At 54.3% G+C, this 69,100-nt stretch overlaps 2 protein-coding genes across 4 annotated transcripts; one reads left to right on the top strand and one right to left on the bottom strand.

The window, feature by feature from the left end:
• Nucleotides 1-25,551: 25,551 nt before the first annotated feature.
• On the bottom strand, nt 25,552-45,147 carry TPRA1 (transmembrane protein adipocyte associated 1). Of its 3 annotated transcripts, XM_047849587.1 has the most exons (12): nt 40,440-40,577; nt 39,925-40,216; nt 32,281-32,422; nt 31,993-32,125; nt 29,225-29,311; nt 29,053-29,125; nt 28,864-28,943; nt 28,166-28,276; nt 27,975-28,035; nt 27,686-27,788; nt 27,480-27,560; nt 25,552-26,226 (listed from the first exon to the last, which is right to left on the bottom strand). In XM_047849587.1, the coding sequence occupies exons 3-12, from the start codon at nt 32,403-32,405 to the stop codon at nt 25,983-25,985; spliced, it is 1,098 nt and encodes a 365-aa protein (XP_047705543.1). In that variant the 5' UTR covers nt 32,406-32,422; nt 39,925-40,216; nt 40,440-40,577; the 3' UTR covers nt 25,552-25,982. The 3 variants fall into 3 exon arrangements, with proteins under 3 accessions (XP_047705543.1, XP_047705542.1, XP_047705544.1); XM_047849586.1 differs by lacking the exons at nt 39,925-40,216; nt 40,440-40,577 and adding an exon at nt 44,924-45,147; XM_047849588.1 differs by lacking the exon at nt 39,925-40,216 and having other exon boundaries at nt 40,440-40,593.
• Nucleotides 45,148-45,310: 163 nt separating this feature from the next.
• On the top strand, nt 45,311-67,589 carry MCM2 (minichromosome maintenance complex component 2). The gene is made up of 16 exons (XM_047849886.1): nt 45,311-45,398; nt 46,305-46,534; nt 50,423-50,598; nt 50,721-50,981; nt 51,970-52,189; nt 52,703-52,910; nt 54,447-54,581; nt 54,899-55,090; nt 61,301-61,394; nt 62,597-62,847; nt 62,968-63,094; nt 63,695-63,807; nt 64,714-64,962; nt 65,711-65,893; nt 66,139-66,294; nt 66,748-67,589. Exons 1-16 carry the CDS (start codon nt 45,393-45,395, stop codon nt 66,856-66,858), a joined length of 2,712 nt encoding a protein of 903 aa, XP_047705842.1. The 5' UTR covers nt 45,311-45,392; the 3' UTR covers nt 66,859-67,589.
• The last annotated feature ends 1,511 nt before the right edge of the window (nt 67,590-69,100 follow it).

The following is a 69,100-nucleotide window of genomic DNA, read 5'->3' as shown; positions in this document are numbered from 1 at the left end:
CTGGCATCTGTCTATCCATCCAACAAATATTTATTGAGCACCTAATGTGTGCCAGGCAGTGGCCCGAGCCTGGGATACAGTAGGAAACAAAGGGACCAAAAGCCCTGCCTTCGTGGAATTTACATCCTAATGGGGGAGGATGACGATAAATAAAAATATAAAATGCCTGGGTGCAACAACAAACTGAGAAGGAAAACCACAAGGTAAAGCAGGGGGTAGAGTGTGGTCAGGAAAGACACCTGTAAGACTTTGGGGTAGAGACTCAAAGGAAGTGATGCATCCTGGGGATACCAGGGAAGAGCATCCAAGCATCAGGAACAGCTTGTGCAAAGGTCCTGGGGCAAGGCTGGGCTTGGCATGTTCTGGGACTGACCTGTAAGAGATGAGTGTGACTGAAGCAGAGTGACGGCTAAGGACAGAGGTGAGCCCTGAGGCCTGAGAGGTCCTGGGGCAGATTGTATGGGCTTTTCCTCCGAGGAAGTCGGGGCATGGAGGGTGTGGATCTGAGCTCAGTCTTAACACCATCTCTCTGGGTGCTGCAGGGAGCCAGAGCAGAAGCAGAGAGGCTGCTTTGACAATCCAGGAGGGAGCGGGTAGGGCAGTTCAGACCAGGGTGGTAACGGTGGGAGTGGGGAAAGAGGGAATTCTGTGTATTTGGGAGGTAGAGGGAGCAGGATTTCTTTAGAGACCGGATGTGGGGATGAGGGTACCCCACTGGGTCACAGGTTTCCCCAACAGTGCTAAGCATCCCTCACTCATTCACCCATTCATACATTTATTTTTTATTTTCAGCAGAGAGGGAGCAAGGGAGAAACAAAGATGTTCACTGCAGCATTAATTACTGGATGTAAGATACTGGCCTTAACAGTGGGGTAAGAAATAAACTGTCTCAGCCACACAGTGAAAGACTTAACAGCTCTGAAGTTCAGGTCTTCGGAGAGTGTCCCATCCATCCATCCCTCTTTCTCCAGCCAGAACCCCTGCCTAGCTGTGTGCAGAACCCTGCGGGCCCTGAGACAAAACAGACCCAGCCCAGCCCAGAGTGACAGAGGCCGAGCTGGAACGGGTCTTGACCAGACTGGGGGGTGCCTGCTGAGGCAGTGACAGACAGCCCAGTACTGGAGGACGAGGGGGACCAAGGGGAGACGGCAGCAAGGATCGGGAGGAGAGGGGGAACTTCTGGGAGGTGCAGCCAGGCCGTGGATGGGAATGGGGGGCTTGGTCCTGAGGCCTCGAGCAATCACTGAAGGTCTGAGACATCGTCCCCTGGCAGCTGTGTGCAAGGAGACTGGAGGGACTGGGCGGTGGTGGGGAAGCGGGGGGGCTGGCCTGAGCTAGGACAGGAGGAGGGCTCCCTCTGCCACAAACTCCTCCAAGTGGACAGAGTTCCCTGTACCCTACCACTTAGACCCCCGCCAGACCCCTCTCCTACCCTTACCTGCCGAACCTGTCCCTGCCCCTCTCTTCACTCAGCCCTGGTCCCAGCCTCCCTGTGTGACCGTGGGCAATTCCGCTGCCTTCTGTGAGCCTCCAGGAAAGGGCTGGAGCGCAGGGTCTGTCAGCCCAAGGACTCTCGATCTGGGGCCAGCCACTCCTATACCCACACTTTTCCTTGTGGATCCTGGCAACGCTGGGCCAGGGCGGGCCTGCAGCCCTCAGGAGAGCCTTGTCTGCGATGGTGGTACAGCTGAGTGGCCGATTTCCACATCTTTAAACAAAGCCTCCAGATGGACCTCGGTTGCTGGGGAGGGCTGGACGGGCTGCTGCGCTAACCCGGCCGGCTGCTACACTGGCACTCAGGGACTTTCCGCTAATTGGATCCCTGGGGAAGAAGAGCCACCATCCCCAGCCAGCCCATCCATCCATCCATTCATTCATTCATTCATTCAGAACCTACAATGTGGATGAGGGCACTGAGCTCAGCTCTGGGGACTCGGGGATGAATGAGATAAAGCGCTGCACATATGGCGATCGCACGCCATGGAGGGAGCCCACAAAAGTGCCCAGGAAGAGGTCCAACGCAATATGGGGCAGGAAGAGAGTTAAGCAGGTGCAGCACTAGTGTTGGACTGGGGGAGGGGTGCCTCTCCGAGGAGGTGACATTTCAGCTGAGACCTGAATGGCCAGATGGAGCCACAGGGTCAGGAGGTGGGGCTCTAGGCAAAAGGAACACCGGGTGTAAAAGCCAAAGGCCCAGCTCCGAGTGAGGGGCTGGCTGTTCAAGGACCATCGAGGAGGCTGTGTGGCTGAACCAAGTGGGAGCGGAAGAGAGGAAGTCGGAGATGTCCGCGGGCAGGAAGAATTTGGACTTTATGCAGAATGCACTGGCAGGCCCTGGCGGGTAGGTGAGGGCAGAAACAGTCCCAACTTGCTGTGAGCCACTCCCCCTGCTGTGGTGCCTCTCACCCATGCACAGCCCTTGCCTCCGAGCCCTCCCATGTCCACTGGCCCCCACAAGGAGGCATGGTTGTGCCCATTTAACAGATCAGAAAACTGAGGCTCGGGAAGTTCAAGTTACAGAACCGGAGTGATAGGGATCTTAACTTGATGTTAGCAGGGACTCAGGGTCCGGCCATCCAGCTGAATACAGCCCAGAGAGGTATTTTTGTTTTCCCCGCAGTTTTTAACATGAGGGTCAGTTGCAAACATTAAAAAATGAGAAAACCTCACCTAAAATATTTCCCGGCTTTCGTGTCTCTTGAATAACCGGTCTGTGGCAGCCCTGACCCCTCGCCTTAGGTAGAGTCGACCTCAGCGGCCCCTTCAGACAGCGGGCGGGGAGACACCTGGCTTGGCACAGACCTCCTTCCCCAATTGTATCACATTTGGCTTTGTCCCCCAATCATCCCCAGGAGTCCCTCTGCAGATACGCTGCAAAGAAGTGCATTCTTCCTAGATTCCCCGGCTCAGAGGCCCAGCCCTGCTCTGTTCAACTGTGAGACTTAGGCGACAGGCCTCAGTTTTCCCCCTCTGTTCACTAAGGGATACATGGTGATGCTCTCTGAGGCCTCTCCCATCTCATGCACCCATTAGCTGAGGACAAGAGCAGTTTGTCTCTCTGGAATCAAACTCAGTCAGCCCCTTCTATTTCCATCTGTGTGACCTTGGGCCGGGCTTAACTTCTCTGAGGCTCAGTGTTTTCATCCATAAAATGGAAATGTAATTTCTGGGGTTAATGTGGGATCCCATCAGATGATTCAAGAAACGCACTTAACCCGTAGTAAGTGCTCAGTACATGTGAGCACCTCTGCCCTCCCCCTCGCAAGGGCTTAGGCCAAGGTCATGGCCAACATGGCCAGGGGTCCCAAGGCCAGGTTCCAGGGCACCTCAGCCGGTGTCCAAATGTCTGAGCAGTAGAGTCCCAGATGGAGGTCGCCCTTCACTCCTATGTTACTGAGTCCCTCCCGTGTGCCAGGCACCCTTGTCAACATTGGAAAGGGGGCCAGTGGAGACCAAGATGCTCTGGGTCTGCTGAGGGGGCTGCCCCTGGCATTCTAAGGGCGATGGGGGAGGGGAATAAAACAGGAGTGGAACAGAAGCGTCCAGGTAGGAACTAGGGCTTCTGCAGATGCAGTGGTCAGGGGAGAGCTTTCTGAGGACGGCGTATGAGGGACGCGGGAGCGGGGCAGCAGGACAGGCCCTCCAGGCGGAGGGTGCAGGAAGCACATAGGCTTGGAGGCAGTCACAGCACCGAGGCGTCGCTGGGACGGCCGGTAGACGGTAGCGCGCACTGTCAGAAGAGGACGGTGGTGGGAGATGATGTCAGCCAGGCAGCAGGGCGTTCGCGCAGCCCTTTAAGCAGCGGTAAAGCAAAGCGCCGGGATTCTATTTTAAGGTGACAGGGGCCCCTGGAGGGTTGAAGGCGAGCTCCGTGGTGGGCTTTTCATTTTGCTGCGAGGCCAGTGGCGGGGCCCAACCGCTGCCCTTAAGAGTCTGGCTCCAAGCCCAAGGCGCCGGGCAAGAAAATGAAGCCTGGGGGGAGGATCCCCGGGGCCGAGGGGGCATCGGCTTGGGGAGGGGCAGGGGCCGGGGCCTGCGATGGGGCCCAGCTGGGTGTGCCCGAGGGCACAGAGCTTGGGGTCCAGAGGAGGGGTGGGGATTACACGCTAACCGCGTCCCCACTGCCCGAACTAGGCAGCAGGGCGCACACAGCCCCATCCACGGGGCTCGCCACCGAGAGGGGCCTGTCGCAGCCCCAGCGCCCCTGTCCCACCCACCCCCCGCCCCGCGCCGGCCTAGCGCGCCTTGCCCGGTGCGGCACCGCCCCCTGCTGCCCGCGCCGAGCATCGCGCCCAGGCTGCGCCGCGCCCGGGCTTCGTGGGGACCAAGCGGGAGTCCCTGCAGCCAGGTGGCCGACTTGGGGGCGCAGATCCCTGGTGATGCCCGGCACTGCGAGCAGCCGAGCGCGGGCAGGAGGCTAACGCTCAGCCCCAGCCTGGCTGCCCTCCTGTGACCTTGGTACCTCCCAACCCTGGATCTCGCTTCCCAGGGGGGCATGGCCAAGGTCACCAGGGCTGTCCGGCACGACTGTCCACCCAGGCCTTGCAGGCTGCACGACTTTCTGAGCTTCGGTTTCCTCATCTGTAAAGCAGCGATCATCATTCCCCCACCTGGCTTAAAAGCCTCACCTGCCAAGCCATTAAATCTCAGTTAGAATCCAAGTGCTAAATTCTCCAACAGTTTCTAGTTTTAGTTTAAATGTGCCTTTTTCGTGCATTTCCTTTCAGCTCTGGAATGAAGAAGTCCCACTGAACTGTAGGGTCTCCAAAGTAAAGATGATGGCTTTCCAGAAACAAGACCCTCCAACAGTCAACTTTGTAGCCCAATTAAAGACGTGCAAGGGGGCGCCTGGGTGGCTCAGTCGGTTGGGCATCTGACTCTGGATTTGGGCTCAAGTCATGAGGTCCTGGTTTGTGGGTTCGAGCCCCGTGTTGAGCTCTGTGCTTGACAGCACAAAGCCTGCCTGGGATTCTCTCTCCCTCTCTCTCTGCCCCTCCCCTATTCATGCTTGCCCTGTCTTCTCTCAAAATAAATAAATAAACTTAAAAAGGAAAAGAAGATGTGCAAGGACCCACCTCAGAAGTCAAAAGATAAATGACACACGGGGGGAAAGCTTTGCACCTCCCAGCATAAAAGTCTAATACAGAAGTCAGCAAACCTTTTGTGTAAAGGGCCACATGGTAAGTATTTTCAACTTCCGGGCCATAAGGTCCCTGTCAAAACTACTCAGCTTTGCCATTGTCACATGCTAGTTACCACAGACAATGAGCATGCCTGTGCTCCAATAGAAGTTTGTTTACAAAAAATAGGTCAGTAGGCGTGATTTAGCTTACGGGCCATAGTGTGGTCTAATTTAACCAATATATAAAAAGCTCCTAGAAATCAAGAAAAGACAACCCAATGAAAAATGGGCAAAGATCATGAACAGATAGTTTCAAGAAAACTCAAGGGGCACCTGGATGGCTCAGGCAGTAAAAAGCTGCCGACTTCAGCTCAGGGCATGATCTCGCAGTCCGTGAGTTCGAGCCCCGCATCCGGCTCTGTGCTGACAGCTCAGAGCCTGGAGCCCACTTCAGATTCTGTGTCTCCCTCTCTCTCTGCCCCTCCCCCACTCCGTCTCTCTCTGTCTCTCAAAAATGAATCAATGTTTAAAAAAAATTTTTTTTTTATTTTTTTTTTTCAACGTTTATTTATTTTTGGGACAGAGAGAGACAGAGCATGAACGGGTGAGGGGCAGAGAGAGAGGGAGACACAGAATCGGAAACAGGCTCCAGGCTCTGAGCCATCAGCCCAGAGCCCGACGCGGGGCTCGAACTCACGGACCGCGAGATCGTGACCTGGCTGAAGTCGGACGCTTAACCGACTGCGCCACCCAGGCGCCCCCAAAAAAATTGTTTTTAAAGAAAACTCAAAAGGCCCCCAACTATATTACTTAATGCCCAACTTCACACATATAAGAGACGTGGAAATATTTCTCCCTTATCAGAACGGCACTTCCGTTGACACTCTGTTGGTGATGCCAAGGGAAACAGGTCCTCTCCGTGTGGCTGGCAGGAGTGCAAAGGGGGCGCCCTGTACAGGAGAAGCTGTCTGTATCGATCCATCACGGTTACCTTCTGACCCAGCAACCCCCTGCTACCATGGAAGACTATGTTTCAAAGTTATTCCAGTGAGCCACTGCCCGTGTGTTTGGAAACACCCCACCCAGGATCCAGTTACATAAAATCTGCTCTGAGTGCGGGGTGGAGTATCACACAGCTGTTAAGGGCGGGAAAGAGGCTCCAAGGTGGATACGGAAAATATCTGCATGCTGGTGGACACTGAGGGGTGAAAACGCAAAGTGCAGAACCGTGTATTTAGAGTAAGGCTCTTGCTCAGGAACAGGATATGGGAATAAGAGCCTATTTGTATGTGTTTGTATTTGTGTGGGGAACAAAAAAAAAAACAACAACACTGAAAGGGTCCCTAAGAAACCAGTTCAAGTGCTTACCTGTGGGGAATGAGAGGTTAGGGGCAGGGAGGAGAGAGTATATTCTCAGCACAGATCACTGAAGTTTTTAAACCCTGTAAGAATATATTTTCTCTTCAGAAATTCAAGATGCTTAAATCAACATCCATGGCTTTGATGAGGGGTGAGGGAAAGAAGCCAGAAGAGTATATATAGATGGCTACAGTTTGTGTGGGAAAACACATATTTCCTTATGTGTGAGTGTTTCTGGAAGGGCAACCCCCTCCCCCCCATCAAAAAAAAAAAAATGCTGGCGAAGGTGGCCTGGGGGAGGAGCACGGGGCCAGGGGTTAGAGGGAGACTCACTTTTCATTGTTGATCCTTTGGGGTGGCTGGATTTTTTAAATTAATTAATTATTTTTTCTTTTAGCATATACATGTTTTGAAGCTTTCAAATCAAAAGAAAAAGAGATGAAAAAGAAGGCAGAGGAGAGCCTACGGGCCGTTAAAATAATACAACAGCTCCCCAGGCACGGTGTTTGCCCCGAGCCAGGTTCTGTTCCGACAGTTTGCAAGCATTTGCTACTTTAACGCATCTAGGAAGTACCAAGGAAACTGAGGCCAGGAGAGATGGGCGTCCTGCCCTGCATCACACACGGCTGGGCGTGTGCCCATCGAGTCCCCGGAACCAACCATAGGCCAGCAGGTGGAAAACAGTGATGGGGTCCCTCTCTGCTCATAAAATCGTCTCGCCTTGTTGCCCAGCCTTTGCTTGAATACCTCCCAGCACGGGGGAGCTCACCACCATGCAGGCAGGGCATTCCGTGGCCGGGTGGTTCAGGAAAAACGCCTCCTCACTCAGCAGGGGTGCCTCCCTGCCCTGGCTCTGCCCTCCGAGCCAGCTGCTCCCTCTGCCAAGGAAAGCCACATGGGCACACAAAGATGAGGACCCCTGGGGCTGTTCTTCAGGCTGAGCAGTCCTGGCTCCTGAAGTATCCCTTGTCGGGCGGTTCAGGCAAGTCCCTTTCCATCTCTGAAGCAATATGCAAATGTGCCCCCTTCTACATGATCGAGGACCAGTGCCCACACACAGAGAGCCCCCGGCTCCTGACCCCTCTCGCCTCCACACTCCTCTTCATTCTGTGCTTTAGCCATAGTAACCTTTGATCTTGCCCAAATTAGCCACGACTGGGCATAACTCAGGGCCCTTGCACTTACTGTTGGCTTTATCTGGAAGGCTTTTATTATGTCTGCGTCTTCTCATCCTCGGTTTCTTAGCAGGAATGTGACCTCCTTGGACAGGCCTTCACCGAATACTCTAGCTAACATAGCTCCCATCCGTTCTCTTTCCCGTCTCCCCACTTCCCGTTGGAACCATCTTACTTATTTGTCACTTTGTTAGTGATAGAACATGGGCTCCAGCGGACAAGGGCCTTGTGTAGTCACCGCTGGCTGGATCCCAGCGCCTAGAACAGCGCCTGTCATACAGTAGGTGTTCCCTACATGAATGGGTGAGTGAATGCGAGCCTTCCCTAGCTTGCAGGGACGAGCCAGGAGGGGCTGCGTGCCCACAGAGCCGTGGGTCTAAGTGTCCACCACTGGAGTCCTCCCTGAGCTGCCCCCACCCAGGCACCGTCATCGGTCTCTGCCCTTTGGCCCCTCTGCTCTCTCATCCACTGCACAGGGCGGAGGTGAGGCCAAGAGGCCACCCTCCCAGAGAAATATCAGGGCTCTAAATTCAATTTAAAACAGTTTAATTGCCTAATTGCTCTGCTCTTCGGTGCAGTTTGTTAACAGAAGCGATTCTGCAGCAGTCAGACCAGCCTAGCAGAAAATTGGCATTTTAGCCAGAGGGAATTAAAGAGGCAGAGAACTGAACTGCCACTGATCCCAGCCATCCCACTGCCCCTGCACCACACCGCCCCCCACCCCGCCCCGCATGAGGCCACAGCCACATTCAGGGCTCGGACAAGGGACAGGAAGGCCAAAGCTGAGCCTCCGTGCGTGCAGACACTCATGCGGGTCGGAGCAGTATCTGTGTGCTAGGAAAAGCAGGTGCTTCTGCGAGCCTGTCTGGATCTCTCTGTTGCGTGCTTCCCTGAGCATGGCTGTCCTGCCTCTCCCTTTCTGTTTAAGCCCTGCTTTCCAATAGGGAACACACGTAAATGGTGTTTTCATTCAAGGTGTAAGTGGGTTTGCAACAAAAGTCTCCCCTTCCCCCCCCCACCCCTGCCTCCATCCTTCCCTACACACAGACTGTTGTGTTTCCTGAGGGTCCTTCTAGAGGTATTTTATGTTTATACATGCACAAGACTGTTTTCACACAGATGATTGCATACATTGATCTGCTCTTCTCCCCCACTTGCTGTATCTCGGAGACTGCTTCTAATCAGAACTTATCTAGAGCCTCCTCATCTGTTTGACATTGAATGACTGCTCTTGATTTCTTTCCTGAATCCCCTATTGCTGGACATCAAGGTTGGCTCCAACCTCAAGCTTTATAAGCAACGGCGTTACCTCAATGTGTGCACGTACCTCATTTCTGCACGCAGGAGGGTACATGTGCACAGAGTGCATATTCCGTTTCCAAATCCAGGGTGCTTTCCCACCACAGAGCACCCTAGAGGACCTGGAAAAGTGCCCCAATCCTACCGCCTCGAAAACAACCTCAATTACACCCAGACTCTAGTGCATGCTGATTCTGACTTGTATTTCACCCCAATGGATTCATGGCATTTAGACTGTTTTGCAAGCTGCTGGCTTTCTTTTTTTCACTCAATAATCAATGACGCTCATCTTCCCACGTAAGTAAACAGCTCCGCTTCTCGTTTTGAGGGCTGAGTAGCACGCCACTGTGCTCTCCTACTACAGCGGGTTTAACCACTCCCTTATTGGAATCCAGATTGTTGCCAACTTTTTGTTATTAGAAGCTGCACTGCAGAGAGATTCCTTGAAGCTAAGTCCTGGCACACGTCCTTTATCCTGCCCTCAGGGCAGCTTCCCAGAAATGGAATTTCTAGCTCAGAGGGTGTGTACTTTTGGGGGGACTGCACCTTTTTGAGCCATCTGAAGTGTGCTTGTGCGTGTGTGTCTGTGTGTGCCTGTGGGTCTGTGCCTGTAGGTCCCTGCAGGTAACCAAGCAAACCTGCTGTGCCGATTTGCATAAATGGGGGTGTGTGCTCTCTCTCCACCCTTAGGCTCTGGGACTACTCAGGGTTAATAGCACCGTCCTCTGCCTAATAGCTGGGAAAGCCCGGAGCGTCTCCCACATGCCGGTGCTGTGCGGTTCTTACCCTCTGATCACAGCTATTGGAGGGTCTATAGACCTCACTCATTCCCAAGCTAAGCCAAGTTTCATCTTCCCAGGATCCTCCTGGTAGCCAGGGTCAGAAACCCAACCCAGACTGGCTTTACGCTACGGGGAAGAAGTCTGAATCATCAGAAGTCCGGGACCCCCGGTGCAGGTGGGAGCAGGTGTTGAAAGAAGTCCATTCGGACTCAACATCTGTCTCTGGATCCTGGTTTGCTGTGTGCCGCCTACACTCTCGTGTCAGCCCTCATGCGTGCAGGCAGAGACAGTGGGCAACCAGCTCCAGGCTTCCAGCTTCTCGCTTATGACCCCAGCTCCTTCTCTTTTCCATGTAGTTCCAAGCAATGGCTTGGGATTTCCTCTCAGGGACCAGCGAAGATCACATGTCCACCGGAACTGTCACTGGGTCCTAAGGGACCGTGGTGCTCTCGCTGGCCAGCCTGGGCCACAGGCCACCTCTGTATCCGGAGGTCGGAGCCAGCTCTCCTGCCCCACCCTGCCCGGCTCTGCCAGCTCCTCCCCGGGCCCAGCCCTGCTCCTTCACCCCTGCCCGCGTCTGCTCACCTGGCTGTTAACAATGAAGGGGTCAGTGCCAACCACTCTCATCAGTTGACTCACCCCCAGGATAGCTGCAGTCTCAAAGGAGAACCCCAGAAATCCAAAAGGCTTCCAGCCACAGAGGAAGAGAAGAGCTGGGGACCAAAAGCAGCTGTTTCAAGTAAAAGGAGTCAAAGGCTTGACTCGTTTTTCTTTGAAAAGCACTAAATGATTTGGTAGAAGGAGTGACTGGAAAACACTTGAAGGTTTCACTGGTGCACAGACATCTGTAAACATCTGCCCTGCTGTCCCTGTCTTCCTTCGTCGCCCCCACCCCCCAACTGAGTGAAGGGCAGAGGCTTGAAACTGAGAATGACCTTCACCACAGATGATGCTTCCAACCCCAGATCTTATCAGGCTGGATGGCTGTCCTCAGCAAACTCCTACTCATCCTGCAAAACCCATCTCAATGTCACTTCCTTGGGGAAGCCTTCCCTCGCTCCTTGTGGCAAAATTGGCCCAGAGTGATCCATCTCTGCCCTCTGAGTCTCCATCATCTATCAGTGCCCTGGGCTCTAGGTCTGGTCTAGGGCTCCTGACTTCCCCCAGCCTCCTATCCCCTTGTTCCATAAAGGAGGAGCTTAGGGTAAGGTGGATATTTCGATCAGCAAAAGGAAAAAAAAATTGTTTTCATTCATTCATTCCTTCAACCAATATATCCTGACCACCTACCAAGGACCAGGCCTGTGCTGGATGCCCCAACGGACATCACAATCACCAAATAATACCGCAAATAAATGCAGCGTTACAAAGGGTGGCGCGTGAAGGACAGACGGCATAATACAACGGCCGAGGACACGGGCCTGGAACCAGGCTGCCTGGGTCTGAATCTCAGCTCCACCACTGACCAGCAGGATGAGTGTGGCCAGGTCACTAAACCTCCCTGAGCCTCAGTTTTATCATCTGTAAAATGGGGATAGCCACAGTACCTGCCCTGTTCATCTGGGGGGGGGGGGGATTAAATGGAGCACTGGACATAGAGTACCTTGAAGCTGTGCCTGGCGCATCGCAGGAGCGATCCACGGGTGTGTTCAGCAAACACCTGAGCATAGGTAGCACGGAATGCCCATCTTCCTTGGTGGGTCAAGGAAAGCTGGTGTTTGAGCAGAGGCTGGAGGATAGCTGGGAATGAACCACCGAGGGAGACAGGGGCATGCCAAGCACAGGGTGACTGCATGTGCCAAGACGCTGATAGCTGGTGCCCCAGGCCTGGGCATGCCACCTTTCCCACCAAGGCTCACCTAGACAAGAAGCAACGGGGAGGGGGGCGGGCAGCCTCCATGAGGTGTGGCGGAAAACGGATGGCACTTTCTTTATATCATAAAGCCCGACAAGAGGAGCAGAGTGTGAAGGCTTTAAGGAAGAAGCCAATATTGGATGTGCACTGAATTTCCAAAGAAAACATTTTCCAATATGTAAATGATCTTGAGTTGGCTTCTACCCACATGACTGTGTTCACACCGCTATATCACGTTTCGTCCTCGCGATGGCTATATACGGTGCCTAAACAAGAATTCGTTTCATTGACCGGCTCTTTCGTGGGTGAGAAACAGCCGGGGACAGGTGGCGGCCAAGCGGCGAGGGGCAGCCAGGACGCTACGGAGCGCCCTCTGGTGGCAGGTGGGAAGCCTACAGAGGCAAGTCCCAGAGACTGAATTCGAGCTGACAGGTCGCCAAAATAATGTCCCAATATAATTCCAAATGAATTTAATCGAACGGTTGCAAGAAAGCGATTTTGCAACTATAAAAATTTACGCGTACAAAAATCCACTACCCTCGACGGCTTGCAGGTTAGTGTTGGAAAGCTAAATTAGAGGGGCCCAGAGTAGGGGGGGGCGGGGCGGGGAAGGGGGAGGGGGTGGAGCCTCTGGGGGCCTTGCTGAGGTCTTTGGGAGCCGTGCCAGGGAAGCCGTGGGAGGGCACAAGGAGCCACAGACAGAGCTGCGTCCACGTCCCTGGCCTCAGTCTGCAAAGGGAAGGTAGGAGGGGCAGGCTGGAAATGACAGCGTTGCTCTAGAGGTGAGGGGTGGCATGGACCAGGCTGCTGCAAGAAAGGGGGACAGGTAGAGAGAGGCTGTATTTTGAAAGTAAAATGCGCAGGACTTGGTCACGGATGTTCGGGGGGAGGGGGAGGGAGGCGTCAGGAGGACCTCCAAGCCCCGGCCTCCACAACCGGGTGGTCAGGGCTCCCCTTTGGAGCACCGTCCTCAGCAGGAAGCCACCTGAAGTCCGGGAAGGAGGGTGTCACAGGTGAGCACACCTACCCGTCTGGGGGGAACAGTCCAGGTCTATACGTATCATCCTTGCATTGTTGTTAATTGTGCCCCCTTTCACTCTCAACAGGCTCCCTGTCTTCCTCTGAGTCATAAATAAAAACACAGAAAACAAATATAAATGACGGATGAATGAACAGAGAGAAAAGCTGCCTTTCTTCACCGCAGATGCCAACCTGTGAACGTGGAAGGATCGAACGACACAATTGGAAGGAAAGTCGCCATCTGGCAACCAGCGTGGGCACCACCGTTCCTGGCAAGAATTGAAAGCTGGTAAACCTAGCAGGGAAAAGGTAGAGAGAAAAGGTAGGGAGAAAGGGTGTCTTTGTAGGCTCAAAGTACCTCCCCGTAGAGGCGCGTTACTTACAAAGGAGGAAGGAGTAAGTGCAGTGAAGAAGTCCGGCTGATGCCCTCATATTCAAGGGATGAGAGTTAATGCCAAGAGACAAGGCGCTATCAGGAGCCCCGTGGCAGGTGCCTGTAAGGGGAACGCAGCATCACTTCTGTGATATGGAAACACATCGGCTGGATCCGATCATCAGGAAACAGTTACTCACTCTATAAAATAGAATCCTGTTCAAAGGGATCCAAGTCATGAAAGTCAATGAAAGACTGAGGAATGTTCCAGATTAAAGGAGACCCAAGAGACAGGAAAACTCAGGGTCTCAAATGTGTGGTCCTGACCTGGGTCCTTTTGCCCTAAAGGACATTATTGGGACAATTGGCAAAATGTGAACAGGGTCTGTGGCTCAGAAAGGGGTGTCCCATCAGGGTGGCTTTCCCGATTTGGGTGGCTGTGCTGTTGTCGAGCGAGAGCATGGTCTATTTGAGGGAAATACGTAAAAAAAAAAAAAAAAAGAAAGTCTTCCAGGGGGTGGGTGGCATGCTGGCCCTTGCTCTCCGATTGTCCAGGGAATAAGAGTTCTTTGTACTATCTTTGTACCTTTTCTCTGTGTCTGAAACCGAGGCCAGACAGTAAAATGACTCACCGCAGGTCACCCTTAAAGGCAGAGCCTGACCTACACCAGGGTCTCTGACTTCCAGCCTCCCTTTGCTGTCTGCTGACCTTCCCAGCCTGGAAAAGGGTCCTCTGCTCAGATGCATGGTTTCCCAGAGTAGGGACGGAATCAAAGAGGTCAGATCTATGACACAGCTTTAGCCACCCCTAGCGGCCACCTAGCAGGTGGCAGTTCCAAGATGTACCGAGAAATTTGAGGGTACCCCCAGGCAAGGTAATTCCCACCGCGTGAGCTGTCCTCTCACGGTCCAAGAGGCGGGGGCAGTCAGCACTACCAGGGTTTTTCCCATCTGTGCCTTTCGGGTCCCAGGACTCCTTAACACTCTGAAAGATTACTGAGTGAGGGCCCCCAAAGAGCTTTTGTGGATGGGAGTTTTGTTTATCGACGTTTACTATATTCAAAATTACTCAAAATTTAATTTTAATTAAAATTAAAGCACACAGGGTGCCTGGGTGGCTCCTTCATCAAGCATCTGACTTTGGTTCAGGTCGTGACCTCGCAGTTCGAGTTCCACATGGGGTGAGCTCAAGCCCCACTTTGGGTAAAACACAAGCCCTGCTTCTCTCTCTCTCTCTCTCTCTCTCTCTCTCTCTCTGTGTGTGTGTGTGTCTCTGCCCCTCTCTCTCTCTCTCTCTAAAAAATTGTAGAAAATTAAAGCACACATTCCTTTGGCTGTCGGAGCAATGACATCATCACATGTCAGCTCTGGAAAATTCTACCACGCACTCAAGACAAGAATGAGCATAAGGAAGGCTGATAATGTCTTATAATGAAAACAGCTTTGACCTCACAAGTCCCCTCAAAGGGTCTCAGAAATGCCCAGGAGCATGGCCCACCAGCCACACCCCTGCTCCAGCGATCACTGGGATCACTTGGAAGAAAACTCTGGCAGTGGCGAGTGACGTTGAACATGCGTCCGCCTGAGACCCCAGCCGTTCTGTCCCTCCAGACACACCCTAGAGAGACTTGCACACGCACATGTGAACCAGAGTCAGACCCAAGAATGCACGAGGTCATCTGCCTTCACAGCTTGGAAACTGCCTGAAGGACAGAGCTGACAGGTAACTGATACTCTGTTTCTATAACAGAATACTACACAGTATCAACATACATAAGGCCCCCAAACAAAAAGGGAATGCAAACAACAGGCTGAGGAGGGAAAAGGTCGGTATGAACCCACTTGACGAATTTAGAGCACACAGGACGGCGCTGCACGGTGTTCATGGATACGCTTAACCTTTGCTGTGTTAATAACCACGAAATTCAAGATTTCAAGATTTGCGGCCATTGTTCTCTACTGTGGGGGGCAGGGCAGAGAATCGGGAAGGGGAAGCTGCCCAGGGGGTTTTCATTGCATCTGCGATGTTTAATTCATAAAGTTATTTTTAAAGTACCCGAGTGACTGGGGGAAGATGTAAAACTGGGCCAAGCTGGCGGTGCGTGCCGTCACCAGTTCATTAACTGATTCTTCATCTTTGCGAGTACATGAAGCAGAGACTGCCAGCCGCCTACCTAATATCCGTGTTCCTTCTTAGCGATTTATCAGGGGTAGCATGTGCCCAGCTTAAAAAAAAAAAAGGAAAAAGAAAAAAGAAAAAGAAAACCCTGCCTATTCCAGCCCCTGTGCAATGTAGTGGCCGTACCAGCACACTGGGGCCAACAAGGTGAACCTGAGGCATCTCACGGGAAAGATTCTCAACTATAAGGGATGACGACTGACCGCACTGGTTTTCTTCATCCCTCACACTCACCCCTTTTCTCCTTCTCCCCACCTAGAACCGGGTTGGAAAGACGGTTGGAGCTGCAGCAGCCCTTTTGTGATCATGAGGTCACTTTGCAGATGGAAGGCAAGACTGAGCACGGTTTAACCGTAGGGGGAGCCTGAGCACTGATGATACCACATAGCCCTGCATCAGCCCTTGGCTCATGTTCCGTCAGGGACAAATAATCCCTCCTTACTTAAGCTGCTTGGGTCCAGGCTATGTCCACCCTCCTGCACCCTTGTCTCCCCAAGCACACTGAGAGCACAATCTCTCGCTGCACATGCAAAAATGGCAGGTGCCCCAATTGCCTCGCTTGCTAACCCTCCTCTTCTCTTTGCCTTTTCCTGGTCTACATTTCCAGCTTGTTGAGCTGGGTTTTTTTTTTTTTTTTCCCTCCTCTTGGTGCCAAGTAATAAAATTTCAGTACTTAGCCTTGAAAACTCTAAGCTTTTCTTACTGCCGGTAAAAGAAATCTCAGCAAGATAAGAAGGAAAAAATGTTCTTGCTTCCCCTACAGCTGCAAAAACACAGACGCTCTTCGGAATCATCAAGCCAGTTCTGATAAGTAGTGCATTGAAAATATTCACCGAGAAAACGACGTATGTTCTCCTCTTCAGAGTGGAGACTGGCGTGAAAATGCAAAGCCCTGTTCTATTTTCTGTGAGTATAGACGTGTGCTTAGAAGGGTTATTTGCACAAAGGAGCCTTATAAGATGCCTGGCCTGTGGGCCTGGCTATGGTGTCCACAGCCCTCTTAGGCTGCAAGGCCCAGGTTTGGGAGGGTGTCTTATGTGACCCTTTCTCACCCTGCTGAGCACTTGGCATCTGGAATTTCTGGGTCAAAACCTAAGAGGATCATTGCTGCTTGCATGAAGGAAAAAAATTAACAAAGGTGAAGACATTGTTAGATTCCTTATTTGAACCAAAATTCTTGGACTCTCCCATCTCGTTTAAATCAACACGGATCTAATGGTATTTGTTCATGGGTTCCCCTATCCAGACGTCCTCCTGCTCTGCTCTCCCTTCATTTCATTTCATTTCATTTCCCTTCAAGCTCAACCAGAGTCTCCATCTTGGAAGGACCCTGCCCCTAGAAGAACTGGGCCTCCTTCTCCATTCCCGAAGCTTCCCAGCATTTCCCAGAGTAATTCCCCCCCTCACTCACATCAGCCAGGGTTCCTATAGTTACAAGGGATAGGAGCCCAATTCAAACTAGCTTGAGCAAAGAAGGAGATGCGTTAGCTCCAGCGCCTGGGAATCCTGGCCGAGCTGCACTCAGGCAGAGCTGCATCCAGGTGCTGAGAGGATGATTTGTTCCTGTGTTTTGCTCCCAGTCTAGCCTCTTCAGTGGCCTTGGGTGGCTTCGTCATCAGAGAGGTTCTAGCAAGGGGTGGGAGGGATGGGGTCAGCAGCTCTGGGACCACATCCCACCGATCCATCCAAATCGGCAGAGAGAAACATCTTGTTCTTGAGGGCAGAAGCAGCTCTGTGATTCTGATTGGCCCTTCCCCAAGTGTCACATGCATCTCTGAGCCAATCACACTGCAGCTTCTCACAGGCTAGGCCTGCACCTGTGCCCACCATGAGTGGGGGTGGAGCCTTGGTGCTGTGGGAGGGCCAGTCCTGGAGAAGGGAAGGGGGTGGTTCTCATCAGTACACTGAGCTGGCACAAAAGCCCACTGCAATGTGAAGTTGTAATTCATTTTCTCCCGTGCCTTTTGTGTCCAGATGGACAAACACGGAGGCTGGCACATAGTAGGTGCTCAGTAAATGTTTGCAGAGTGACATGAATGGGAAATACGAGATGCAGCCCGGAAAAGTCACCTTGATGCCACAGCTTTAGAGCTTCTCAGACATTTCAAACTCCCATATGTAGAGGGGCCAGGCCAGAGACACAAATAATCGACTCAGGCCAGATGGGCCTGTCATAACTGGGGCGGGGAGGAATGGCCCAATCTGGGATCGTTGCATCTCGTGAATTTTTTTTTTTTTTTTTTTTTTTGAGGAACTGAAAATCTGGAAGTGTGTGTGATATCTAATATTTATGTTCTGACAACTAATTAAAACAATTTTTGAAAACATCGCATGTGTCTGTGGGCCACCTGTTTACGAGGATGACCGGAGTCCGTATTTGAAATGTGTGCAAGAGGGAGGAATCGGAACCTTCCGGAAGGCCACCTTCACAGGGGCTGCTTCCATGACTGCACGAGAGCACTGTCACCCCCACACCAGTCTGGGAGTCAGGGGATTCAGGACCAACCACAGGGGGCAGGCCCACACCATGAGGGTGTGCACCAGGCCGGCCCCACGGCCCAGGCGGACCCTGGCCCGCCGGGAAGGCTGTCTCCTTGGGGTGGCTCTCCAATTTTCCACCTCGAATCAGACTCATCTTCCCCAGAATGCTATTCAGCCCCAGCCAAGCGGCACTGATTTTGCGTCCCAGAGTCTCCTGAGCTCCTAACGAGATCTTGACTGGAGCCCGGCTTTAAACATTCTTCACAGCGGGTGATTGGGTCTTGATTTGCTGGATGCATTCAGCTGAGTCACCGTCCCCAAACAATATGAGAAATAAAACGCTGGCCACGCTCGGATGGCCAGCAGCCGCCTCCTGATCCACAGGGCCAATTACACGGGCCGCTCCCCGCAAGCAGGCCCGGCCCCCCCGAGGAAGGTGCTGCTTAGAAACAAAGGGCGGACAGCCCCCTAGACAGAGAGGCTGCTCGGTGCCAGGCCCGGCACAGGGTGGGGGTGGGGAGCGATCAGTGCCACGTCACAGGCGAGGAAATGGAGGCATGGGGAGCAAGGGGTCCTGCCACATCACACGTCAGACCTGGGTCGAGGAACGGGGTTGTCTCCTTGATGCCCAAGTGGTGTGCATCCTGGACCCAGCTCTGCCATAAGCATCCCAGGGGGCTGTCTCTCCCCTCCAGGGCAATCTTGTGGGGACTTCTCTGCACCCCTAGACCGTGGAGTGACTGCAGCTTCCTCACCTGGGTCCAGTGGCCCCAGCGGCAAGGCTCGGAGCCCCTTCTCTGTTGCTGTGTCTGTGAGTCTTGGCAGTGGAGCACAGTGGTTGGATCCCCGCAGTCAAATCCCGCCCTGCCTCTCCTTCCCTCGGCTTCCCCATCTGCAAAGTGGGCATCGTAACCGTGTGGGCCTCTGTCGCCCACGTGGAGTGTTCGGAATGTGGTCTGAACATCGATAGTTGTCACAGGCCCCTGGATGACAAACGACTGTCATTATGCCCCAGGACAACCAGCCGACATCACACGGCTTCCACACCAGTACACGGGCCTGCCAGGGGCCTGACTTCTTCTCCGATGGAACACCTGCCCGTCAGCACCCCTTCCCGCCTGTCGCAGCAGAGGGGAGGGTGTGGCGGGAGTGTGGCCACCCGCTTTTCCCCGGGCCTACCTCCCAGCTCCGCTTCCCCTGAGACCATAGCTGCCTCTCTCGGAGCCCCAGTGTCCTCATCTATAAGGTGGGGGTGATGGTAGAAAATCTGCCTTGCAGGGTACGTATCAGGACCTTAGCAGAATTACCTGCTGCGGAGGCCCCGTGGCTGAAGATGAGACCAGCTCTCTGAGAGACAGCAAGCCCCCAGAATCCAGAGCAGCCTTGCCTTTGCCCCTGCAGAGTCTGGAGGCAGAGCCCATACATGCATCCCAGGGATGCAGGGTGCTCGGACCCACACCCTTCTGGTCTCACTCGGGGTTTGTAGCTCTGGGGAGTAGGGGTCCGGTCTCCAGCGCGGTCCTGCAACAAGGTCGGGAGAAGAGCCGGATGGCCACTCAGCTCCAATCTGCTCCCTGGGGCTTAGGACCGAGCTGTAGCAGCTCTGACTCCTCACTCCTCCCCAGTCCCCCTCCTGAGACTGAGGCTGCTGGCTGCAGCATCCCTTTACCAAGTTTAGCAGGTGCTCCTCTGGGCTGGCTGGGCTCTGTCGTGTTCACCTGCCCCAGGGAGGTGGAAGGGTAGAGACACGGGTCTCTGGGGAGGAGCAGGGGCGGGGGGGAGGGGGTTCTCTCTGAGCAGACCACGGGCTGACAGGCTCCGTCACATGGCACTGCACATGTCAGGTAGCAAGTGCAGGCCACTGAGCATCTCTGGAGAGGGACTCAGGAAGCTGGCTGTCTGCTCTCGGAGGAGCCGCTCCCCTCATCTTAAGAGAGAAGTGTGCTTGTCCCTCCCGGGCTCAGGGTGTGGGCCCACTCGGTGGGCAGCACAGCAGTGACAGCTCGTCAGGGGAGGGGACGGCGCTTCCTACATCAGCATTCCAGAAGGAAGCTCAGTGCAGGGTCCTGGAGACGCGTTCATAAACCGTAACCCCGGATGCCAGTGTTTCCTCGACCTCACGGCCCCATCTCAGAGCCAAGCCAGTGTCACCATGGCTCCCTAGCTCCCCAGCAGGACCACGTAGGTCCTGTCCCAGAGCAGAGGAGGAGCTGCTAGAACCTCAAGGGAGGAGGAAGGCCGGGGCTCTTGGGCTATGAGCCTGGCCCAGGCATCTCCAAGGAAGGAAAGCCATGAATGGGTGAGGATAACTTTGGCGTGAAGTTTCCGGAAAGCGGCACAAGATGTGAAAGGGAGGCCCACGCCACACAGAAGATAAGGGGTGACCCTGTGACCCCCCCAGGCTGTTAGTTGTCCCCAGCCCAGACCTTGCTCCCCCTATTTGCTGAACATCGAGTGAACTGAGCACCATTAGGAATCGAGTGGTCTATCTCATTTCGCCCTTGTATTGGTCACGATGTGCTAGGACCTGCTGCATTAACACATGGCCCCTGATCTTAGCAGCTTAAAGGACAAGGCTTCTTTCTCATTCTGGCTAAATAGCCAGTGTAGTCTAGCAGAGGAACTCTTGTCACGAGGTCCCTCAGGGACTCAGGTTGACACGGGGTCTATCTGGACATACGTTCCCACTATTACTGCAGAGGACAGAGTCATGTACTAGCAGTTAAATGCTTCTACCCAGAAACGACACGTGGGACCTCCGATCAAAGTAAGTCCCGCGGCAACCCCTCTCCCCAAAGGGGGCAGGGAAGTACAATGATCCTCTATGTGTGTCCGGAAGGAAGAGAAGCAGAATGTGTGGGCAATCCTCAAGCGAACCCCCCTTACACCAGTGCAGTGAATCCCAGGCCACAAACATACAAGTGACTTTCTAGAAGGCTCCTTAATTTCCTAGTTGGTCTGATTCTGCTGAGCAGGTGGAAGATTTCACCTCTGTTGTTCTTGGGGGCTTTCTGCCTGGTCCCTGGACCAGGTCAAGTTTCCTAGCTCTGGGGGTGCCTGGGTGGCTCAGTTGGTTGAGCGTCCGACTTCAGCTCAGGTCACGATCTCACGGTTCGTGAGTTCGAGCCCCGCATCAGGCTCTGGGCTGATGGCTCAGAGCCTGGAGCCTGCTTCCAATTCTGTGTCTCCCTCTCTCTCTGCCCCTCCCCCATTCATGCTCTGTCTCTCTCTGTCTCAAAAATAAATAAACATTTAAAAAAAAATTTAAAAAAAAAGTTCCCTAGCTCTGGTACAGTGTCAGGATGTCAGGGGAAGAGAAGCTTCCGTGCCATTTATTATGGGCTGAATTGTGTCTCCCCCCCCCCCCAAAAGTCACACGGTGAAGTCCTAACACCCAGCACCTGAGAATGTGACTGTATTTGGAGACAAGGCCTTTAAGAGCCGATTAAGTTAAAACAAAGCCATTCGGGCGGGCCCTAATCCATCTGACGGGTGTCCTCATAAGAAGAGGAAATTTGGGCACACAGAGAGACATCAGGGGCGCGCCTGCACAGAGGAAAGGCCATCTGAGGACATAGAAAACACACCACGGAGAGGGGCCTCAGGAGAAGCCAAGTCTGCTGGCACCTTGATCCCAGACTTCCAGCCTCCAGAACCATGAGAAGGAAATGTCTCTCATGTTAGCCACCTGGCCTGCAGTACCTGGCAGGCCACTACACCACTGGTCGCGTGTTCCCAGTTGTTACCACTAAGGCCTCCAGTGCTCCTGGCGATAGGGACCTGCTGAGCTCAGAGCTCTGCAGTGTCTGTATCACTTGGGCTTGGAGACCGCTGTGCCCAGAGTCTTCCTCCCGAGGCGCACAAGGGCGCCATCTTATCTGGAGCCCGGCCTCCCCTATGCCTGGTCCTCAACACTCAGGGACACATAGACCTGACTCCCAAGGGAATCCCCACCTTCTGCCTTCAGTAACCCAAGGCATTTGGGACAAAGTCAGGAGGTCAGCCACCATCTGTGGGCTTCCCTGGGTAAGGAAGGACAAGACCCAACTCCCCCTGACATGAAAGGGAAAAGAAAGCGAAGCTCAAGAAGGAAAAGACACAATTACTATCTCAAAATATTATCCTATTTCCTGCGAGTGACCTGTTGGTGGTGGGCGGGGGGCTATTTTGATCCTCACATATTGTCATTAGGACCAAGCTTCTGTATACAAGATAGTTTCTTTCCCTTTCTCTCCCTGTATACAAGATAGTTTCTTTCTCTCCTGCTGCTGTTGGCAGCAGTCCAGTGCTGGCACAGCACCACCATCACTGGGGACAGGACTTGTTGTTCTGTCTATTTGAGAAGTCCCAAGGCATAGCTTCCCAAAGTCACCTACCTCATCATCCAAGATGGCTGCCAGAGAGTCGGTCATCACATCAGCATTGTAGGAAGCAGGGGGACAAAAGAGCACACCTCCTAGCTGAGTCAACGCCCATTAAGCAGTCTGTGTTAAAGAAAGTCTCATACTTCTGCTAACATCCACTGACCAAAACTTAGTCACATGAGTGACTACAAAGGGTCAAGGAATGTCACCTTACACCTGCCTGCTTCACTGAACCACAAAACGCCAGCGTGTGGTTACTAAGGAAGGGAAGATTAGATAGCAACCAGTCATCAGATACCCTGAGTCCCTATGAGGAAATTGAAGGTCAGAGAGAAGATGCGACTCGCCCAAGGTCCATACCTCATGAGCAGAGGCAGCAGGGAGGTAGGACTGGAACTTGGGCCACATAGGGTTAATTCCATCGCCATAACAAGGCTTCCAGAATTCCCCACATTCTGGCCACTCTTCAGCGTGGTGTTTGTTGCCATCTGGAAAGTGCTCCTAGAAGAACAGGAGCAAGCAAATCTTTTCGGGAAGATTAAAAATTTGAATGGCGCACAGTGTCAATGAGGCCGCACTGGTAGGAGTTAATACTCGTACAGCCTCCTTGAAGAGTGTGCTGGTTCAGATTAGGTTGAACTGTAAGAGAAAAATCCAAAGCGGTTTAAACAAAGTAGACATTTTTTTCTCCCTCATATTCAAAAAGCCATCATAAGGGGCACCGGCTGGCTCAGTCGGCTAAGCTTCTTTCTGACTTCAGCTCAGGTCATGATCTCACAGTCCATGGGTTTGAGCCCGCGTTGTCCTCCGTGCTGACAGCTCAGAGACCGGAGCCTGCTTCAGATTCTGTGTCTTCCTCTCTGTCTGTTCCTCCCCCCATGTGTGCCCTGTCTCTCTCTCTCTCTCTGTTTTTTTTTTATTTAAAAAAAATTTTTTTAACGTTTTATTTATTTTTGAGACAGAGAGAGACAGAGCATGAACGCGGGAGGGGCAGAGAGAGAGAGGGAGACACAGAATCTGAAGCAGGCTCCAGGCTCTGAGCCATCAGCGCAGAGCCCGACGCGGGGCTGGAACTCACGGACCGCGAGATCGTGACCTGAGCCGAAGTCAGACGCTCAACCGACTGAGCCACCCAGGCGCCCCTCTCTCTCTCTCTTAAAAATATATAAACATTAAAAATTTTTTTTTCTAAAAAGGAAGGAAGTCCAAGGCCACCATGGATGCACCAGTGTCAGGACATGGGCTCCTTTCTATCTTGTTGCACTTCCGTGAGAGGCTTCCCTTCCCAAGATACTCTGTGATTCAAGATGGCTGCTGCAATACCAGCCACTGCAACCACATCCCAGTTAGCAGGAAGGAACAGAGCCTGTTCTCTCTCTAAGGAAGTTGTGTGCATGCTTGCATCCCATTGGCCAGAACGTAGTCACATGGCCACACCCACCTGCAAGGATGGCTGGAAAATGTAGTCTTATACCAGGAAGCTGTGTATCCAGCTTTTAAAAAAACCAGGGATTCCATTACAAGGGAAGAAAAGGAGGGGCGCCTGGGTGGCTCAGTCGGTTGAGCATCTGACTTCGGCTCAGGTCATGATCTCATGGTTTGTGAGTTTGAGCCCCGCGTCAGGCTCTGTGCTGACAGCTCGGAGCTCAGAGCCTGGAGCCTGCTTCGGATTCTGTGTCTCCCTCTCTCTCTGCCCCTCCCCCACTCACGCTCTGTCTCTCTGTCTCAGAAATAAATAAACATTAAACAAAAATTTTTTAAAAAAACAATGGAAGAAAAGAGGACATATATTGGAGGACGGCTATTAGTCTCTGCCAGAAGACTGTAAGACTAATTAAAACTAATTAAGACCGTGTGCTCCAGTAATTCCACTTGCATGAGTTACCAAAAGCGTATTTATAAGGATTTTTGCCACTGTGCTGTCTGTTGTTGCAAAAATAGATCAGGAACAAAAGTCCATCCCAAGGGGACTGGTTAAATAAATTGCTATATATCCATAATGTATGCAGCTGCCGGAGGGAAGCAGCTCTCGCATCTGACATGGGATGATCCCAAGATCAGATGCCAGTGAGGAAAAAATCTACAGAACGTCTACGTTCCCAGAACAGGGGTAATGAATACACACGGGGGCCTCTGGAAGGCAATGAAGCCTCTGGCCTCAGTGGTGCTTCGGGGGGGGAAGGGGACAGGGAACCTGAAAGTCAAGGTAGGGAGGAGAGTCAAACTTCATCGTACACCCCCCTGCACCTCGTTTTTTGAGTGTGTGTGTGTGTGTGTGTGTGTGTTTTGGCATGTACGTCTATTACCTATTAAAACACAAACTTTAAGATCAGAACAAAAAAAGCGGTAGGCTTCTAGCCTCTTCTCTTCTGTTGGTGCCTCCCTGTTGACACAGCCATTTGGTCCGTCACCACACTGAGCAAACCCCGGCTGTGAGTCTGGTATCTCAGCACAGGCGTCCTGGGGCTGCAGACACTGAATGCAGCTCTGGGCTGGACTGTCCGGTCCCGCCCGGCCCCCAACGCTTGCCCTGCCTGGGAGGCGCTGCAGGCCTCCTTCCCCCGCCCCCAACCGGCTTCTAGGAAAGCTGCGAGAAGCAACCTCTTTGGAGCCCCAACGGTCCCCTCCCTGGCTGTGCCTTTGCACTTGCCGGTGTCCGGGCCCATGGACGGCCCTCTGGGCCCCGGATCCCGGTGAGCGTGCCTCATGGGCCCCCCCGCCAGTGCCCTTGCTGTTCCCCCACGAAAGAGGGCTGGCAGTGCAGGAGGGGCCGGGCCTGACCCTCAGCACCCCTGTGGTCCCACTGAGCCCTCCTCCTCCTCTCTGGCACAGGGGATCGCGTAACTGGCAACTCCCTTTTTCTCCGGCTGCCCAAAGTCTCAGGGACAGACTTCGGTACAATGGCAGCAACACGGACACCGGCACCTCTCTCTTATTCACAGGTTGCTTTATTCTGGCCCCTTTTCAGCGTATCCCATCAACTCCCTGCCATCCTACCTTCAGAGCACCTGTTACGTGGCAAGCACTGTTCTAGGGGCCAAAAACAATCCAGTTGTCACTACTGCCCCATAACCATCCGCCAGCCATGCACGCCTACTGTTTCCTAACCCTTACAAGAGCCCCTCGAAGACAGGCCTTCTAATCCCCATTTTCCAGATGCCGAACGGGAGCCGGGGGAGGAGAAGAGGCCTGTCCAAGATGGCGGAGCAGGAGGAGCAGAGAAAGGATGGGGCCCGCAGGGCTCATCCCAAACCCCAGGCTCCCCAACAGGGTAGGGAGACAACAGCTCACAGAACCATGATTCTCTTTTCACGTGCGTCTCCTCTGCTCAAAAAGGGGTCTGGGGCAGGGAGCCCTGGGATCCGATTTCCCTCCGTGTCCCCAGCAGCCAGCCTGTGTGCACTGGCCAGTGTTCCTTGGCTGAGCAAACAAAGGGGCCCAGAGCCTCCCAGGGCTGGGGACACAGGACCTGCCAGGACCTCTGTACGTCGCGGGTTCTCGTCCCGGACCCGGCGCTCCGGCAGAACCTCCACAGCTACACCTTCTGCTCCTTTTGTTTTTTATTAAAAAATAGATCAAGAAAATATCCACACTTCAGCCCACCTGCCAGAGTGGGCTCTGAAGAGGCCAAAGTGCCACGGGGAGGGGACTTTGGAAGGGACGAGGAAGGCCAGACCGGTCCCGGGTGCGCAGGCTTTGGAGAAAGGAGACGCCCTCAGCAGGCCCTGGGAGATCAGAGTCTGGGCCATGTCGCTGAGCAGGGTGAGGGCAGGTGGAAGGGGGAGGCGGCCCCCAGCTAGAGCAGAGGTGGCCACAGGCAACGCGGAGGGCAGGACAGGGCCCGCACGGGGCTGCCGCCCACAGAAGGTCCTGCGACCTCGTCCCCCTCCACCAGGGGCTTTGCGCGCCCTGGCCTTCTCTCCAGTCTGCCCTCTGCAGGCCCCAGAAGGCCTTCCTGCCAGGGTGGCCACACTCAGGCGTTGATAGCCTTCCAGCGCTCACTGTCTGTGCTGTTGATGCTGCCAGTGTGGCAGGGCATGGAGGCGATGTCGTCCAGGTAGGCCACCCCTCCGGCCGAGTCGAACTGTGTACTCGCGGCCCCTGCCGCCTCCGGTCCCTCTCGCCGGGCCACCGCGTAAGGCTGGGGCAGGTGCACGTCTGGTTCCTCAGTCTCGTCCACTTGGCATTTGTAGGAGAAGAGGATCTTGGGCTCCGAGCTGGTGGGGAGGACAGAGAGACAGGGAAGCTCCGCCGGAGGGTCAAGAGAGGCTTCCTTTTCTGGGCAATAAGGCCTTCGGCCAGGGAACGAGACGCACGAATGGCTGCCTAACCGCCGCCCTGGGAGGTCCCCAAGGCTTGGACTCTGGAGTCCAATGGGACTTGTTTTAAAACTCAGCCCGTATGTGAGCTTGGGCAAGGACTTCTGCGCCTGTTTCTGTACAACTCTGAGCTTAAGAGGGTAAATGGAGGTAAATTCCGGCCCCGAGGTGCTCCGCAAACACCAGCTGTGACCTCCACCCTTGCAGCTTTATGACCTCTCACTTTGCATTTACCTGGTCCCTCCAGCATCGAGATAACACTGATGGGGAAGCACTGCACCCGATTTGCAAAAAGGAGCCTGAGGCCAGGGAAATAAATACACGTGCAAGGTCCCGCAGGGATCAGGGTTGGGCTGGGGTCCAATCCAGCCCCTCTCACCCCACCTCTGATGCCCCCACCTCCTCAAACCCAGCAGGTGGGGGAGGGTGCGGTGGCAGGTGGGGGTGGGGGGCAAAACGCCAGCACTCCTGCCACAATAGAGGCCCAGGGTCTAAGCCTCCACCCCACGTGTCCTTAGCATCCTGTCTCCCTGCCACGTGCACCAAAGTGCACCCACCCTACGCTGCACTACAGGCCGGCTTCCCCCAGGCCTGCTCCTCTCCCCAGCCACTCCCAGCTTGAATCTGGGAGCATGGTGACTTGTGTCTCCTTTGTCCCCTGCGGTGTCTGGCGGCTGCAGTGGTGCGGGACACGGAGTAGGTATTCAGTGAATGCTTGCTAAAAGAATTAGCTAATCTACCGTAGAACGAAAAGCAGCAAGTGTAGAACAGCGCAGAGCCACTCTCCTGCGGGGAAAGTGTGTATGTCTGTGTGTGTTGTATACATAACGTGTAACGTGTATACATATATAATGTGCGAATGTATATGCGTGCGTGTAAGCACGTGTGGGAATATACATACACCCTTCATCAGCATCGCCTTCCTGGTATCCGAGCCTGCGCCGGGCCGAGGGACGCTCAGGACCCCGCAGCTGCGGATGCGCAGGCGCAGGAAGCTGGAGGCGCAGTTCCGCCGGCAGCCACGAGGCGGAGCTCACGGCCCTCAAACCACCAGAGGCTGGGTGGCGAGCAGGCAGGCCACCGCCTACCCCTCGGGGCCCACACCCCTTGCCCACACCCCCCCCCCCCCAACCCCCGGTGGGAAGACTCACCCAAAGAAGCCCCGGAGGAAGGCCACGTAGATGAGGGGCGCAAAGAAGCTGAAGTAGAGAAATGTGGTGGCATCTACACAGCTGGGGGAGGGCGGGAGGAGCAGGTCAGGGAGGGGCCTCCTCTGGGTGGGGCCTCGGCTTGGCCTCCCCCTGCCCACCGCCCCCACAGCCGGGCCAGTAGACACCCTGAACCCCGCCCCACCTACCAGAGCCCCTCGATGATGTCGGCGCAGAGCAGCGCGCTTCCCAGCCCCTGCAGCAGGTTGAGCAGCGCCAGGATGCCCGCATACACGTAGAAGCTCCTCCGTGCTGGGGGGTTGGGGACCGTGAGGTCCTGCCCTTGCCTCCACCCTTCATTCCCAGGGTATCACCGGAGACCCCTCTGGGTCCCCAGGAGGACTCCCTCCCTGGCACCCACGGCTCTCCGGGAAAAGAGTCAACGCCCCACCCCCCAGGGACCCAGCCCTATCCCAGAGCCACCCACCAGCTGCTTACAAGGCAGGGAGATGCGCTCCTTCAGCGGGGTCTTGGGGAGCACGACCACCAGAGAGTAGACCTGTGGTGACAGAGCAGGGCTGAGAAGGATGCTGGGGACACCAGTACCAAGGCATCCAGTCTCATGCTCTGAGGCTCCTCGGGGCCACCCCCAAGGTGCCCAGAAGGGGGGAGGGCACCCTCGGCCTCACCAGGAAGAAGAAGCAGGAGCTGACCAGCCAGAACTGGCGGCCCCCATGCCCATAGATGTTGAAGTCCTCAGCCGACAGGTGGGCATCAGGGTACAGGATCTCCAGTGTCCCCTGCAGGGGCAGGCGGGGGAGGGTCTCGGTCTCCTGCCCACCTGGAAAGCCTCCTCCCTGGGAGCTCCCTCATACAAAGCACCCGGATCTCTCACCACCCCAAGCCCAGCTCCCCAGCCTGGCCATCAGAGATCCCCACTCCAGACTGCTCTCTGGCCTCGCCCTGCCCCCTGCCCGCCTCGCTCCACCACCCAGAATAGGCCCAGCCATGGGGCAGGGGACAGAACTGGGCAAGAGGCAGCCCCCACCAGATCTAAGGAAGGAGTCTCTAGATGGACAGCTCTCAGGGTGGTCTGCAAACCTGTATTTTCCCTACCCGGGGTGCTTTTTAAAACAGTAAGTTCTGGGCCTCCTCCCTGCCCCCACCCCAACCTATTGGATTAGAATGGGGGGGGGGGGTAAAACCTGCTTTGTTAACAAGCACCCCAAGTGATTCCTGGGGCGCATTTAAAGTTTGAGAACACTGCACCTGATAAACATTCAAACCCTGACCCAGAATCAGGAAGCAGTGGATGTGCGGCCCTCAGTGACCCCTGGCCTCCTCCAGGGAGCCCTCATAGCTGCACCTGCCCCACCTCCCCTCTTACCTGGGTGACAGAGTAGGCCAGGGACAGCACCGTGGTGATGGCCAGCACCCGCTTGATACTTGACTTGCTCTCCAGGTGACCTGGAAGAAACATGCTGGTCGGTCAGGGGGAGCCAGCCAGGTGGCTGTGGTGGGGTTGGTGCCCGCTAGGGAGGGACAGGGAGAGCACTGGCCCCAGCCGCACACGCACCAAAGGCAAGGCCCAGGATGACCACACTCAGCTCGATGGCCAACAGGAAGAAGCGGGTAATCTCCCACAGGATCTGGACACAGAGTGGGCAGACTGTCAGCCTGGGGGGCCCAGTCACCCCTCTCCCCAGTGCCCAACATCCTCCCACCCTTGTCAGCAGGCCCGGCCCCACCTTATCAGCAACGGTGGCAGCGTCCGAGGTGCTGACCGTCATGGACACCACGGCCCGGGCGATGCCCACCAGCGCCACTACGAACACCTGGTGGGCAAGAGCGGGGATGCCATTAAGGGGTCAGGGAACGAGGCCTCTGGGAACAGCGGGACTGCAAACCCACATCCCGCCTCTGCAGGAGCCTCTGATTCTTCGAGAACAGAAGGATTCTACGCTAAGAGTCGGGGGTGGGATGTAGGGGGGTGGTGAGATCCTCCGCTGCTGGTGACAGTTCCCTCTCCGGCCTCAGTTTCCTGGCTACACTGGCAGCCTGAGAATGGTGACATTCTTAGGGGTGACATGGTGGGTCCCCGCTGCCTCCTGCCTCTGTGACCTCGGGCCAGGAAGTGCACCTCCGTGCCTCAGTTTCCTTATCTATGAAATGGGGTAAAACTAGCATGCACTGCATTTGATGGCTGGCAGGGGCAAATGGGTAAGTACATGTAGCAGAAGCATGCGTGGCACCCAGTGAAGGCGAGGTGCACGTCGGGCGCTAGCACTGTCATATTAGCGGTTTTATTTCCAAGACACGGGGGATGGGAGGGTGCAGGGAAGAGACATCAAAGACCCTGGGGAGGGCTACTGCACCGGCAGGCGGTGCAAAAGTGCCTGGATTTTGTCACCCCGGTGTCCACTCGCTTCTTCTGGCAACAGCCTCCTCCCTCTCCCTGCTGCTCGCATGGTTCGGGGGGCTGACCCCACCATGCCTGGCTTCAGGGACTGGCCTGTAGCACAGGGCTGGGCATTCAGCCTATGGCATTCCCTGATTTGGGGATGGTGGGGGATCCCAAGGGAGTCTAGTGAAAGGCACACCCAGGACAGCAGGTGCAGCCACTACGAAAGGAAGCTGAAGAGCGCGCCAACCTGGAGTTGCCGGGCTGCCTGGCTCCAGGAGGGCGAGACTGCTAGAGGCAAGGCCATCAGAGAGACCCAAGCTGACAGGGAGACAGAGACTGTGCCCCCACGGCATTGCCGAGCCCCTGAATCTAGCCATGCCTGAAGCCCTGGGACTTGTCAGTTTCTCAGTCAATATGTTCCCTCCAGCTTCTATGAATTTAACTTTGGTTTTCTGGGATACATACAAACAGGAGAGTCCAGGTACAGGGCCGCCTGAGTGGCCCCGTCAGTTAAGCGTCACAATCATGGTTTTAGCTCAGGTCATGATCTCGCGGTTTGTGGGTTTGAGTCCCAAGCCTGGCTCTGTGCTGACAGCGAGGAGCCTGCTTGGGATTCTCTCTCCCTTTCTCTCTGCCCCTCCTCACTTCCTGCCATGCGTGTGCTCTCTCTCTCTCAAAATAAACAAATGTAAGAAAAAGAAGAATCCAGACACACACAACAGTCTGTCCTCTGTGCCACAAAAACCGTGTCAGCCTCCTGGGGAGGCTGACCCCAAGATCACAGGAGCGCCCCAGGGTAAAGCAGACCCAGTGCACGTGACGTGAGAAGGAGGGCACTGAGGCACAGAGAGGCCAAGCTACCAGTCCAAGGTCATTCAGCACAGCTGGGGTCCAGAGATAGCCTGAGTCAACCCTCACCGCTGTCTCCTGAGCTTTCTAGAACAGAGTCCCCAGGAATAAGAGGGCAGTGCTGAGTCCCCTGTCCCTGCGTCGTGTTCCTGGGCATTGGCTTTGGATCACTTCTCCCTGCCTGCTCCCCCAGAGAGGGCATCGGTAAGTGATGCTTTAAATAAATGCTTTATCTGTGGAATAAATACTCATCTCTGTAATGAGTCAGAGAGGCAGCGGAAGACAGAAGAGAGCAGGCTTCAACGCCCACCACTGCCTCACAGAGGAGGGGGCTCCAGTCAGCCAGCAACCCCTGGGGCCTCCACCAACAGCCTCCAGGGTTCCACACAGCCTCCCCTGACCCTGCCTGCCCTCTGACAACTCCCCTGCCTGGGAAGCTCTGAGCCAGGCCACAAAGAGGGGGACCAGAGAGCCATTCAGCTCTCAGGCATTGGTAGCTAAGAGGCAGAGAGAGGGGAGGATTCCAGCCAGTCAGGCCTGAGCTCTGAAGGATGCAGCTGGATGGCCCCGCACCTGGAACCCTCACCTGGAAGCCACACCTGGGGCCCACCTTCTCAACCACAGCAGCCCTGCTACCTCTCCCGAGGAGGCCCACACCAAGAGCACTGACTGAGGAGAATTCAGGTTTGCCCAACAGGCAGGAAGAGGTTCCAAAGAGGTCTCAAAGAGTGTGTGGATGGCTGGATGGACAGACGGACAGATGGGGGGGGGGGGTGGGCATTTTCCCCCCCCAGCCAGTATCTATTCCCCTTCCCTCTACTAATGATTCCCCACTTTTCTTTCAGGGACCACCACCCTCTTCAGTCCACATAGTCTGGCTGAGTTGACCCCACACCCCAGCGCCAAAGTGCCCCTTTCCCTGCTAGTCACAGTGATTGGCTCGAGGACAAACAAGGACCCAAGGTGGGCCGGTCAGAGGGAATTTCAGGTCCATACTCGCACCGCCAGTAAAGAAGTCCTCTTCCGCTGGCATTGGCAGGGAGGCAGGATGTTAGCTCACAGCTGCTCTTGGCTATCTCTGACACCAGGCAGGGAGAGCTCATCTGAGATAAGGCCAGAGGAGGGCAGAGATGCAGAGAAACAGAGTCCTGATGACATCCGTTAATCCTCTGGATCCAGCCTCATCTGAAGCTGGCTTTCATTACAGAGGCAGTTGAGAATTCCCTTTTGCACTTATGCCAGTTGGAGTTGGACTGAACTCACCAGGATATAGAAGGTGATAAAAATGGGGCTGGAGGTGACGCGGATCTTGGCCCGAGCGAACGGAAGCTTCCAAAGCAGGAAGATGAAGAAAAGCACATTGGGGACGAGCAGCAAGACGTCCCAGTACCGGACCCTAGCAGACGGGCAGAGAAGCCAGCTGACTGGCAAGGCTCTGTCTGCACCCATCCCCCTCCGCAGCCCGTCATGCACCCGCACACACCCCCGCACACACGGGGGAAACCCACTCACACACAGCCAGTCGGCCCAGCAGGGCCACAACTGCCTCACCTGGAGGTGCCAATATCCTCATAGAGCAGCAGCAGACAGCGATGTGGCACGCTGATGTTGGGCGCCACGGGCGGGGGCGGGGCTGTGCTCCCATTGGCCCGAAACACCTCCTCCAGGGCGTCCATCCCGCCAGCAGCTGGCCCTGCGGGAGCGAGAGCCCCAGCGTGAGCAGTGCAGGAGCTGCGTGGCCCGGGGTCTCTGGTCTCAGGTTCCCAGTGGAACCCAAGAGGGCCGCCTACAGTGGGCCTGCAGACAGCTCCCCCACCCAGCAGGGGGAGGGCAGGCTGTGGCTCCTGCGCGTGCCACAGCACAACCCCCAGACAGGGGCCCGGTGACCCCAACAGTAAATGCCACCCCACTGATGGAGCCTTACCGTGAGCCTGGCACAGCAGCGCAAGCTACTCGGCACGACCTCAGTTCATCCCCCCAGTCCCGGGGGCCCCGGGGACAGACAGAGAACAGAGGGGCTAGGAGCCAGAGTTCTTGGCCCCTCTGTGCCTGCTTCGTCCTGCCCTTGCAACGTGGTAATGACCGACGGCATCCACCCCGGGAGGCTAAGTGGTGCCAGGCGCCTCCTACGACCCACACACGTGCAGTCCCCAGAGTCCGCGAGCTGCACTTCCTCCCTGCACGCAGATGCAGAGCCAACTTCGAGGCAATCACACGGCCACCAGGCGCCAGAGTGGGGCATCAGGCACACCTCAGGTGGCCCACGGCCCTCATCAGCCTCTGCTGCCACCCTGGAAAGGCAGATGCAAATCTGGGGGGACGTGCACTGTGCCTGGAAGCTGCACAGGTGTCCAAGTGGAGAAGGGAGGGAAGGAGATGTCCTGCAGAGGGCGCTGTGTCTGCAAAGGCAGGAACGGGGGCTGCTGTAGAGTTGGCAGGTGGGCCCGCAGACAAGCATCTCCCAATGACAGCTTAAGACCCCAGCCTGGAGGTGCCTGGGTGGCTCTGTCGGTTGAGGTCCGACTGCAGCTCAGGTCATAATTTCATGGTTCTTGAGTTTGAGCCCTGCATCGGGCTCGCTGCTGTCAGCGCAGAGCCCACTTTGGATCCTCTGGCTCCCTCTCTCTTTTCCCCTCCCCTGCTCGTGCTCTCTCTCTCTCTCTCTCTTTCTCCCTCAAAAATGAATAAATAGGTAAAAACAAACATTAAAAAAAAAGAAGAAGAAGAAGAAAAGAAAAAGAGTCCAGCCGGTGGCCGGGAACCCTGGGAACTGCCCTGGACAAAGCAGGCTCCCAGGTGACTGGGCTCTCAGGGACAGGAGCAGAGGGGCTGGGCCCACACTGTTGGCAGCAGGGATTTCCTCAGGGAGCTCAGGGGGCCCAGGGCATGTGAGCGAGGTGTGTGTGGCCCGGGCACCAGGACGTAACAGATGCCAGCATGAAAACGAATACTTGAACACACAGGGCCTGATGGCCTGGCGTCTCCACTTCTGGGTACATTTACAATAGCCCCTGGCTAGCAACAGCCCAAATGCCCACCATCAGCAGCGGGCACACGTATATGGCAGCGTCGGTATAAGCAGCAGAACAGAAAGAGAAACTACTGTTACCAGCAGTAACACGAAAGGGCCTCACAGATACGGTGCTGAGCAGAGCCAGCCACGAGAGTGGATATGCTGCTGCCTGACCCCGTGCAAAGATCTAGGCGAGGGTCACCTTTGTGGAGGACGGAGGGCGTAGTGGTGGGGGGAGGAACACCAGCTTCCGGTGCTTGATGGGGGGGGGGGGGGGGGGGAGGCGGGTACAAAGGCGTGTTCACCCTGTCAGAATCCACTGAGTCGCATCTAGGATCTGTGTGCTTTTCTGCACGGGTTACACATCAGTAAGTTTTAAAAAATTAGAAAGACGCATTCTGTTTACACCCCGAGAGTGCAGATCTCACACTCAGCCAGGGGCAGCCCAGGACGCTCAGCACCCTGTTAGCAAGGATCGGTGGGCCCTGAACGACGGGCCAAAGGCGAGGGCTGGAGGGGATACAGGGACATCCCTGCTACCTATCCAGGCCATGAAACGGGAGCACTGCCTCTGGCTGAAAGCGAGAGGAGACTGAGGCAGGTGGGCTGAGACCATCCTCCTCCATCCCTCTCTCCAACAGGCCACTCGCTGCCTGTGGATCACATCCCCATTGGCAACTCGAGGCCAAACCAACAGGGCAAGCATATGCCCGACACACAGTAGGTCCAAAGAAAGGGTGCGTTCTTCGTGCATTTTCCGCCCACAGCAGCAGCACCTACCGCGAGCCAGGGAGGAATCTGGGTGTTGGGCCACACTTCCCCTTTGTTCTAGGAGGGGAGGCAGCCAGCCAGCATGAAAACTGCGTTACGAAGCAAACTTCTCCTAGAGATAAAGGCTCAGAGAAGAAAACGGAGGAGTGGAATGGAACAACGGGTAACACAGTAGAGACTACCAGGGTCCCCAGCATCCACCCTTCCCTTTAGCACTGGAGCCCATAGCTCACACAAGGCTGCCCAGAACAATGGCTATTTTCTAAGCTTCCCTTGCCACTGGCTATGGCCCCTCAATCAACTTTTATCCAATTGTAAATGAACAGTTAACTTAATGAGTTTGTCAATTTCAGGCCATGCACTTCTCCTTTCCCACTGCCTGGAATAGGGATGTGGTGGCAGGAGCAACAGCAGCCATCTTACACCACGAGACGGAAGCCATGGCTTGAGGAGAGAGCAGTAAGAAAAAGCATCTGGGTCCCACACCCAATAGGCCTCCATGCATATCCTGGACGGCTTGCACGCAGACTGTCACGCGACATGCGGGAGTAATCTTCTATCTTGTTGTCTCGACCTTTGTTTCAACAGCTAAGGCAGAATCCCAATGAATATAAAGAGGTGCTGCTTTGGACTGGGTCGTCAGACAACCCAGTGCCTTCTGCACTAGATCTAACTAATCGAGAAGCAGGCAGACTTGGAAAAATCTGGACAAAGAGCATATCTGCAAGAGAACAATGAATGGAAACGCCGTGAGATACAAACAGGCTTGGCCTGTTCAAAGGGCAAAAAGCAGGCCAGTGTGGCTGGAGGTGATCAGAAAGGCTGGCAGGGCCAGGTCACTGGGGGCCACATGACCACATGCAATGCGATTTCATTCTAAATGCAATGAGAAGCATGTCACGAGGGCAGGGGACGGGATCCCCTTTCCACTCAGGCTGCCGTGGAAAACGGACTGGAGCGGGGGCAGAGTGAAGCCCCTGTACCAGTGCAGGCGGGAGGGCGTGGCTGCAGTGGGGGTAGAGTGGAGGAATTTGGGATACCTTCGGGAGGGTTGGCCGACCTGACCTCCCCATGGATACACGGAGGGAACGAGGGAAGACAGGAAGGATGTGGTGGCTTCTGTCCTCAGCCACTGGATATTTTGCAATGGCAAGGCCAGTGCTGTTAACGTGGCCCCACCAAACACTGCTCCCTTGTCCCTAGCTGACAAAGTGCTGTTCTCGTCCAGGCCCCCTCCATGATGCCATGCTGAACAGGCAAGGACCCCTCTCCCGGGCCACAAGCTGAACTAATTACTATTGGCCAGTGGCTTTGGGGTCGGGGCAGTATGGAACAGGACCAGGCACTTGGGCCATGTGCAGGGGTGCTCCAGTTTGACACAGGGACTGCGGGGGCAGGGTGCTATGATGTTTTTATAGACAGGGGCCAAGGCTGCCAATGTCCCGCCACATGGGGGACGGTCCACCAAATGGATAATCGTCCTCACCTTTGCCAACAGTGCCCCGAAGGGAGGCTCTGGTCAAAGTCAAGAAGGGTGTTCTCCTTGTTGGTGGCCAGTTCAGGCCAGGGCATGTGATGCCACACGGGGGAAGTCTCCCAAGAAACGTTTTCATTCCTGAGCACCCGATACTTTGAAGGAGGAAAGCCCCTTGTTTGCACCCGCATGTGGCTGTTGAGGGTGTGACGTCTGAACTGCAGCCATGCTGAACACGGGGAGGTTACTGCTGGCAGGGGGTGTGCCGGCCCCCTCCAGACTTCTCGTGACCTGAGATGATGACTTTTAAGTGACCGGAGTTGAAGGAGAGAGATTCTGCAGCCCCCTCCGCCCCACTCACCACTCCCTGTGGAGCAAACTTCTGGTCCCAGCAGCCTGATACCAGCTCTGGCCTAGCACAGAGTGTCAAGCAGCCCCAGGAGGGGCAGGCCTGGGAGAGCAGGCCAAGCTCCCAGCAGCCGCCGGGAAGCTGAGAGTTCCTTGTGAAGGGATGGGGATCCTAGTCCCCAGTGGGGATGAACAGGGCCAAGGAGCAGGAGGGCCGGATAGAGAGTCTGAAGGGGGAAGCGTCACTTGGTTTTGCCTGTCCAGCGCCCCATTTTCCTAAGGGGGAGCCTCACCTTCCCCAGTCTCTGCCCATGAAGTTTGGGTACAGCAGACTGTACCACAGCTCCAAGGAACGTGCACGGGATCTAAGCCCGGCCAGTCGGGATGCTCCCCTGCCCCGACCAATGAGAATCAGCCCTGAGACTTTTGCTATAGTTGTTCGGAACAGATGGGCTTTCTGCTAAAAGCAGTACGCCAGGGCTGTCCCACTTTGACCCTGCACATGGATACCCACCCGAGAATAAAGCCAACTTCGAGGAATATAGAGCCGAGAGACAGATGGAAATACATCCCAGAGACAGAACAACCTCATGCGAGCCCCTGGATCTGACCACACCTGAAGTTCATCCTACCCCTGGACTTTCTTTTGAGTTTTAAATCCCACAAATTCCTTTCTCTGCTTAGGTCTGGTGGCGTCTGATTTCTCTCCTGTACTACTGAAAAACTTCCGGCTAACACACGTTATGGAGTTGGGCAGATCCGGGTTGCACTTCTGGCCCTGCCGCGTACTTGCTCCGTGACCCTGCGTGAGTCCTTTCTCCTCTCTGAGCGTCACAGGGACAATAACACTTACCCGACAAAGGTGCTGAGGATCAGACAAGGACAGAGAAGCAAAGGTCTACAAAAGGTAACATAAAGGTAATTGTTGCTTTCCGCCCCCTCCACCCCCAGAGGAGGGCTTGGGGTGTAGAGGAAAGAAGGATTTGGTTCCAAGTCCGAGGGCCCCTTTGCAAGCACTGCTGGCTGTGGGGTGATGAAGGAGAACAACATCCACTGCTCCCCACCAGTGCCCCTGCTGACTCTGCTATGACAGCACAGAACACTCGCTGAGCCCTCCCAGCCCTACAAGCGAAGTACTTCTGTTACCCCCACCGTACAAAGCTCAGGGCCAGCGAGCCGCCTGCGACGTAATCTGTCTCCAGTGCCCAGGCCCTCAAGTGGCAACTTGCCAAGGGCCCCTCTCCAGGCATTGATCTCTCCATCTGTAGATGAAAGGCTTCATCTAGAGCTGTGCTTCTCAGACCTGAGCACTGTGCACAGGCAGGTTCTGATCTGCAGGCCCGGGGCCCGGCTGACAGTCCTCAATGCTAACCCCTGTGGCGCTGCTGGTCAGAGAACCACAGCCGGGTCATGAGGCTGTTGGCCACACCTGAATTGCCACTATGGGTCAAAGCTTACAAATCAACTGAGGCAATGATAAAAAATGAAACAACCACGCACACTACCTGGAGACAGAGGACTTTACGTGTGGTGACACACTTAACTAAAACAGCAGCCCCTAAATGAGAGGAAACTACTTTGTACCCATTGTACAGAGGGGGAAAGGAGAGGCACAGAGGGGTGAGTCACTGGCTCTACATTCTCCTCCCCCTACCGTGGGTAAGCTCCTGGCCTCAGAGGCAGAAGTCTTGGTGGTGACAGACAAGGAAGGGGACTGCAGGCTCAGGAAATGGGGGACAGCGGGACAGGAGACGGTGGGAAGGCCGGCTGAGGGCAGGGGGCAGTAGGGGTGGAGCCCAGACTAGAGAGGGGAATTCTCAGAGGACTTTCTGGGATGCTTGAGTAGCCTAAGGCAACCCCAAGCCTCTCAGGCCCAGGGAAACTGGGACAGACTTGTCTTCCACCTGGGAGGGACTTTCCTGACCTTGTTAACATTCTAGAGGCCATCTTCCCACTCACCACTTGGGTCTCCAGTTCCGTCCCTTCCTCTGTGGCCAGCCTATGGGGCAGGATGCCAGGCTGGCTCCAGTCATGCAGTGCCAGACCTGCTATGAGCCCCTGGATGGGATTTTCCCTTCTCTGGGCCTCAGCTTTCCCATCTGTGCATTGGGATTGACCAGGGCTGGATGGAAAACTCTAGGGAAGACAGAGAGCCCCGAGCGTAAGAGAGAGGCTATGCCTCATAGTTACTGTCACGCCCCTCGGGGCTTCTGACCTCTAGCAGATTGCTGAGCTTCTAAACCCTAGAACCAAAACAAAATGAGAAGGCTCCAGAGGACAGACGCCAACCCCTTATCTTTCATCCTCGGGGGTGGGGAGGTGGACACTGTCTGAGACACACTGCCAGCAGCCCAGGCAGGAGCCCCTGGGAGGATGGGAAGCCCTGGGCCCCTTCCCTCATCTGTCAAAGCCCAATCTGATCTGACCCCTGCCTTCTGCTCTGCCTCATTCCCTTCCATTCTCTAGCCCCTGGCTTCCACCTTGTTCTCCAAGCTGTTAAGTGTCCTCCTACCTCAGGGCCTTGGTGCTTGCTCCTCTCCTGCATCATCTCCTCACGTGGCCCACTTCCTCAGGGCGCTCCTTAACCATCTCTCACGACTGGCCCGCCCTGTGTTTTCTTTACAGCACTTCATTTGAAGTGGCCCCAGCTGCGTGTTTATGTGTTTACTGGCTGCCCATCCCAGGCGCGCTCATGACCCAATCCCCTAGAATAGCGCCTGGCACAGAATTAAGTTCTCACCAAAATGTTACAATGTGGACAGATGAATCTCCAGCAGAGTGCGGCCAAGCCCTTCTGGGGAGCTGGAGAAGGATCGCTGGGAGGACCCCACAGCCTCATCCCCACTACAGAGGCAGAAGGCAAAATCGCTCCCCCCCCCCACCCCCCATCCGGTGGAAGCGGTCTCTGAGCCTCCCAGACGATCCTTGATGCAACAGCAGCCCCGGCCTTATAAGCAACACCTCCTGCTGTGGAAGCAGGTCCTGTCACGCTGTTTGTAGGTGGGGACACAGGCCCAGATGCGGGGCCACTTGGCCTAGATCTCCTCCTACACAGCCTCAAGCCCCAGGGTCCACCAGCCCTGTTCGATGGCCAGCCCCGGGCCTGTGCAGCCCTGTGTGTCCTCATTCCCGCTCGCAGAGGGCTCAGCCGCCCCATCCCATTTACGGGCCTCCCAATTACCCGTCCCCTCTTCCCGTGAGTCCTCACCCAGGGGCCCCTGGCCCTCTGAAACTTCCCCAAGGGGGTCCTCTGAGAGTGTGCCGTGAGCGGGAAGGGGTCATTCCGAAAGGAAGGAACGGCGACAGGTGGGCCCCAGGTCCAGCTGTGGGGATGGGGGTGGGGGTCCCGATCAGCTCCCCGCTCTCCCGCAGCTGTCGCGGGGAGTCACTATGGGCACCCAGGCTCTGGGAGCTCCCTGACAGAGAGGGACTGTAGGTGCGGCGGAGGGCGGGAGGCGTCCCTGGAGCGCCGGTCCCAGGCGCGGCAGAGGGAGGGGGGCACCCAGCCCCGCGGCAGGGCTTCGGGACGCGACGCGATGGGGCTCCCCGTCCAGGTGTGGAGGGAAAGGGGAGAGGATCCCCCCCTTACCTGAGGGTCCCGGGCCGTGCTCAGCCCCCGCCGCCCAGGTCGCTCATCCACCACCGCAGGGTGCGCAGACCCGGCCAGGCCCCGGGACTCCGGCCTCCAGCGCCCCTGGCAGGCAGCAAGGCCAGGGAACGTCGCGCAAGAGCCGGGGGCAGCCGGCTCCGCGGAAATGGGGAATCAGCGGGAAAGGGGAAACGCGGTCAGCGCGCCGGGCCCACCGGCCCCCAGGACACCACGCAGCCCTTCCCGGCAGCGGCGACCAGATGGCAGGCGCGTCCTTTTCGTTCAGCCAAAACTGCAAAAACAGCCACAGCCCCTACTTATAGCCCTCAGGCCCGCCCCCAGCCCCCAGAAGCCTATAGAAATGGAGTTACATCAAAAAGAAGGCGCAAGCCGCGGAAGAAGCCAATCAGATCCCTAAGAGGCGGGGCGACCCGCTGACCTCTTAAAGAGACAGCAAGAGGGCATTGCGGGGGAGGGAAGCAGCTTCGGGGTAGGGAAGCTGCTACGTATCTCACCCTGAAGGCTGCCAGGATCGCGGACCCGAGAACTGAGGACTCTGCCCCACTTTGGCCCCTGCTCCTGTCCCAGCTGTCAGCAGCTGTCAACAGACCCGCTCGCTCCAGCCAGTGCTCCTCCTCTGGGGCCCGGACGCGGCCGGACCGTCCAGGGAGGAGCCTCCGTGGACCTCCCCCTCGCGTGCTGCAGCCTCGGGCGCCCCTCAGCGGCAGTCTTGCCTGGTGACCTTTGGTCACCTGGCTGGGGAAGGAAGGGTAGGGACAGCCCCTCCCCCTCTCCCGGAACGACGCGTTTCCACAGCATGCCACGCTGCCCCTACGTCCACCATCAAAGCGCTCTGGCATTATTGAGTACCAATCGGGTTTCAGGCACTAATTTTCACAACAGCCTTGCAGGGCGGTTATTATTAGCCGCCTATTCAGAGGAGGAACCTGCGGCTTAGAGACGTTAAATAACTTGTCCAGAGCCATACAACTAGGAAGTCAAGACGTCCGGGGTTTGAACTGCCCCTCCTCTCATCTCTGACTTCAACAGGTCTTCAGGCAATCTCCTCTGGGAAGCCTTCCTTGATTGCCCCATCTTTGCCGTGTTCACTCCTGCCTCTCCTCTGCTGGCCCTGCGTGGTTTGGCCCCTCCTGCGTCTGAGTCACCGTTTCCCACCTAACCCCTCCTCATTCAGCGTGTTCAAGCCAGGGTGCTTTCTGTTTCTCTTCCTTAAATATACCAAACTTGTCCCTGCCTCCCACTCTCTGCATCTGTCCTGTCTGGCTGGCTCCTTGTCACATGACCTCCTTGACACCCTAGCTAAAGTAGCTGTGCAGTCTCTCACATAATGCCCCTTTATTTCCCTCCAAGCACCATCTCTCGAACATGATTATATTCATTTACTTGCTTCCTAGTTCATCAGCCACCCTCCACTAGAATGTCAATGTCATGAGGACAAAACCATGTTTGTCACTTTCTTTGCAATATCCTGAGGCTGACTCGGTGCCTGGTGCAAGTTGTAGACACCCACTCATCACGGTAACCTCAGGACACACACCCAGTGATAAGACGGTCACTTCACAGTTGGGCTGGAATGAGATGGACCCCGTTCTTCTAAAACAGGAGAAGGTTGGGAAGTCACCACCTCGTGACCATTTGGGATTCGGTTTGTCTGGGACTTTCCCAGCTTGGACTGTGGTCAGTGTGCACAGTTTCTGTATTGGCCAGGAGGGGCTGTGCCCAAGCTGATGCCTGCCTTCCTGAATGGGCTACGGGGAGTCACAGTCCATTCCTAGAGTTGCCAGGAAGCTAAGAAAAGAACTTCATCACTGCTCATGTTTAATTAGCTAAAACAAGTCCTAGGCCACTCCTCACCTCCAGGGGGCAGGAAAACTTCCCTCCTACCATGTTCCAGGAAGAAGAAATGGAGTATCTGTGACCAGGCTAAAAGACTACCCTCCATCTTTATCTTTATGTGTGTGTGTGTGTTTTTTTAAGACAGTACAGACTTCCGGGGCAGGCAGTTTGCTATTATCATTGCAATGCACAATTCTGCATTCTATACCCTGGGTTTGGGGCCTTGTGTGTAGGTTTCTGCAGGATTTCCGAGGGTATCTATTTCGTGCCCTCCTCTTCAGGGCAGAATCAGGATCTTATTCACTGTGGTATCCCCTACATACAGGACAGAGTGGAGCATTAGCGAAGTTCAAGAAGTGGTAGTTTAACAAACAAAGATCAGACTCCCAAGTTCTATTCCTTGTCCTACACTGGGCTCAGGGGTGGTCATCCTCTCTAGGCCATGGCTGCTACAGAACGGGGATCCCTGAAAGCAATGGAAATCTCAAAACAACAGAAACAACATGACTGCTCTGCTGTCAGAAGAAAAGTCTGTACAATTGTCATATAACTGTCGAGGCCAAAGGAGCAGCCAGGAAGGCTGAAAAGATCTCTGGGATATATGTACTCAGTAGTTGGCAGAATGCCCATGTTGGTTCCTTGGTCTGTGTGAGGAGAGTTTTCTCAGAGGTGAAGGTCAAGTGAAAGCCCCTGAAAGTTGCCTCCTACCCACCTAGCTTAGCCAAGATAAGTAAAATAAATAAATAAATAAATAAATAAATAAATAAATAAATAAATAAAAACAAAAAAACAATATCACATGGCAGGGGAAATGCAGAGATTAGTGCTACCCATGAAGACCTAAAGCATCTGGAGTTGGGGATGGACCCCATCGTATCCCTGTTTAATTCATCAGTCTGATCTTTAAAAAATACAGAAAATGCTGGTGGATTGCTACAAACTCAACCAAGTAGTAGCCCCAATTACAGCTTCCGTGCTGGTGTCCTTGCTAGCATGGATCAGCACGGCCTCAGGGACCCAGAGGCTGGCCTTCTATTTGACCACTCATATCAGGAACCATTGACATTCACAGGGAAGGACAGCCATTCACATTTATGGTCTTGCCCCAGGCCAGTGGTCACTCTCCCACCTTTGTCATGCGGTCCGAAGGGCCCGGGCCATCTGGACATTTGACAGAACATTGCAATGACATCCTACTAATCTGGCTGGCTGAACGAGAAGTAACAAGTAAACGAAGACCTCGATGAAACATATGTGCTTCCGAATCGGGTGGAAGATAAACCCCGGGAAGATGTGGGGGCTTGCCACATCAGTGGAGTTTAGTGGTCTGGGGCATACCAGAACATCCCTTCCAAAGTAAAGGACAAATGACTGCATCTTGAATACCCCATTGCAGGGAAGGAAACACAATGCAAAAACTCACTCTTTGGGATCTGGAGGCAGTATATTCTACACCTGAGAATTCTGCGCTGACCCATACATGTCTGGATGACATAAAAGGAAAGAGCTGTCCCATGGACCACAGGGCTCACAGACCCTATAATATTAGAGGCATAGATGGTGAATAAAGATGCTGTGTGAGGTTTATGGCAAGCCCTAGTGGGAAATCCATCATGTACACCCCTAGGGTTCTAGAGCAATGCCAGGCCACCTACAGCAGAAAATTATATATACATTCCAAAAGCAATTCCGCTAGGCTACTGGACCCTGGTGGAGAGAACTAGGGGACATCAGGGACCATAAAGCCAGAGCTTCCCCTAATGAACTGGGTTCTATCGGGCTTGCTAAGTGGTAAATTCATGTGGGCCCAGCAGATTATAAGTGATATGTTGTAGCTCCATATCATCTACCCCTGTCACACCAGCACCTCTCCCTCATTCACACCTATGACCTATTCAAGAGGTCCCTCGTGACCAGCTGACAAAGGAAAAAGGCTAAGCTTGATCGGAAATGAGCTGGCTCCTTATCAGATGTCTCATATGGCCTCTCGCACCCTCTAGTTCACTTGCTGTGAGCAAAGCCAGCTGCCATGTTGTGAGATGTCCTGTGGGGAGGCCCACATGGCAGGGAAGTAAGAGGACCCCCTCCAACAGCCAGTGTGAAATCGAGTCCTCATCCAACAGTCTGGGAGGAACTGATTCCTGCAACATGAGGCAGCTTGGAGGTGGATCCTTCCCAAGCTGAGCCTTTCCGAGGAGACTGAGGCCCCCGCCAGCACCTTGACAGCAGCACTGTGAGAGATCTTGAGGCAGAGACACCCAGCTAAGCCACAGCCAGATCCCAGACCCCTAGACACGGTCATTGCTTTAAGCTGCTGGATTTCAGGATAATTTGCTATAAGGCGATAGATAACTAATACAGTCCCATCCACCATCTCTTCTCTGGCTTTTCCCCAGCAGCTCCCAGCATCCCATCTCCTGCCCAGAGTCTTTTGTTGGTGCCTCCTAACTGTCAGTGTTTCCCAGGTCCCAGGCCTGGGTCTTCTCACTGCGCTCACTCTCTGGATTGTCCAACCACTCTCAAGACAATCTACAGCTGAGGCCCAAACTCCCTCTCCAGGTCCAGACCCAAGCATTGGATGACCTCCTGGAAATCTCCACTCAGGGCCCATGTTCAACACAGCCAGAAACAAACATCCTCTTTGCCCCCAAATTTGTCTTCCCTCTGAGCTCCCCATCTCAGAGGTGGTGCCATCATCCACCTAGTCTCCTAAGCCAGAATCCTGGTGTCATCCCGGATGCCTCCCTTTTGCCTGTCCTCAATACCCAATGCCGATAGATTCTCTCTTCTAAGTATCTCTGGCATATTTCCAGTCCTCATCACCCCTCCTGCACCTACACTGCGATCCATCCAGAGATGCTTCCTCACTGCCGCGCTCACCAAGGGACCTGCCCTAGCTTGAGCTAGCTGCCTGTAACTGGAGAGAGGACAGCAGCAACGGTCTCCAGTTTGGTTCAATCCACCACCACCCAGGAGCAGCCTGAGGGATTCTCCTTTCCTGGGCAACGCAAGCTGTTTAACCGAAACTACAGAAATGCCTAGAGATCCCCGCTGCGCCGTGCTCTCTTATATAGTTACAGTTGTCGTTCTTTGTATCTGGAACATCTCGGTATCTTTGCTTCCCTCAGTCAAAATAACTTACTAGAACACCAAATGTGGCCTCCTACAATCCTGGAGCTGTTTTGGTGCTTGAAGAATTCGGCCTGAGGGCTTTTGGAGTAGCTGAAACAGACTTTCTGTTCATAAGACCTCGGGAAACAGGGCTGTCTGAGCCTCGGTTGCCCCATCTGTAAAATGTCCACAGGGTGGCGAAGGTCGCGCAGGCAGCAGGTGGCGCTGGTCTTCATTGCCCCCACCCGCAGCTCCAGCTCCCACACCTCTCTCTGCTGGTCGAAGCGCTGAGAACGGCTGCGGGAAGGCCGGGCAGGGAGGGGCCTTGGAGGCGAGGGCGGGGCCTCCTCCTCTGGCCCGCCCCCCGCGCACGCAGTTAAGGCCTACGTCACGACGCTGTGTTCTTTCGGACGCTTCCCGGGCTCGGGCGGGTCACGTGAGCCGCTTTTCGCGCGAAAACTGGTTGTTGCCGGAGTGGCGGCGGGGAGCGAGGCGCTACCATGGCGGTGAGCGCGCGTTTGCCGTGCGGAGGGGAGCGGGCCTGGGGGGCGGCGGGTGGTCCCCGCGACCCGGCACGTCTGCCTGGGGCCAGGGGCGCGGGCGGTGCGGGCGCGCTCCGGGAACTGGGGCGAGGGGCTGCGCGCTTGTGGTTCTCAGGCTCTTTTCGCCGCGCTCGGTCCCGCCGGGAAGGGGCCTCCGGATGAGGTTGGGTCCCTGGGCTCGGGTCGGGAGCTGAGTTCTCCCTTGTACTCGTCTCTTGCGGGGTTTGCAAAGCCAGCGGGCCCCGCGCCAAGCTGGGAGCTCGGAATTCCTTAACCCGAGCTAAGTGGCCCGCCCGGCCACTATCATTCACCCACCGCGTACATGCTTGTGGGGCACCCTCTCTATGCCTGGCGCTGGGTGTACACAAGACAGACACGGTCCCGCCATCTTTGTGCACGTATTGTGGTATTTTTTGTCCGTTTGTCTTACTTATTGTCTTCTCTCCACCAGTCTGTACGTTCCAGATCTCTGAGGTTTCAGTCACTCTTGTATTGTGTTTCCTATCGCAGTGTCTTGCATATTGTGGGTGCTTTCATGGGTGGGAAGGCGGGCTTACCGGAGAGGAAGGCAGAGGGAGTAGAGAAACAGGTACATAAACAAATGAGGTGTGCTTAGTGACTGGTCCTGGAGAAGGGAAATGGGAGTGAGTGGCTGCAGTGTTTGAGTAAGTGATACTTGAGCTGCTTCCTGTGTGCTCAGAAGCCATTGGCTCAGCTCACTGGAGAGCATTCCAGGCAGAGGGAACATCTGAGGGCAAAGTTTTGAGCCTGACAGGGTTTGGAGTGTCGGGGGCACAGGGTCACAGGTAGAGAGGGCTGCCTTATGGGAAGCTAAGTCAGCCCTCACGAGTTCTCGGTCCTCCATTGCAGGAATCATCTGAGTCCTACACTGTGGCATCCAGCCCAGCCCGGCGGCTGCGAAACGATCCTCTCACTTCCAGCCCTGGGCGAAGCTCCCGTCGCACCGATGCCCTGACCTCCAGCCCTGGTCGTGATCTTCCCCCTTTTGAGGATGAGTCTGAGGGACTTCTAGGTACAGAAGGACCCCTGGATGAAGAGGAAGAAGATGGAGAGGAGCTTATTGGAGATGGCATGGAGAGGTATTTTCATTCAAGGCCAGGCACTCAGCAGATGGTTTTTGCAGAGAGCTCGTGGGGTGTGTCCAGTGACCTTGCTTTGGGTGCAGGAGTAGCAGATGAATCAGAGTATCCTTGTCTGTGAGTGCACCTTGATGGCAGGGTCTAGGGGGAGACAGGTTCATGGAGCCACAGTATAGGTCCATGTAACTTGCTGTATCTTCGTCTGGGCTCTAAGGCCTGGGCGAGCCTCAGCTCCATGAGATGTGCATCCCAGGGGATGCTCAGGGTCTCTAATGTGGTGGACCACGTCAAGGATGCCAAGGGTGACTTGGAACAACAGGAAGAGGAGGCAGCTGAGTGTTTTTCTGCAACTTGTTTTTTGCCACTTCTTTTCTGCAACTGAAACTGTGTGGGGATGCCTAATGAATCAAGATTTTTTTTTTTTAATTTAATTTTTTTTTTAACGTTTACTTATTATTGAGAAACAGAGAGGATGAGCATGGGAGGGGCAGAGAGAAGGGGAGACACAGAATCCCAGTCAGGCTCCAGGCACAGAGCCCGACATGGGGCTCGAACTCACCTTCTGCGAGATCATGACCTGAGCCGAAGTCGGACGCTCAACCGACTGAGCCACCCAGGTGCCCCCTTTGGGACCTTCTTTTACTCTGACTCAGGGGTTCCAAATGTGGTGTGTTTGAGAGCACTGTACAGGCCATCCTATAATCCATGGAAAATGCCCTTTGTGAGCCACCCGGGGGACTTGCGAGGGCTCTCTGGACCTTTCAGAACTTTGCTTTAAGCATCATTACCCTAGATGATGAGACTATTGTGCCATGCGTGTCACACTGTGGAAGGAATTGGGAGTCTTTGGACAGGTGTTCTGAATTTTTTATGTGAACATATGTTTTCCATTCTCTTTGGCATATATCTAGGGACGGAATTGCTAGCTCATACGGGAACTCTGTGGTTAATCTTTTTTTTTTTTTTTTAATACTGGTTAACATACAGTGCAATATCGGTTTCAGGAGTAGAATTCAGTGATTCGTTACTTATATACAATACCTAGTATTCATCCTAACAAGTGCCCTCCCTCCTTAATACCCATCACCAGTCTAGCCCCTCTCTCACCCACGTCCCTCGTCAACTCAGTTTGTTCTTGATCATTAAGAGTCTCTTATGGTTTGTTTCCCTCTCCTTTTTTAAAATCCCCTTGCCATATGTTCATCTGTTCTTTTCTTAAATTCCACATGTGAATGAAATCATATGGTACTTACCTTTCTCTGACTAATTTTGCTTAGCATAATTTACTTTAGCTCCATCCACATTGTAGCAAATGGCAAGATTTCATTCTTTTTTTTTTTTTTTTTTAATTTTTTGTTTTTAATGTTTATTTTTGAGACAGAGGGAGACAGAGCGCAAATGGGGGAGGGACAGAGAGGGAGACACAGAATCTGAAACAGGCTCCAGGCTCTAAGCTGTCAGCACAGAGCCCGACGTGGGGCTCGAACCCATGAACCGTGAGATCATGACCTGAGCCGAAGTTGGACGCTTAACCGACTGAGCCACCCAGGCACCCCAAGATTTCATTCTTTTTGATCGCTGAGTGACATTCCAGTGTGTGTGTGTGTGTGTGTGTGTGTGTGTGTGTATGCATATATACACACACACCCCACATCTTTATCCATTCATCAGTCAATGGACATTTGGGCTCTTTGCATAGTTGGGTTATTGTTCATAGTGCTGCTATAAACATCAGGGTGCAGGTACCCCTTCAATTCTGTATTTTTGTATCTTCTGGGTAAATGCTTAGTAGTACAATTGTTGGATGTGGGGTAGTTCTATTTTTAACTTTTTAAGAAACCTCCATACTCTTCTCCAGAATGGCTACACCAGTTTGCATTCCCACCGACAGTGTGAGAGTGTTCCCCTCTCTCCGCATCCTTGCCAACATCTGTTGTTGCCTGAGTTGTTAATGTTAGCCTTTCTGACAGGTGTGAGGTGTTATCTCTTTGTGGTTTTGATTTTTATTTCCCTGATCATGAGTGATGTTGAGCATTTTTTCATGTGTCGGTTGGCCATCTGGATGTCTTTGGAGAAGTGTCTGTTCCTGTCTTTTGCCCATTTCTTCATTGGATTATTTGTTTTTTGCGTGTTGAGTTTGATAAGTTCTTTATAGATTTTTGGATACTAACCCTTTATCTGATATGTCGTTTGCAAATATCTTCTCCCATTCTGTCGGTTGCCTTTTAGTTTTGCTGATTGTTTTCTTCTCTGTGCAGAAGGTTTTTATTTTGATGAAGTCCCAGAGTTCGTTTTTGCTTTTGTTTCCCTTGCCTCCAGAGACATGTTGAATAAGAAGTTGCTGCAGCCAGGATCAAAGAGGTTTTTGCCTGCATTCTCTTCTAGGATTTTGATGGCTTCCTGTCTCACATTTAGGTCTTTCATCCATTTTGAGTTTATTTTTGTGTATTGTGTAAGAAAGTGGTCCAGGTTCATTTTTCTGCATGTCGCTGTCCAGTTTTCCCAGCACCACTTGCTGAAGAGACTATCTTTATTCCATTGGATATTCCTTCCTGCTTTGTCAAAGATTAGGTGGCCATACGTTTGTGGGTCCATTTCTGGGTTCTCTATTTGGTTCCATTGATCTGAGTGTCTGTTTTTTGTGCCAGAGTTGTAAGTTTTTAAAATTTATTCTGGATACAGGTCCTTTATCAGATACGCAGTTTGCAAATATTGTCTTCTCAATCTGGCTTTTTTTTTCTTAACCATTTCTTAATGGTGTCTTTTGAGGCACAAAAACTTTTAATTTTGATTATGTTCAGTTCCTTAGTTTTAATATGGACCAATTAGAATTTCACGGAGGACAGAGGACATCTCATGTGACTTAAAATTCTCAAAGAACTAGACAAATACCATTTAACTGAAAGCATTTAAGCATTTGGAAATGGATCAGCCCAGAAATGTACCTGGCTCTGGGATCTGTTTCTGGCATCAGCAGTGTGGAATTACTTATTCTGAGTTTACTGCAAAGAAAAAGAAAGGGGGGGGTGCAGTTCCTCCAATCACCACTTTGAAAAAAGTCCAGTGTGTGGACGTTTCAGAGAAGCTGGTTTGGCAGATGTCAATAGATGACCCTCCCAGAACTTCCAGGGGCTTGGGGCGGCACTGTCTGGGAGGAGGAAGGTGTGGGGAAAATTTCTGCCTTGTTGGGGGGCTGGGGTTGGCTGCCTGAAGGTTTTAGGGTTCCTTTAGTTCCTGTTTCTTTCGGGATGCTCAAAGCTGTCTGGAGATCTGTCCCCTTTTTTTATTGTGGTTAAATACACGTAACACAAAATTCACCCTCTTTTAAGTGTTCAATCCAGTGGCATCAAGTATACTCACACTGTTGTGTCACCATCTCTGCCACCCATCTCCAGAACTTTTTCATCCTTCCAAACTGAATCCTGCAGAATTTGCCCTTTGGGGATTGGCTTATTTCCCTGAGCATATTTGTCCTCAAGATTCACCCATGTTTAGGGGCGCCTGGGTGGCTCAGTTTGTTAAGTGTCTGACTTCAGCTCAGATCATGACTCACAGTCTGTGGGAGACTGTGCTGACAGCTCGGAGCCTGGAGCCCACTTCAGATTCTGTGTCTCCCTCTCTCTGCCCCTTCCCCATTTGTGCTCTGTCTCTGTCTCTCAAAAATAAATAAACATAAAAAAACATAAAAAAGATTCACCCATGTTTAGCATGTCAGACTGTTTTTCCGTTTGAAGACTGAAATATACTCCGTTGTATACACAGACCAAGATTTCTTCTGGTCTGCCCAGCCTGGGGCTCCTGAGCCTTCTGGAGCAAGCCCACTTCTGGGGGTGGGGGGGTTTGTTTTGGTCTTGATAACTAACAGGGTCCATTCCGGGGCTCTCTCAGGGACTATCGTGCCATCCCGGAGCTGGATGCCTACGAGGCCGAGGGACTGGCCCTGGACGATGAGGACGTAGAGGAGCTGACGGCCAGTCAGAGGGAGGCAGCGGAGCGGGCCATGAGGCAGCGTGACCGAGAGGCTGGCCGGGGCCTGGGCCGCATGCGCCGTGGGCTCCTGTACGGTAGGTTCGAAGGTCTGCAACCTCCAAGGGTGCAAGGCTGGTCCTAGCTTCCAGAGCCTAGGGGAGCTGGGAAAAGCAGTTCTGGGGAAGGCCTCAATTGAGGGTATCCCTTCGGCCCCCAGACAGCGACGAGGAGGACGAGGAGCGTCCCTCCCGGAAGCGCCGCCAGGTGGAGCGGGCCACGGAGGAGGGTGAGGAGGACGAGGACATGATCGAGAGCATTGAGAACCTGGAGGACCTCAAGGGCCACTCTGTGCGTGAGTGGGTGAGCATGGCAGGCCCACGCCTGGAGATCCACCACCGCTTTAAGAACTTCCTGCGCACCCACGTGGACGGCCATGGCCACAACGTCTTCAAGGAGCGCATCAGTGACATGTGCAAAGGTGTGGCTTCTGAGCATCCCTGCGGCCCCTCACTCACTCGATCCGCCTTTCCGAGTTCTCCTGCAACAGGCCATTTGCATGGGTCTCTAACGGCACATTTAATAGGGGGGGGAAGTGTGGGGAATACTGGGTAACTTGCCCTTAGCTAGACAGGAGCTACCACCTGAAGCTGGAGATGTCTGTCTTTTAGGCGAATAAAAAATGCGTGTCTGCACTAGGATGCTCACTGGCTGTCCAGGGACACCAGCTGGACCACAGAAATGTTTTTTGAGTACTTAATAGGCGGCCGGTTTCATGTAAAAGTCTGGATTACTAGTTCAGTCAGAAAGTAGCATGTTTCCGTGTGGCGGGAATTATATTTAAAAGGAGGCACGCAGGGGCGCCTGGGTGGCTCAGTCGGTTGGGTATCCGACTTCGGCTCAGGTCATGATCTCACAGTCTGTGGGTTCGGGCACCGCATCGGGCTCTGTGCTGACAGCTCACAGCCTGGAGCCTGCTTCTGATTCTGTGTCTCCCTCTCTCTCTGCCCCTCCCCTGCTCATGCTCTGTCTCTCTCTGTCGCAAAAATAAATAAAAACATTATAAAAAAAAAATAAAAGGCACACAGATCTTGGTTCCCTGCTGTCCACTCCTCCCCCTTTTGTTTTGTATTTTACACAGTTTACTCACAGGTTTCCTTCGTGGCCCTCTTAGGCATTTTGAGTTTGCAACTCTCCTGTAAACATCACCCTGTGCATTTCACTTGATGTAATTTTGCGCTACGCTGTGTGACATCTGCATTTTACAGTTTGGGAAGCCGAGGCTCAGGATGTGTCACTTGCCTGAGTCACGTAGCTAAAGCAGAGCAGGCTTAGAAGTCAGGGCTGGGGTTGCTAGCCCCAAGCCAAGGATTTGGGCGGGCAGGCCTTCTTCCCCGCGCAGTGAGACGGAAAGTGCCTGCTGTGTCCGCGGCTGAGCTCTGTGCTTAGTCTCTTTTTCCTGCCTCCAGAGAACCGCGAGAGCCTGGTGGTGAACTACGAGGACCTGGCGGCCCGGGAGCACGTCCTGGCCTACTTCCTGCCTGAGGCACCCGCAGAGCTGCTGCAGATCTTTGATGAGGCTGCCCTGGAGGTTGTGCTGGCCATGTACCCCAAGTATGACCGCATCGCCAGCCACATCCATGTGCGCATCTCCCACCTGCCTCTGGTAGAGGAGCTGCGCTCGCTCAGGTGAGCTGAGGGCAGGGCAAGCCTCAGGGTCTCGGTCCTTAGCACCCCGCTGTGGCTTCGTTCGGGGGAGCTCCGGCAGGGCCACGGAGGTGTGGGCAGGCTGGCTTCAGCTGAGGAGAGAGTCCTCACCCCCTGTGCTCTGGCACTGGGGCGCGATGGGATGACCCTGGGTTTTCTTTTTTTTTTTTTAATTTTTTTTTTTTTCAACGTTTATTTATTTTTGGGACAGAGAGAGACAGAGCATGAACGGGGGAGGGGCAGAGAGAGAGGGAGACACAGAATCGGAAACAGGCTCCAGGCTCTGAGCCATCAGCCCAGAGCCCGACGTGGGGCTCGAACCCACGGACCGCAAGATCGTGACCTGGCTGAAGTCGGACGCTTAACCGACTGCGCCACCCAGGCACCCCGACCCTGGGTTTTCTGGATCCACCTACTTACAGCTCTGACCTCTGCAGGGCATGGGTCACGCATCTGGCCTCCAGGACTCTGATATTCTCGCTCTTGTGTCTGCAGGCAGCTGCACCTCAACCAGCTGATCCGCACCAGCGGGGTGGTGACCAGCTGCACCGGTGTCCTGCCCCAGCTCAGCATGGTCAAGTACAACTGCAACAAGTGTAACTTTGTGCTGGGGCCCTTCTGTCAGTCTCAGAACCAGGAGGTGAAGCCGGGCTCCTGCCCCGAGTGCCAGTCAGCTGGCCCCTTTGAAGTCAACATGGAAGAGGTGAGAGACCGTCCTGTGCCCACTGTTGGCTGCTCTTCCTGTCTGTGCAGGATGGAAGTGTGTATGGCCGCACCCTGAGGTGAACCAGATCTATCTGGCTAGTCTGTTTAGTTTGGCCCAGGAGTTTTTTGAGAATTTAAGCCAATATTTTAAGCAGATAATTTTATTTAAAACATCAGAGTTGATGGCTTTCTTTAAAAAAATGAGAAGCTCTGGAAAATTGGGCTCACTCTCACCTTGCTGCACCCTTAGCAAGGCATCTGCTTTCCTGTCCCTCACCCACATGGGGCTTCCCCTTGACGACCCTGGTACCTACCTCTCTGATAGCCTCCCATTGGGAGCCTCTAGATGGTGACTGCCTCAGACGCTGCTGTGCCGTATTCAGGAGGTCCTGCTGAAAGTCTCTGAGCTGTTTGCCTTTGTACTTGAATGACTTCATCTGTAGAGTGGGGGTCATCACAGTACTTTTAGGGGACGCCCAGATTGCCTGCTTAGCTCGTCTTTTTTTTTTTTTTTTTAATGTTTATTTATTTTTGAGAGCGAGAGTGTGAGCAGGAAAGGGGCCGGGGGAGGGGGGCAGAGGATCCAAAGTGGGCTCTGTACTGACAGCAGTGAAATCACGACCTGAGCCGAAGTCAGACGCTCAACCGACTGAGCCACCCAGACGCCCCTTAGCTTATGCTCCTTAAGAGTCCACCTTCACAGAAGCTTCTTGAGAAGTTTTGTACACAGGAGCAGAGTTTCAGGCTCTGCTTCTAAACAAGTAGTAATTATAGTTGAAGCTTCTGGAGTACTTGCAAGGTACCGAGTGGTGGGTGATGTGTAATTTCACACCCTTTGAGGCAGGTGGTATTACTGACCCCTAGGTCACCCAGCTAGGAAGAGGTCCAAAGGATTTGAACTCCGGATTTTGATCAGAGTGTGTGCTTCCGATGGCTGTATTTTGTGGCCTGTTTGCTAGACAGTGAAATAATGGATGTTACATTGCACAGCACGACGTTAGCCTGTGACGTTTGGCAGTAGGGCCAACGCTTAGTGGAGCTCACCGTCTTGGTTGGCATTGATGTGTTTTTGACATATGGCGTGATTTAACCATGAGGTTGCACTCAGAGCGTTAGCATCCCCATTCTGCAGAAAACGCGTAGAGAGGGGACATCACTTGCCAAAGATCACACAGCCTAAGCCATGGAGCTAAGATTTGAACTGGGGCAGCCTGGTTCCAGCATCCATGTGCACAAAGGGCTGGGTTACATAGCATTTAGCAGGTGCTTGACTGTCTAGCAGTAGGGAGGCATCCACAGGGGTGGTGGCAGGGGTGGGGACCGTCTACTCATAATGTTGGTCACAGCAGGCTCATTCCCTGCTGTCTTTCACTCTCCGTTTTCTAGTGAGTTGGTAGAAAGAAGAACCATGTCTGTTTTCCCTCCTCATGGGGCCGTGGCCAAGGTCGGGTGGCATAATAAGTCAGTGTTTGGAGGGGTGCAAGGTTGGCCATGCAGAGACAGGCTCCTGTGACCTTGTGTTTGCCCCACACAGACCGTGTATCAGAACTACCAGCGCATTCGAATTCAGGAGAGTCCCGGCAAAGTGGCGGCCGGCCGGCTGCCCCGCTCCAAGGACGCGATCCTCCTCGCCGATCTGGTGGACAGCTGCAAGCCAGGAGATGAGATAGTAAGTGGCCCAGAGCAGGCGCAGAGGGAGCCGAGTTGCTAGGGAAATCAGCGTGAGCATCTGTGGTGTGGAGAGGGTTGGAGAGAGTTGCCGGCAGCGGGGGCGTCGGCTGAGGCTGGTTCTTCCATCGCTGAGAGGAAGACCCCTCGGTCCTTGTAAAGGCTGGCGGGTTGGAACGTAGGAGTTAGTTTTGCTTTGGCCGTCTGGGTTACTTGTCTCGGTGCCTGGCGTGGAGGACTTGGGGATGATTTGGGAAGGAGGACGCGCCCCTGGGTCTGACCCAGGGCTGGCCCTCTGGCTTGGCTCCCTTCTCCCAGGAGCTGACTGGCATCTACCACAACAACTACGATGGCTCCCTCAACACAGCCAATGGCTTCCCCGTGTTTGCCACTGTCATCTTAGCCAACCACGTGGCCAAGAAGGACAACAAGGTCGCCGTGGGGGAACTGACAGACGAAGATGTGAAGATGATCACCAGCCTCTCCAAGGACCAGCAGATCGGGGAGAAGGCAGGTGGAAGGCCGGGCGGGATTGCCCTGCTCCCAGAGGAGGCTGGGGGCCCACTGCCCCAGAACCACGGTCTTGATTCCCCGGGTCCTGGAGTCTGGGCTCCCTTCCTGGCGTCAGTTCGGAAAACTTGCCTTGATGGGGGGGACTGTACCGCTATTCGCGTGGGATGGGGCTGTGGTGAGGAGTCAGTGGATGGAGTGGAGCTTGGGCTCAAAGCTGAAACAGGTGCCGCATGGCGTGGGGGGGGGGGTGGGGGGAGTGTGCCCTGCTACCAGACTCCTCCCCACAGTGGTTTCTCCAGGAAGGACTCAACCCCAGCGTGGTTTCGGGGTTTCTTTGTTTTAATCGTGGATGTTGTCACTGAAGGTTGGGGAGCTGGGATGTATGTTTCACCTGCTCAGGTATCGCTTGGCTCCCACGTCGGGAAGTGTTCTCCTCAAGCTCACGGCTGTCCTCCATCTTTTTTTCGTTCTCTCTTCCTGTTCAGCGTTTAACGCAGAACAGCGTAGCCTTCTTTTTGCCTCTGCTCTTCTGCAGAGCCAGACCCTTGGTTCAGTGCAGCTTCCATTTGGCTTAACAAATGGGATCCTTCCCTTGAGGGTAGGGCCACATGTGACACACCTCTGTCACCTCCACCTGGGCCACTAGGATTTGGGGTACCACCAGGAGGCGGGTGCTTTCCCAGCCTTGGACGACAAGAACCTCATTCTGTCAGCACACTCAGTCCTTGGATGCCTTTTATGGCCACAGTCTAGGATCTTGGTGGGAAGTCCGGCACAGTCCTGGCCCTCATGGGGCTCATAGTTAATCAGGATCCCCAATAACAAGAAAGAAAACAATGGAACAGGATCTTCTCACAAAATCGGTACCATGGGAAGATGGTTACAACCCATGATTCTTTGGTTCCCACGCTTCCCAGAGGAAAATGAGTGCTAATGCAGTGGACATGTTTTCAGACTCTTCGTGAGTATCTGAGCCAGTTTCTCCAGGAACAGAGACCCAGCCCTCCCCGCTGGGTGGCCTGGCACACATCAGCCGTGTTCATGTGCGCCTGACCTGCCACGGGAGCCCCGTGCTTCTAGGACACTTTGCCAGCACCCCTCTTTCTCTCTGCTTCAGTTCTTGCCGCTCTCCCGCTTTGTCAAGGAGACGAGGACGGCAGCAGATGAGAGCGTGGGAGACAGGATGTAGTTGACTTACCCAAGGCTTCGGACGAGGCGGTCCCCACGCGTGCCCTGTGCCCCAGACTTCCAGAGCTGCTCGTAGTTGTCCTAGCATAGAAAGCTGTGCCGCACTTCTGGGCCTTGGTAGCTGCTGTTTCGTCTGCCTCCTTGTCTGTGTAGCTAACTTCTTCAGGTGCACACGTGTGGGCTGTCAGTGTACTGACTGCTCAGTTTCAGTTACACCTGCACGCTTAACACAGTGACTCTCCCAGCGTTTGGAGAGGGTGGCTTCTAAAGAGAGGTCCTTTATTTATTCATTTATTTGTATTTTTAGAGCGCGGTTGGAGGGTGAGAGAGAGACACACAGACAGACACTGAGGCAGGCTCCACACCCAGTGCAGAGACCAACGTGGGGCTTGGGGCTTGGTCCCATGACCCGGGGTCATGACCTGAACTGAAATCAAGAGTCGGACGCTCAACTGACTGAGCTACCCAGGCACTCCTAAAGAGAGGTCCTTTAGAAGGATCTAGAGGGGATTCTTTTTTTTTTTTCTTTTAATTTTTTTTTTTTAACATTTATTTATTATTGAGAGACAGAGCATGAGCAGGGGAGGGGCAGAGGGAGAGGGAGACACAGAATCTGAAGCAGGCTCCAGCCTCTGAGCTGTCAGCACAGAGCCCGATGCGTAAGATCATGACCTGAGCCGAAGTTGGATGCTTAACTGACTGAGCCACCCAGGTGCCCCTGAAGGGGATTCTTCTAGAGAGGATGACATCTCTGTGGGACCCCTTTCTGAGCCCCCATGGGTAAAGGAAGACCAGATGATACCAGGGAGGGTTGATCTGTACTGGCCCCATCTTTAGTCCAGTGTCAGGGTGGATGTTTTCACCAATAACTTGTTCAAAGACAGAAACTGCACTCAAGTTTTGGGGAACAAACTGAAAGAATGGATGACAGGCAGGATCCAAAAATGGTGGGGCTCCTTTGAACTACCGAAGCCAGAGGTTTGCAAATTGGTAGCCTGTGGGCCACATGCTGCCTGCCAGCAGGTTTTGTTCAGTTGGTATGTGGTTCTGTGTTTCCTTTTCTTTTTAGTTTGCATTTATTTTTGAATGAGTTATCATCCTTAGGAGTCCAAGAGTTTTCACCTAAAGATCCAGAAGCCATCCAAGCATCCATCAGTGCTAGGTCTGTGTTGCTCTCCAGCAGTGACAGACGGGAGCCAAGCGGCAGCTGCCTTGCAGACAGGGCATGCTCCCTGCTGTCTGCTCCAGCCACCCGCTTCTCTGTTCTCTGCAGCCTGAATAACTCGAGTGTGCAAAAACCCAGGGCATTTGATTTTGTGGGCCCTCGTCCGTGATAGATATTTCTACCGACATATCAAGGGATGCAGTTCACGCCTAATACTTAGATTGCAAAGAACTAATGGGAGCATCGGTGTGCAGCCAGCCTCTTTAGTTTGGATTTCAGCCCAACCCTTGGTGTGATCAGATGGGCTGCTTGCATCTGGGTAGTAGGATCCGCAGGCAGAGTTGTTACAAAGATTACATAGATGTGCACACACACATGTTCCACTGTTGTGTGCTCAGCAGGGAGCTGTTACTGCACGTCCGTACAGAAGTTAGACTACTTGTACAAAACGTGGATGGGTGTCCCAAAGGCGTAAAGAACCGTAGGAAGATAAGCATCGTCTGGTGTTCACAGTCGCGGTGCAGTTGGGGGCTTGTCTCCTCTTTCTGGCGGGGTATTCTGTGTGGGGAGTGGGAACAGTGCGTATTGAGAGTTAATAGCATGAGCTTCAGATTCAGAGGAATCTGGGGTCAGGTCCTGCCTGTCTCATTTAGGAACAGACAGTTGTCTGCCCAGAGCCTCGGTTTGTTTCCTCCTTTGTGACATGGAGGCCCCAGGATCATGAGGTTTAAATGGAATACTTCACAGGAAGCGTGTCCTTCCTCGGCAGGTCTGGGTTTAGTCTCACCCTTCTTACCAGCCATTAAGGTTGCCTGTTACTCGCTCAGACCAGCTAGGTCAGCGACAGGACAGCCTGGGCTTTAGCATGGTTGCTTCCTTGCCCTCTAGTCTATAGGAGGCCCATCTGGATGCAGTGGGTGCTTTGCAGGAGGGGAGCTGAGCCTGGGAAACTGGTGCATAGCAGGCAGGAAGGGGGCCTGCTGCTCTTGGTGCTGGAGGGAGACATTACCTCATCCACGCAGGGGCACTTCATACGGGAACAGCCCTGAGAAACGGTCTGGGTAAAGAGAGGTCAGGGACAAGTGGACTTGGCACAGCCACAGGACGCACAGGAGGAGGAGACATCCATGGCAGATCGTGTCTCCTGACACTCCCGGCACAAGTGAGGGTTTCATGGCAGAATCATGCACACTGAGCAGGAAGCACCTGCTTGACGCTCTCTAGGTAGTTTCCAGGTAGCAACAACAGTCCTATATAGTGGAGGTGTCACATGTACCCGTCTTATTGGTGAGTAAACTGAGGCACGGATTAAATAAGCCTCCACGCCGCACAGCTGCTAATGGCAGAGGCAGGATCCCCATTGGCGGTGTGGTCTGAGCCCGTGCTCCAGGGACAGCTCTCTGCTCCCTCTCCGTCAGTTACTGCAGCTGGGGGAGGACGCCTGTGTGCATGCTGGCTTACGGTGAGTTCTGTGCACGCCCAAGCACAAGTCCTGACCTGGCTATTAAGACTTTACCACACAAACTTCTGGATGTAGGCGTGGAGCAGCACAGTGAGCCCCACATGTCCTTCCCCCGGCTCCACCGGTGGCTGCAGTCGGGCCAGCCTTGTGTCCCCTCGGGCCCACTCATTACTGTGAGGCCGCTTTCCGACGCAGCATCTGCAGCCAAGGATCTCTGACAGGCCCTCTCTGCTGAACCTAACCCCAACTCTGCAGCCACACTTTAAAAACTAATTCGCAATTCTGTAATACCAAGTATTTGGTTGGTCTCCGCATTTCCCTGATTATCCTACTTTTTTCTTTTTTTTGCAAGTTTCCTGGACTTGATCCCCAGGGAAGGCCCCCACATTGCGACGGATTAATCTCTTAAGTCTCAATCTTTTTAGGTCCCCTCTCCATCTCCTCTTTTCTTGCAAGTTTTTTTAAGGTTTTACTTATTTATTTGAGAGAGGGAGAGAATGAGTTGGGGAGGGACAGAGATAGAGAGGAACAGGGGATACGAAGCAGGCTCTGTGATGAGAGCCGAGAGCCTGATGTGGGACTCAAACTCAAGAACCACGAGACCATGACCTGAGCCAAAGTCAGACGCTTAACCAACTAAGCCACCCAGGTGCCCTCTTGCAATTTGTTTGTGGAAAAATTTGGGTTGTCTGCCTGCTAAATTTTCCACAGTCTGGTGTTGCCGATTGTGCCCTTGTTGAACATGTTCCTGGGCCACCCGCTTTCTGTGAATTGTCACTGAGCTGCGCAGGCTTACCCAGTCTCCAGGTTGATGGGTTTTTTCTTCTTTTGGTGTGGGGGCGGGGGGTGGAGCGGTAAGACTGCATCAGGGGCCCGTGTTCCCACCGGGGACACGTGCCTTGCCTCTCTGTGACAGCCACTGACGATCCTTGGCTAAACCCATGCATTCATCAGGGGTTGCAAAATGATGGTCTTCTAATTCCAGATCCTTCTTCATTCATTTTCTGGAATGCTTCTATGTAGAGAAGCTTCTCTCTGTTAATTTTTGGACTGTCCCTGGGTTAAGGTCCAGCAGGAAAAGCAGGAGGTGCTTGATTCTTTCCCTTTGTTTACCAGTTTTCAAAATAAGCAATGGTCCCCCCCCCCCCCCCCCCCCCCCCCCGGGGTGACCACTGAATGTCATTACAAATTAACGAATATCTGTGTCATTGAGGCTCCAGGTGATGCCCAGCGTGTCCCTCTAGTGGCCAGTATGAAGCCTGTTGTATTGGCTCCTGAGTGGTGTCGTCGTGACCCCAGTGGTCTGTGATGGCTTTCTTCTTTCTCTTGTAAGACACTGCCGTTTCTCCAAATAGCCCTGTGGGATGTATAATTTTCTCTCAGTGGGAAATGGTATTTAGAGATGGCAGCCTCTCACACGCACCAGGCCTGGACTACCGTTCACCGGTTAACGCTCTACGTCCTCTCCTTGGGCTAGGTCTTGCGGGAAATGTTAGGGCCAAGGAAAGAACCAGCAAAAGCGTACATGTGGAACCGACTTCCGCTCCTAACTTACTGCGTAAAATCACAGCAGGAGGCATTTCTGGCACAGTGCCAGTGGTGCTGGCAGATCCTCTTTCCGGAAGGACCTGCTGGTCACATTGTCCTCTGGCAGCAGGGGAAAGCAGCCATGCCTGGGATAAACCGCTGACCCCTAGCCCAGCTCTGAGAACTGGATTTCTCCCACCTTCACTCCACCTTCTGGGGAGTCCGGAGGGAGCAATTCTGGCCGGTGGAGCAGGCAGGATCCAGCCCGGTGGGTCTCCCTCAGGATTTTCAGCGCTGATTTTCCTGCTCCAGTGCCTCCTTCCCCCCCTGGGGCCGGCTGCACTGCCGGCTGCCTTGGTGTGACCTGTAAGGAGGGAAGGATGTGCAGTGCTTGTGCAGAGCTCCTCAGTTCAGAAGGCAGGTCGAGAACAGTAAAGGCATGCAGGTGGAGGTGGAAATTCCTTCCTGCTGGCAAGAAATTTTGATGTCTCTGGTATTATCTTTATTTGATGTTGTTTCAAATCTTAGGATGTTTTATTTATTTTTTGTTTTTTAGATAGCATGTGCACACATTGGGCAGAAGGGCAGAGGGAGGGGCAGAGAGAATCTTATGCAGGCTCCACGCTCAGCACGGAGCACGACGTGGGGCTCGATCCTACGACCCTGGGATCATGACCTGAGCCCAAATCAGGAGTCGGACTCTCAACTGACTGAGCCACCCGGGCGCCGTGGTGTGGGCATTTGGAGGCTGGAGGTGTCCCCATTCCCTGAGACTGGAGTGTGGGGGGGACCTGCTGTGTGTGTCAGCTTGGCCCAGACGCAGAGCACAGGTGCCGTTCTCATTGGCTCTTTTCCTTCCTTGCAGATCTTCGCCAGTATTGCTCCTTCCATCTATGGGCACGAAGACATCAAGAGAGGCCTGGCGCTGGCTCTGTTTGGAGGGGAGCCTAAAAACCCAGGTGAGTGGCGCTTGGGTGCCACCCACCTTTCCTCTGCACGGGTGTCCGTAGGAGCCAGCATTGTGGGTATTAGACAAGGCAGGACTCTGCATTTAAAGGCCGGGCGCCTGGGGAGAAAGCACATATTAACAGATGGCCAGACCATGTATGGCTTGGTCGTTGTAGGCGGAGTGTAGTCCATGGCCGTGGCTCTTTGGGTGGTTTTAACTATAAAAATAACACGGGGGCGCCTGGGTGGCTCAGTCAGTTAAGCATCCGACTGGCTCAAGTCATGATCTCGCGGTTCATGAGTTTGAGCCCTGCATTAGGCTGTGTGCTGTTTGCACAGAGTCTGCTTCGGATTCTGTGTCTTCCTCTCTTTCTGCCCTTCCCCTGTGCACACATGTGCACATTCTCTCTCAAAAATAAACGTTTAAAAAATAATAATATGTGAATATGTTTTGATATTTTCTTCTTAAATTGTTAAAAGTCACAGAAAGGTTAAAGTCACTGCTGACCATGTTTCTTTCTTTCTTTTTTTAAGTTTATTTATCTTGAGAGAGAGAGAGAGAGAGAGAGAGAATCCCATGCAGGCTCCGCACTCTACGTGCACAGCACAGCCCAGCCCAGCTCAGGGCTCAGACCCACGAAACCAAGAGCCAGGCACTTAACCGACAGCCACCCAAGCGCCTAGTTTCTAAGCCGGTCCCGTTTGTGGTCTTTCCTCTGATTAGTGTGCTGTGTGCCCTAATAGACCTTCGCATGGCCGTTCACATAGACTTACATGCATACATCTACAAAAACCAGAATTTCGTGGCATGTGTGTATACGTCTCTGTTTACAAACGTAGTAATTTCCTGTAGCGTGTGTTAGTGATTGTGTAAAATACTTGCCTTACCTTTTCTTCCCAGTAGCAGATTTGTGTTGGTGCCCACTGAGCTGGTTTATTCTCCCGTGACTGTGTTGTGGCCTCCGTAGCCTAGCGTACCGGGTGGAGAACATTTGCATTGCCTCCAGTCGCTTAACATTGACTGAGAGCGTTATACAGGCATCCCTGTGCACCCATTTCTCTGGGCCCAGTGGTCAGAAGTGGGATTGCTAGCCCTAGGGTATCACGTCCCTTTCTAAAAGAATGTGCTTCGCATAGCAGGCTGAGAAATTCGCGATACTACATCTCGCACCCCTCTCCTCTTTTACATCCCCACCTCTGTCCCTGCCTCCAGGGGGTAAGCACAAGGTGCGAGGTGATATCAACGTGCTCTTGTGTGGAGATCCCGGCACAGCCAAGTCTCAGTTCCTCAAATACGTCGAGAAAGTGTCTAGCCGTGCCATCTTTACCACTGGCCAGGGGGCTTCAGCCGTGGGCCTCACAGCGTATGTCCAGCGACACCCTGTCAGCAGGGAGTGGACCTTAGAGGCTGGAGCCCTGGTTCTGGCTGACCGAGGAGTGTGTCTCATCGATGAATTTGACAAGGTGGGCCCCTGGGCCACATGGTGGTGGTACTGGGGAGGTGTTGGCTTAGCCCCGAGTCGGGGAACAAATGTTCATGGGATAGCAGTTGGGGCAAAGCATCATGCAGTTGGACTTTTGCAGATGAATGACCAGGACAGAACCAGCATCCACGAGGCCATGGAGCAGCAGAGCATCTCCATCTCCAAGGCCGGCATCGTCACCTCCCTGCAGGCTCGCTGCACGATCATTGCCGCGGCCAACCCCATAGGTACGCCAGGCACGACAGCCATGGGGGTTGGGGCTCTGCCCCAGGGAGGCAAGACCCGGAGAGGTCCTGCCTTGGGAAGTATGAGCCTGCAGCCTCCCTCGGCCAGTCCCAGGGTCTGAGGAAGGAAGGAACTGAGCATCAGTAAACCTTCCTCTTTTTGGTTTTTGCTGGGGGGAGGGGGCGGCGTGGAAGTAGGACGTGGGGTCTTTTGTTGGGCTGTGTTCTCAGAACCAGTTTTGGACATTTTCCTTAGAAGACAAGAATTTAGTGCATTGTCTCCACTGGAGTCGAGTTGATTGTTGGTCCCAGCCAGCACGTAGGTGAGAGCCCAGGCACCCCGCCCACTTATTCTAGGTTTTTTCCTGCTGGGAGATGGTTACACATTCGATGAAAAGGCTATGTCAGGGAAGGGCTCAGGGAAAGACCTCAACGTCTTGTCAAGCATGCCTGACAGTTGCAGGCACTGAGTGTTCATCCTCTTCCAAGGTCGTCTTTCTGTTTTGTCTCTGAAGCGACTTGGGGCTGGCAAGAACTCTGCTCGGGAGATGAGCAGATCCGGGAGAGCATGACCCCTGATGGAGAGGTGCCTTTGTGTTACAGGAGGCCGCTATGACCCCTCGCTCACCTTCTCAGAAAACGTGGACCTCACGGAGCCCATCATTTCCCGCTTCGACATCCTGTGTGTGGTGAGGGACACGGTGGACCCAGTCCAGGTACACAGCCCCATGTCTCGGGCCCCGTGCAGCAAGCTGCAGGGACCTTGAGTGAGGATCAGAGCCTGGGTTGTACTAGGTGCAAGGAAAGGGACACTATTCAGACCGTGGTGTTTGTCAGGGAGTCAGCCTTGGTTTCTTTCCTTCACTGGCCTGTGCCCACCGCCCAGCTGACATGGTCCCTACTCTGTCACTAGGCCCTGCTGGCCCCACCAACTGCACCCACGTGCTTCTCCTGCATCCCTGCTGCAATCCAGGTGCCAGCTTCTCTTGCTCTGACCCGAAGCTGCCATGTCTGGTGGTGGGTCTCTTGGCTTCTGCTCCCAAGATGGAAGGTGGAAGTTGGCCCATCTTCTGGAAGCATAAGGTGGATGCATCATGCCTTTTCTTAACTTGCTGTCAGCTTCTAGTGTAACTAGCAGAGAATCCGCTGGCCCTATGAGGACTCCTGTGGACCTGTCTCCTCCTCGTGCCCTTTGCTTCGTCCACCCCAGCCACACTGCCCTCTCTCCCTCCCCTGCGGACGCCAGGCTTTGTGTTGTCAGCATGCTCGGCTCTCTTTCTGGAGTGTTCTTCCTAGATTGCGGCACGGCTATGGCGCTCTGGCGGCCTCAGCTGTAGGGATCTCCTCGGGCCTCAATCTCAGGCATGTTACTCTCCGGGTATCTCGGAAACCGTGTCTGTTCCCTCTCCCCTCACTAGGAGGCAAGCTCCGTGCGGAATTCCGTCATGTGCACTGGTCACCCCCGGCACCCACCGCCGCGTGGCCACAGCAGATGTAGGATGGCACCGTTGGGAGAGTGTCATTCCCGAGCCACATGCGGCTTTCACTTCTGGTGAGCTGACCTACCCCGGGCCAGGTCACAAGACTCATCCTGCGGCCTGGCCTCTCCTGTCTCGTCTTAGGATGAGATGCTGGCCCGTTTTGTGGTTGGCAGCCATATCAGACACCACCCCAACAACAAGGAGGAGGAGCCGGGCAGCGGTGGCACCCAGGAGCCCGCCATGCCCAACACGTACGGTGTGGAGCCCCTGCCACAGGAGGTCCTGAAGAAGTACATCATCTACGCCAAGGAGAGGGTCCACCCGAAGCTCAACCAGATGGACCAGGACAAGGTGGCCCAGATGTACAGTGATCTGAGGAAAGAGTCCATGGTGAGCACCCAGGGTCGGGGCGGGGGGCGGGCTGCAGAGAGGGAAGCACGGCAGAAGCTTCCTCAGCTGTGCGATTCATCTCAGAAGCGCCAGTGTGACTTTCCTCTAAGAACTGCTATGTAGATACCGTAGCCATCCTATTGCAGATGGAGTGTGAATGCATCCGTCTGCATGGTACGGGGCCCCGGGTCTCTGGAGTGTTGGCCACTGGTCAAGTTCCGGGCTGACTTTGTGTGAATCTCCCCCAAATGAACGCACGATCTGAGCGAGTGTTAGTTCTTTCGTAGCGGAGTGGAATTTAGAGGCAGCCTGTGTGCCGCTGGAATGCAGAATTCGTGTAGTCTGGTGGGTCTGACCTACCTCGTCAAGGCGACAGCTGCTGTGTTTCTTTCTTTTTTACCTTTTTGTCAGGTCTTTGGTGAGCATTCAACTTGGTTTTTATAGAGACGGCTATATTCTCTCACGTAGCACGAGAATGTGCAATACTTACCACCTGGCAGAAGCCAGTACAGCTGGCCAGAAACATCGCGCACTTGGGGTGGGAGGGGGCACACGAGTGAGCTGGTAGGAGAGAAGGTGCGGGCGGGATAGGGTCGGGCCACAAGCATCCGGCATCCATGGGGGCCCCCAGCACGCTTCGAGAAGGGTGGGAGGTGTGAGTTCACCCAGTGGCTCCGTCGACTTCTGCCACAGGAGCCACCAGCCGTGCCACCTCTCCATTTTCCTCGCCTCTGTCTCCCCGCTGCAGGCGACAGGCAGCATCCCCATCACGGTGCGGCACATCGAGTCCATGATCCGCATGGCAGAGGCCCACGCGCGCATCCACCTGCGCGACTACGTGATAGAGGATGACGTCAGCATGGCCATCCGCGTGATGCTGGAGAGCTTCATCGACACGCAGAAGTTCAGCGTCATGCGCAGCATGAGGAAGGTGGGTGGGAGCTGCTGCGAGGGCCCGTGGGAACGTGGCCTGCAGGGGGAGGGGCTGCTGCTCATCACAGGCGGCCACGGTGGGCATCCCAAGGCTCTGGCCCAGACCAGAGCTTTGCTGTCCTTCCCGACTGCTCTGGCAGGTCGTGACAGGAGTGTGTTAGAAGTGGAGGCCGGTCATCCTGTACTGGTCTCGAGGGTTCCTGGTAGGGAAGGGCATCACTGGACTTCGGCTGTTCTCTGCAGACTTTCGCGCGCTACCTCTCGTTCCGGCGAGACAACAACGAGCTCCTGCTGTTCATACTGAAGCAGTTGGTGGCAGAGCAGGTGACATACCAGCGCAACCGCTTTGGGGCCCAGCAGGACACGATCGAAGTTCCTGAGAAGGACTTGGTGGACAAGGTATGGGCACAGAGGGGAGGAAGGGCAGGGCTGCTTCCTGGGGGGCTGTCCATCACCTTTGGGGGCAAGAAGTCCTTGTCTCCTCATTAAGGTGGGCAGGCCTTGGATGGGAGCCATTTATTGAGTGTCCGTGGCATGCTGAGCACCACGCACTTTTGCTCTTGACCGTGGCGAAACAAGGTGATGAGGCCGCCATCGCCTCTTACAGACGAGATGGGCACAGTGCGGCTAAGTGACTGAGGAGCTGGTCCCCGCTCACAGGCCATCGGCAGAGCTGAGACTCCGAGCCCTGTGTCTGGCTCCGGACCCTGGCCCAGTTGCCTCTGCTCCACTTGACTGCCACCCTCCCCCCGGCCAGGAACGGGCCTTAGAAACTGCGCCAGGACCGAAGGCTGTGCTGCAGACAAGCAGAAGTTCATGCCCACAGCTCACTCTGACGTTTTCTCTTTTTAGGCTCGTCAGATCAATATCCACAACCTGTCTGCTTTTTATGACAGCGAGCTCTTTAGGATGAACAGGTTCAGCCATGACCTGAAACGGAAGATGATCCTTCAGCAGTTCTGAGGCCCGGGGCCAGTGCAGGAGGCTGTTGAGACGCCAGCCAGGCAAGCAGACCGGTGCTGCCCTCACACTGCCTGGGGGGCACAGAGCTGACCGCCGAAGGACTCGGGGGAGTGCCGGCACTCGCGGCTGAACTGTCCAGCGTCACCCCCAGTCTCCTGGGCTCAGGCTGGGCTGGGGACGGGGGTGTTTGTTTCATGGGCTCTACTTTCTGCTTCTCGCGCCGTTGTGGGTGGGCATGCTTCGCCAGTGTTCGTCTCTGAACTACTTGATGGCCCACTGGCTCCCGGAGGTTTGTCTCCACTTCGTTCCGTGGATCATAGTCGCTTGTTTCCAGAGTACTGTGGTCTGTTTTATGTGACTGAGAGTATGAGGGTGTCACGAGGACTGTTGTTGCCTCTTGGTGTGAGTTCCTGTCCTGGGTGCTTCTGCCACTTGTGCCAAAGAGCACGTTGAAGGTATTCCTAGTGTTTTTCTGAAACCAGTCCTGCAGGTTTCTCTGGGCTTCTGTGAGTAGAGAGGATGTGTGGGCAGCAGGGCGTGCAACCTGGGGCCAGCACCTTTGGCCTCTGTAACGGCCACAGGGATTGCTCTGGTCTAGCCGGGGCTGACCGTCATCCTTGTCGTGTTAATCTGTTTTCTCCTCTTAGGCATTTCCCCGTCATCTTGTACATTCAGTTTTTGTTCTGTAGTTTTAACTTTTAATAAAATGAAATAAAGTCTAAATACTGGTAGCTGCCGGTCTGAATTCTGTCTTAATATAATGCAGGCTTTCCTGCACTTCCCTTGAAGGCCTTTCCCACCTTCCATTTTTGGTGTTCGGTGGGAGGCAGATCTGGCTGTAAGAGCTGTCGTCTTTGTGGATGTGCAAAAGCAAAATGGTGTGGCTTCTCCCTGGGGAATTCACTTGGCTACTGCTGCCTCTGTGACTTCTGTGGAATCCATGAGAATCGTAGAACAGAGTTGTATACCTGGTGGGGCTGGAGGTAACTTGGCCCTGCCTCCTAACGGAGCAGCACTGTTCATCTCGACAGCGTTGCCACGTGACCTCTACCTGGAAATGCCCAGCTGTGATCAGCTGCCGTCTGGATGCGTGGACACCAGTGATTCTTACTGTTTCTTACCTGAGATTTAGCAGAAGTGTCTCCCTTCCATCGTGTCTCTCTTGTCCACATTTTCCTTTCTGGAAACCGCCAAGATAGTCCTTCGTACGAAAGCCCTGCAGATGTTTGATGAACCTAGTATATTTGGTTCCCTCCCTCATTCAGTCCCTTCCGCAAATCCTGGAAGGGTCTGAGGGGTGTGGCAATACTCCAGTCATCCCTGAGGAACCAGTCAAGTTCTGCAGAACTGAATGGGGGAGGAGAGGGATGAGGAAGTGCCCCTTATGAAGTGAGATCTTTAGGAGGAAGAGGGAACGTGCCAGCCCTAAAGAAAAAGCAGCGGGTGTGGCCGAAGCTTGGGAGCGGGGAGAGTGGGAGCAGGAGCCAGGCCCTTGGGCTTGCAGGCTGAAAGGAAAGCTTTTTCTTTACACAGAGAACACTTCTGACACCAGATGTGAGGGTTCTTCACGCTAGTCAATTCACGGCGGTCCTACACTGGTGCCCTGCGATTTAAGGCCGCTCTGACAACACCTGGAGTCAGCGTGCAGACCTCGGGAGGTAAGGTCTCAGTCCCACAGGCCTGTACCCACTTCAGACACTGGTTGCAAGTCGTGGGTCCCCAGGTCTCCTACACTTCTGTCCAGCTTGGCTACATATCGCAGGTTCCCGTGCCCCCCTCCTCAGGTTTGATAATTTGCTGCAATAGCTCACGGAACCAAGGGCAGCAGTGTATGTACTATGACCAGCTTCTTACAAAGGACATACTGAAGGACGCAAATGAACAGATGGAGAGAGAATACGTAGGGTGAGGTCCCGAAGAGTCCTGAGCACAGGAGCCTCTGTCCCTGTGGAGTTTGGGGTGCCCCACACTCCGGGCACACGAATGTGTTCTTGTTCACCAACCCAGATGTTCGAACCCCTTCAGTCAGGGGTTTTTATGGAGGCTTTATTACATTGGCATAATGGTTAAACCATCGGCCATTAGTGATTAGCTCAACCTCCAGCCCCTCTCCCCTCCCCAGAGGTCAGGGGCTGGGACTGCTCCTTCCAACCCGCTAATCCCATGGTTCCCATGACAACCAGGCCCCATCCTTAGAGGCTTTCCAAAAGTCCCCTCTTTCAACTATGGTATAGTTGAAAGG

Source organism: Prionailurus viverrinus, chromosome A2 (genome assembly GCF_022837055.1).
Source record: "Prionailurus viverrinus isolate Anna chromosome A2, UM_Priviv_1.0, whole genome shotgun sequence".
NCBI classification, from domain to species: domain Eukaryota; kingdom Metazoa; phylum Chordata; class Mammalia; order Carnivora; family Felidae; genus Prionailurus; species Prionailurus viverrinus.
This window is presented reverse-complemented; position numbering and strand designations above follow the sequence as displayed.

Excerpts from the sequence above, each read along its gene's own strand:
- MCM2 (XM_047849886.1), top strand. Across the intron at positions 52,190-52,702 it reads GAGGAGCTGCGCTCGCTCAG|GCAGCTGCACCTCAACCAGC; the intron begins GTGAGCTGAGGG and ends TTGTGTCTGCAG. Across the intron at positions 64,963-65,710 it reads ATCTGAGGAAAGAGTCCATG|GCGACAGGCAGCATCCCCAT; the intron begins GTGAGCACCCAG and ends TCCCCGCTGCAG.
- TPRA1 (XM_047849586.1), bottom strand. The coding sequence starts at position 45,128 with ATGAAGACCAGCGCCACCTGCTGCCTGCGCGACCTTCGCCACCCTGTG. Across the intron at positions 32,126-32,280 it reads GAGGATATTGGCACCTCCAG|GGTCCGGTACTGGGACGTCT; the intron begins GTGAGGCAGTTG and ends CCCGTCTGCTAG. Across the intron at positions 27,561-27,685 it reads GACATCATCGAGGGGCTCTG|CTGTGTAGATGCCACCACAT; the intron begins GTAGGTGGGGCG and ends GCCCTCCCCCAG.